Source organism: Mesoplodon bidens (assembly GCF_964165515.1).
Source record: "Mesoplodon bidens genome assembly, chromosome: 2".
Classification (NCBI taxonomy): domain Eukaryota; kingdom Metazoa; phylum Chordata; class Mammalia; order Artiodactyla; family Ziphiidae; genus Mesoplodon; species Mesoplodon bidens.
In genome coordinates, this window is record NC_138177.1 from 9,799,351 (window position 1) to 9,871,439 (window position 72,089).

General features: G+C 37.6%; 1 protein-coding gene across 1 annotated transcript; it reads right to left on the reverse strand.

Moving 5' to 3' along the window:
• Positions 1-36,996: 36,996 nt before the first annotated feature.
• On the reverse strand, positions 36,997-55,453 carry RGS21 (regulator of G protein signaling 21). Its single transcript, XM_081218845.1, has 3 exons — positions 55,414-55,453; positions 52,130-52,296; positions 36,997-37,411 (listed from the first exon to the last, which is right to left on the reverse strand). Exons 1-3 carry the CDS (start codon positions 55,436-55,438, stop codon positions 37,208-37,210), a joined length of 396 nt encoding a protein of 131 aa, XP_081074971.1. The 5' UTR covers positions 55,439-55,453; the 3' UTR covers positions 36,997-37,207.
• Positions 55,454-72,089: the final 16,636 nt, after the last annotated feature.

The window sequence follows — 72,089 nt, forward strand, 5'->3', positions numbered from 1 at the left end:
AATAATTCTTTATATTAAAGTTTCCCTGTGTTAACTGTGTGGTTTCTCTGTCTTGATTGGACCCAGGCTGATACAGTAGGCTCTTCGTACTAATGTTCAGCAATGGTTCTGTGGCTTAATAAGAATTATTTCACCCTTCGCCCAGTTTCAGGCACAGAACTCCTAAAAACCTTATGATTCCCTAAGTTATAGGGGTGCCAGGAGCATCTTTTGTTCTAATTTGGTCTTTGACTCTGGTTTCTGACACCAAGAACTTCTAAGATGCTTGGAAGCTCTGGGGTAATCAGAGCGTCTTTTTGTGTGCTATTGACATGACTGGTAGCTGGGGGTCCCTAGATAGCTCCTGGATGGGGTGGGGCTGGTCATCAGAAGGGCCAAGCCACAGTTAGAAGCTTGGAATCTTCAACACTACTCCCCATCCTCGGGGCGGGGTGGGGGGGGTGGCGGAGAAAGGCTGGAGATTGAGTTAATAATCAATCATACCTCTGTGATGAAGCCACCATAAAAATGTCCAAGTATGAAGTCAGAGCTTTTGGATTGGTGAACACATCCATGTGCCAGGAGGCTGGCACACCCCAATTCCACGGGGACAAAAACCCCTGCATTTGAGACCCTTCTGGACCTTGCCCTATGTACCTCTTCTTGTGTCTATTCATTTGCATCCTTTGTCGTATCCTTTATAATAAACTGGTGAAAGTAAGTGTTTTCCTGAATTCCATGAGTCATTATAGCAAGTTATCTGAACTGGAAGAGGAGTCATGGAACTCCTGATTTGTCAGCCACGTTTGATGGAAGTGTGGGTAACCTGGGAATCCAGTACCTGTGACTGGTATTGGACGAGGGGCAGTCCTGTGGAACCGAGCCCTTAAACCTGTGGGATCTGCACTACCTCCAGGTCGGTAGTGTCAGAATTGAACTGTAGGACAGCCAGTGGTGTCTGGAGGGTTGAGAATTGGTTGGTGCAGGAAAAACCTCTACATTTGGTGTCAGAAGTGAAGCATTGCTGTGTGAGTATAGGAACAAGTATTTCTCTTTTAGCTGGAGTCAGAGAAGTAGGATTTGCTAGAACAGCCTTGCCTCATGGAAATGTAGAGTTTGGGAGGAGGAAGGTTGAAAGGGTGGGGCATGAGGAACCTTGATTCTTGGCTGGCCACATGGTCACCCACGGTATGGAGAAGTGGCTGCACCATCACTTACTAAAATTACCAACGGGATTTAGAGTTGGAGCCAGCTGTAGGGCTTGGTTCACGGCATGCTTAAGGGAATGCAAACTAATAGCAAAAAAGCTAAATATACAATCTCTTGGTTATTTTAACCCGCAAGAGCTACAAGGAAAGTAAAAGAAAGTGCTGAGCTGGGCCTTGCTGGTGGAACAAGCTCAGAATTTGATCAGTTGGAGATTTTGGCCACTCATCTCAAAGCCACCCAGAAAGGGACAACAGAAAGTACCTCTAAGACCTTGGTCACCAAGAAGGTGGTCAGTGTGCAAGACAACAAAACCAAGAAACTATGGACCAACGGGCATAGTGTAGAAGAGTTGTTTCGTTTGTAGATCTGTATCGTCAGATTCCTCTAGAACCTTTACTGAAATGGATGGTGAGAGTGGTTACTGTAGGGTCTGTGTCTTTTGTTTTAATGATTCAGGACGGAAGGGCATGTTTGGGTTGATACAGTACACACAGCTCACCAGTGAACGATCACAGATGCGTGATCCAGACACACAGGTTATTCCTGAGAGAACAGTCAATGTTTTGGACTGGGTAAAAACCACTGTGAGGTCTGCTTGTCCTGAGGAGGGGGACTGACCATCTCCCCCATAAATGCCAAGTGGAACACCCTAGGTGAAGCAGCTGATATGCTTTGTGTGGAAGCCGTGTGGGACTGGCTGTGTGAGGACCTGGATGGTCACCCACTGAATGTGCCTATTACCCTGTCACGGTAAGTGCTGTGGTTCAGAGGGTCCTTTTCACACGGGCACCCCATGTACCCTTACTGCTGCAAAACCGAGGGACAGCTCTGGAAGCTTTATTGAATTTGTTGCCTCAGTTTCCCCCCATGGCTCATACAAATGCTAATAAGGACATTAGATTAATTCAGAAGAGAATGGGGAAAGGCACTCTTTCCCAAAAGGTGGAAAATTTTAAACTATTATTAAGAAATAAGGCGATAGGGAATTCCCTGGTGATCCAGCGATCCAATGGTTAGGACTTGGCGCTTTCACTGCCAGGGCCCAGGTTCAATCCCTGGTTGGGGAACGAAGATCCTGCAAGCTGTGAGGTGAGGCCAAAAGAAAAAGACAAAACAAAGGGATAAAGGAAACATTGATAAGGGCAAAAAAGAGGAAAAAGAAAGGGGAAGGTCACTAAAATCATCCAAGCAGGGTGGAGATCTTACATAGTTGTTAAGAAATGAGATCAATAAAAAGAACACGGGTGGGGTTACAGCACAGTATTGGGAGAGCACTGCCAAGTGCTGGGCAGGACAGAGGGACCGCCCTGCTTGTCCCCAACATTAAAGGGGCCCAAATAAGTCCACTCTGTTTACCCAAGTTTAGAGAAATTTAAAGCTGGAAGGTAGGCAAAGATTACGATGGGAAATCTGAACTACAGTTGCTGGGCAGTGGTTATGTAGGTTATAACCAGGATAAAGGTTGGCAAAAGGGCCAGGTGCCTGGCTCAGCCTCCTGCTGGGAACCTGAAGCCTTTTGCATCAGAGTGGGTAGAATGGTCAGGGACAGAAAAGGGAAGTGTCCAGGGCTCCTTGGTATGGGGACCCCGTGCACTGTGGTACCAAAACTCCCTGGTGAAGCCCGCACTCAGGCTACAATTAGATTGAAGGAGTAGAAAAAAATAAGGGTTGATAGGTTTAAGGTGAGAGTTTGCGTAAAAGTTGGAATGTTTATGTTTATGTAAAGAAGTTGTGTTTTTTTTATCTGAATGTTTTATAGGAATGAGTATTATGTCTCATTCCAATGGCTGGGGAACATTTTTCCTACCTAGTCTTGTAAAAGAAGACGTGTAAATTCGCCCTTCGAGAAAGATTAATTAGACAGGCTAAGCGGGAACCAGTATGATTGCCGGAGCCCAGCCCCTGTAGAACAGGAGCTGGTGTTGGGACAGATGCTCTGTGTGAGAGGACTTTGCGGAGCAGAGACTGGGGCTTTGGCGAAGTCTGTGGGCTCCTCTCAGCAACGACTATGGGGATTTTGGACTAGAGAGTTTCCATTTGAGAGGCAATTACTAGCTTGCTATCAGACATTAACTGAAACCGCCACTATGAATGAAGGTCAGAAAGTAACCCTGAAACCTGAAATACCCATCGTGTCTTGGATGACGTCAGAGACATGCTAATTGGATGGGATCACCCAGAAGGGTTCCATAATCAGGTGGAAGTGTTTGTACAGGATCCCACTGCCTGGGAATGCAGGAGGAAGAGTCTCTTGAGCAGGGAGCCTCTTTTCCCCTAGGACTGACTGAAACCACTCTTGCTTTTTGGAAGTTCAAATAGAGAAAGCTAGGGAGATATGGAATTATCTGTGGCCCATAATGAAATCAAAAGAGCCGCCAAAAGCACATTCACGTTCTAAATATGATTTGGCTGCAACAAAATGACATTTCTGTCATGATAAATTAGTACTATTAATTTAAACTTAATTTTAAATTTTGTCTGCTTAGTATTATGTGAATTATAAGAAATATGTTTCGTTACTCATTCAGGTAATGTTAAAATTGAAATAATTAGTCAATGTGGGCTATCTGCTAGCATATTTTTCCCTTTAAAAGAGGTTCATATCCGTTATAAGTTAGACTGTGTGCTGCCCAAATTTCATAGGTTGAAGTCCTAACCCCCAGCACCTCAGAATGTGACCTTATTTGGAAATGGGATTGTTGCAGATATAATTAGTTGAGGTAAAGTCATAATGGAGTAGGGGGGGTTCCTGATCCATTATGACTGGAGTCCTTGTAAACGGGGAAATTTGGACCCAGGCACATATGCAGGAAGAGTGCCATGTGAACATGAAGACGGCCATCTACGAGCCAACGATAGACACTTGGGACAGTGTTCCTCTTGAATCTCAGAAGGAACCAACCCTACCCACACCTCGATTTCAGACTTCTAGGCTTCAGAACCATAAGACAATATATTTCTGTTGTTTAAGCCACCCAGTTTGTGATACTTTGTTATAGAAACCCTAGCAAATTAATACAACATCCAACTGAAGTTCTGAAAAATACTTAGCTTTCTTCTCCTCTGTAAATTTGCTCAATATTCTTGAAGGTTTCTCACGTGATTCATTGCTTAGTAGAAATTTTTTTATATGTATCTGTTTTTAAACCTCTTTTCCTAATTGTCCCGTGAATTTACTTGTAATGTTATTTATTCAGTTAAACTGGAGCTTAAAAAGATCTCATTTAAAATAGTTTCCATAATGTCACTTCCTTTTCTGCTGACTTTTCTCTTTATAAACATTCACACAATTTTAGAGAATCAGAAACTGCCAAGGTACAGTACGTATGAATGTGACATGTAACTAGATTGTGATGGCACTTGTATCAAAAGATGCAAAGTAAAAATCATTACATTCTTTATAGTCATCGTTGGTGTAGTACTTACATAACTGCCATTCACTTTTCTAGCCTCTTCCTTTTTTTCATACTTCCTACCTGTCTGAGCATTACTGCTTGTCTTTTTTCTATATTTCTCTCAAATACATACACTTTTCTTGTCCCAATTCACATACAGTTTTTTCTTGAAAGATGATAATTATTTAATTATGTTTTAGAAAATTTCTTGCCTATCATTTGTGTTCCTAGAGCTAGAGGAAAATAAAAGGATGTCAAGAAATGAATAACACCACCAGAGAGGAAAAAGCTTAGCCTCCAGATTCCATCATTTCCTATAAATCCTCTTTGCTTGTTGCTATGACTAATGAATGCAGAATGGAAAATTATTCACATCCAGCAGCAACCTGGATGCAAACCCATTTGCAGAAGGCCTGGAATATCATTCAGGATTCGTTCATGTTCAATGCAAATTGTGGAATCTGAGTAGGACAAGAGTGTCAGAGGGAAAGGGTGTGTTTTCGGCACTGCAGAAAGCTGTCATGGTGACAAGGAGGCATAACAACTTACTTATTTATAAAAATAAACCTGAAAAGAAAGTGAGTCAGGCACAGGTTTGCGATTTCACTCCTGTTGGTGTCAGATGGAGAATATATCCTGAAAAATCTTAGTTATCAGGATCCCGAGAAAAAGCATTAGAGAAGGAATAGTGACAGAAAACCCTACCTTTACAAAGGCGGGGATATAAAATACACTCATCTTCAGGTTGTTTGAGATTTCTATAAACGACAATTTTTGGAATTTTTTCTAAATTCAAAGCAAGGAATAATTTTTGTGTGTGAAATTCAAAACATAAATGTGTAGTGAGTTCTGAATTTTATTAAATTGTGTGTTTTGAGGGTTTTTTTTACATCTTTATTGGAGTATAATTGCTTTACAATGGTGTGTTAGTTTCTGCTTTATAACAAAGTGAATCAGTTATACATATACATAGGTTCCCATATCTCTTCCCTCTTTCGTCTCCCTCCCTCCCACCCTCCCTACCCCACCCCTCTAGGTGGTCACAACACCAAGCTGATCTCCCTGTGCTATGCGGCTGCTTCCCACTAGCTATCTACCTTATGTTTGGTAGTGTATATATGCCCATGCCTCTCTCTCGCTTTGTCACAGCTTACCCTTCCCCCTCCCCATATCCTCAAGTCCATTCTCTAGTAGGTCTGTGTCTTTATTCCTGTCTTAGTTTTTTAATGAAAATTTTGCACTCAGCGTTTTCCCACAGGTGTGTTTTTCCCCAGCACTAATCTTATTCATCATAAACCAAATAAGTAGCAAAGACCAGGGAATATGTTAAAATTCAGAAAAGAAAATTAACTGAAAATCAATCCTAAATAATAAGGCAACATTCTAAAGGTGGATCTACCCTCTCTTGGCTTGAGTGCATTAGGGTAAAGTGTCACTGGGATTAGTGTGGGGTTGAAACCCTGCTCGGCGAAGAAGTCTCCACCGCTACAGCTGTGAGTTTTGGAAGGGCCGGACCCCACAGCCTGGTGCTCAGCAATTAAGCTTAATTGGCCACCCGACTCCCCTGGGGGGAATTGTGGAGATGCTAATCAGCAGCAAGCCTTGATTTTCCACCGGGTGCTCTTTCACTTTTTGCCGTAATTAGACATTTAACCGGGTGAAAGTTCAGAGGTGAATTTCCCCTCCCCGCCTCCCCACAATGGTATGAATTTTGCCGTGGAGCAGTCAGGTAGGAGGTTGTCCTCATTCTAAAATACATATGTGGGTGCCACAGAATTCTGTCTGAAGCTGAGCTGGAGAGGTTCTAGTTTATTCTGTGAAAAGTGTTTGTTGATTTCCCCATCCACGAACCCACTTTCCTCCGGTGTAGACCAAGGAAACAGAAGGGAGGTTGCTTGATATTTTTAAGGAACGGGTTACAGAATTTTAGTCAAACTTTGACATAATTTTTTAATTCCGTGGCATATGGAACATGAAAATCTTACAAAATCAAGGTCTTATAATCATGTCAACCATGTTTGTAACCACTTTTAGGGTCTGTGATGAACTTATTTATTGTCTACAGAAAGCAAACAGACACTGCCAGCTTCAGTGTGTTGTATTTTCTGGGTTTGGATTAGACATTACAAGAGTATTTAAAAGGTGTTTACTGTGTATGAAGCTCTGTCCCACTACTTGGTGAAAGGAAACTTTCTTGCCCTAACGATGTGTATACCTTGCATGTAGAAAGGAGATCAAAGTTATAGAATATTTTGGTGAACATTTTTACATTGACAAGACTATACATAAACATTTAACACCTAGAAGTGAAAGTTTTGTTCATTTCCAAGGCATTTCAACACTTCAGGCATCTTTCTAAAAGAAAATTTTAATTTTCTTTGTTGCTTAAACCCCTTGACGAGCTTCCTCCCCACTCTGGCACACAGGATGGTAGGTGCCTGTTGGAAGGACATATTTGAGCTCTCCATCCCTGTCAAAGACTGACATATCCTTCTATGACCTCTCTCCTTTCCCTTTAATAGAAAATATTATTGGGCTTCTTTCGTTTTCTCTCTGCTGCTAAGCTGTACTTTCCAAAGAGGCAGATGTTCTATCCACCCTATTTATTTTTGTCTCCCTAGAAACTAATGCCTTGCATACCTCATAGCAAGTATTCAAGAAGCATTTCTGAAATGTGTGAATATTAATACCTCTAACTTGTGGCACATCAGCAGGCAACAAAGCAAAGCCAAAAGGAGGAGTTCTGCTCCTCTTCTGTGTGGCCCTACAATCTTGGCTTATTAGGTGTTGGTTGGGGAGAGGAGTGGTAGAATTGCTAGGCCTGCCATATGTCTCCATTTTCAGATTCAGCCACAGAAATGAGAAGACCAGTGAATGTGAATAAGGATAGGATGAGACTGTAACTCATTCACTCAAGCATGGAGCTGGCTGGGCACTGAGGTTTTCTAAACTCACAGTGCTCGCTCGCCCTCTTTTTTCCCCCAACACCTTTTATATCCCATCACCCTATCTGGTAGGTTTTTAGTATTGGTTTCAGCCTAACTTATTCTTTAGATTTCTTTTTATTTTTAAGATTTTTTTGATGTGGACCATTTTCAAAGTCTTTATTGAATTTGTTACAATATTGCTTCAGTTTTATGTTTTGGTTTTTTGGCCCCGAGGCATGGGGTATCTTAGCTCCCTGCCCAGGGATCCAACCCACACCCCCTGCATTGAAAGGCTAAGTCTTAACTTCTTTTGAGGCTCTTCCTGTTGCAAACAGACACATATGCACACACACATTCTTTCTCACTTTCTTAAACTCTCTGCTCTATCCCAGCTGACTCACATACAGGGCCTTCTATCATTGCATTCCTGTAATAATTTCCCTATTATGTGATCAGTGAAAGCAACATGTTATTTAACCCATTGGGAGAAGTCCCTACTCACTTTTCTATGAATCACAGTTATGAAGCAACTCAACAGTTAATTATTTGCTGGATTAATGAATGGTTGAAAGGATTACTATATAGATGACTGGAAAAATGGGTGGGTGGGTAGATGGATGGATGGATGCATGGATGGATGGATGATGAATTGGAGCAGTAACTGCTTTTTTACTTTACCTTGTCAACTTGGATGAATCTAATACTCCAACAATAGATTAGGTAGATGAGAGTAAAAACTCTGCAGGAAGGAATCAATAGCAAAATAATAAGCAAAATAAAGTACTCTTATAGTAAGCAGTCTGGTGCACAGTCTTAAACATTTATATTATACAACAGTATATCAAGTTACTTAAGATATTTCCCTATTTTGTGGAGATTTTTGTTAGGGTTGGAGTAGAGGTAGCACAATTTTTTTAAATGAAGCCAAAAAAAAAAAAAAAGAAAAAGAAAAATCAGTGATTTTAATGTATTGTTTTGATTATGGTTTTCTTTAAAACTTCTAACTATACAGTTTATTTATTGTGTGCATAAATTACATCTGTGTACTTGATGAATTAGTGGATTCATAAGGAGGTGTCCTGTGCCACTTATAGTGGAAACCGTGTTTAATTATTTAAAAAATTTGTATAGCACCAGAATTTAGTATTACTCCCAATAGACACACATTGATTTAAGCAGAATGGAATGATTGCTTTGATGTCTACTCAGAGCGTTCTCAGGACTACAGCAACACAATAAATGAAGCTGAATTTCAAGTGGGCAGCATTGTTCCACTGTAATATTGCATAACTGAAATATGGAGCCACAAGGGGTGTGACACAACTGAAACTATATTTGGTACATTTAAGATCTGAAATGATGACTTCTTTTTAGAAGACAGCAAACAGAAGATCAAGCAGCGAAGTTTCAGTTGAGTCATCTCACTTGTGACACTTATTTTAAATGCAATCTGTTTAACTCCAAGTATTTCCATCTTTAGAAAACATGGGCCTCTTTTCTAGGGCACTTCTCTTATCCATTTGTAGGCAGCTTGCTGAAGAGCTTCCAAAGAGAAAAATCCCATCTCATGCAAAGTAATATACTTTGACTTACTTTTATGGAGAGTATCGTCTCTGATGAAAGATGACTCTTATCTTTTCTCTGTTGATTATTACCTCCTGCTCTCAGGGAATGGCTTCCTGCAAGTTCAGATGCAGCTCTGCATTCACAGTCCACAGAGCAAAGATGTCTGAGCATTTTCGCTGTGTTTCCTGTAATAAGACTAGATATTTTCCAGGCTTTGGGTAGCTGTTGGGAGACATTTCTCCACAGGCCTCTCACATTTCTGCCCATCTTGTAAGCAGAAGCACTGACTATTTTTGCAGACAGCCTTGGAAAATAGTGTGTCTCTCTCCAGAGCAAAGGATAGGCATGTTTACTGCCCATTATAAAGATTCAGGTTCCCTAAGCTCAGGCTTTCTCTCTTGTGACACAAACCATTGAGTATGCAGGTGTCACCCAGCTCTCTGCACCTGTGGGAGGTGGGGCTCAAGGGTCCTGATACTTTGCCTACTGCTTTTACTATGAGTAATAATATCTTTTGTTTCAGATTCAGGAGTCTTGTGTCTTCTGTCATCTATGGGATTATAGAAGGCCAACTTGTTAACTTCAAAATAGGATAACATCTCATATCCTTCCGGTAAGTGAAAACAGTGAAGTAAGAAATATTATTTTAAGCATTGTGATATAGAATTAATTAATTAAACCTTTGGTATTAACAAATACTTGTAACTTGTCATATGTTAAATAACACTTTACTGATGGCTGAGTTGTATGGTAAGTTTAGAATAATACTAAGAAGAAATGCTTCATTATGACACAGTATGTGCATTTATTCAGTGTTACAGCAAGGGTAAAATTAAATTTGCATAATGTATAGCATAGCTCTTCACAACCAGTACGTTCCATGTTTTGTTGAAAAGTTGCTACTTTTCTAAGTTTAACATTTTAATCTTGAAAGAAAAGTAACCTTAAGTTAAAACAGTTATACGGTTAAAATTTTTCAGGCACTTTCTAAAAGTTCCCCAATTATTTTCTTATATTTCATATCCCCAAGAAATTGTATTTTTCCCAAGGCATGTTTCTAAAATACACTTGCTTAATAAAACTCGCTAAGTTTGTTCACATTCAAAAATGGTTATATTTAAAAATCTGTCTAGTTTAATTACTGCTAAATATTATTTTAAATTCATGGGACATTATAGTTGTTTGTGTATAAGTTCAGTAGCATTCTCAAAATATTTAAGAAGCCTAAATTAAACAACAGTTTTAAATAACTCAAATATAGTTTCATAATAGATGCATTTCATAAAATAAGAATTTTCATTAAGCACTTTACTTGGATTTAAATACCTTTTTATTTCATATTGTAGGTTTAATAAAACTAATTCAGCATAATAATTTTATTATACTTATGATTTAGAATTACTTGAAAATGCAAATTCAGGGAGATATAACTATTCTTTTTCATTATGCACATTTAGATTTTTTAAGTGTCTGATAATTATAATGTTAGTAGTGATAGATATGTTTGACATTAGTGAGTTATGTATATTTTATAGTTTTTTTTTTCTTTTTTCAACACCCTCTCTTTCATAGACTAAATTGGGTGGTTTATTAGGGGCTGGCAACTTCTATCGTGCAGAAATGAAAGCTTACTCTCAAGAATCTTGCTTTATTGTGCGCCATGCTTAATTCCTCTTTGGTTCCTGTTTCTTCCCTACTTCTATTTCCATATTTACCTTCCTTCCTTCTTTTTTTTTTTTTTTTTTTACACACTTAGAGGGTTGGTCCATGGGCGCCACAGACAGGGATTGGTGGGGGGAGGGGGAGGGGAGACTCCAGAGTGTTTCCCCCTCTCTGTCTTGGGTGGTGTCTCCATCAGGGACTGCGTCTTTTCCATGCCTCCAAAAGTGGCCTTCCTTCTGTGGTTCCAACTTCTACCAGTCAACCCTCACATGGTGTTCTGGCCCCAGTAGACACTTCGGACTCCTGAGATCTGGTAACACCCCCTCCTCTTGTATGCCTCTAGCCCTAAGACAATAGCACTTCTAGTTGATGTTAATCTCTGTGTTTCATCACCATCCTTTGCTTAGCTTTTCAGCTCAGCCATCACTTTGATAACTAGTTCTGCGTATTAGATTTCCTCTTTGCAACCTACCCAGAATTGTTTCTGTTTTCCCTACTAGACCCTGACAACTCTCGTGAAGGGATAAAATATCTTTATTGCTCTTTCCTAGTCAGAGTTTCTTCCTTTCCTTTTATTCCTTCCTTCTTGGTTCTTCTCTCTTCTCTTTTAGCTTTGGCCCTTCAACTGGCATTGACTTTTTTGCATGTAGAATAGACTATGATTACAACTACCCAATATAGCAATATGGAAAACAATGCCAACTGAATTTCTTATTAAACATCTTATGTATCACGTTATAAAATGAGTAAGTAAAATAAAGTCTTTAAAAAATAATTTATCAAAACTGTCACTGTGTGTGTGTGTGTGTGTGTCTGTGTGTATTGTGTACATATATGTGATTAAGAGAGATGAGAGAACAGGGCACTGAAGTCACAGTCCAGTCCCAGCTGTGCATCTTGCTTTAGAGCTTTGGGCTAATCAACTCTTTTTGCCTCTGCTACCTCATTTCTATGATTAGCAAATTACCCAAATCTTGGAAGAAAGGCAAGGGAAGACTGCAAGTTTTTTTTCAGTGTCACACTAGAGCTTGTGCAACAGGTTCATTCAAGGATTATTTTATTTTCTAGGGCAGGGTTTGGCAAATTATAGCCCACAGGTGAGATCTAGACCAAGGCCTGTTTGTTCAGCCCTTGAGCTAATATGGATTTTACATTTTTAAAAAGTAAAAAAAGGAAACCAATATGTGACAGAGATTTTATATGGCACAAAAATACTAAAATATTTACTATCAGGCACTTTAAAGAAAACTTTTGCCAACCCCCTGCTCTGGGATAATGAACTACTGTTTGATTGACTACCTATTGTTGATCAGGATTTAGACTCAGTGAAGGTAGATGATTGATAAATTGACAATGAATTTTGTCCTTTGGGGAAGCAATGGATTTGTGTCTGGAAGAAAAGAATATGGCTGTTAGTACTCTCTAGGACATTAATTAGTTTCATCTATAACTTTGTAATTATATTTTAGCATCTTTAGTTGATTGTGAGTAGTTCAGGCTCTCTCATTCTCTTTTGAAACAGCTTTACTATACTGCTGGTTCCCTTATTAAAAAGTACAGTGATTTTGTCAATATGCGTTTCTTTTATATTTGCATTTGAATGGTATTTTAAACTCTTAGAAATTTATGCTTCGACAGTAAATGGGCCACCTCTGTCTTTCCTATTTAGCTCTCAGTTCTTTCAGGATTGTAATACAACATGATGTCGGATAACTATATGTGGGTTTTCGCCATCTTAAAAGTCATCTTGGGCTTCCCTGGTGGCACAGTGGTTGAGAGTCCACCTGCCGATGCAGGGGACACGGGTTCGTGCCCCAGTCCGGGAGGATCCCACATGCCGCGGAGCGGCTGGGCCCGTGAGCCATGGCCGCTGAGCCTGCGCGTCCGGAGCCTGTGCTCCGCAACGGGAGAGGCCAACAGTGAGAGGCCCACGTACTGCAAAAAAAAAAAGTCATCTTAAAAGTCAGTCTAGATATTCTCTTAACAAAACTCCAATCAAAGGCTTCTCTGAGCTTTTCCACTTTCTCTATTTTTTTAACATACTGTCTGATGTCTGTAATATTGAATCTTTTGTTGCTAGTGCTCATCTCCTCATACCAAAAGAGCTGTATGTTTATCAAGAGACAGATTTTTTTTCCCTTTTTTCTTTGTTTTACTTATTATTGTTAATGCATTATTTGATTAAATAATACACAAACAAATAAAATCAGGGCAGGAATAGAGAGTTGATTCAATGAAGACCACATTGAATGCTTTGAAAAGACTCAACAAAGATGAATTGCTAAGTAGGTGCCGTGCAATTAAGTCTGGGTGAAGCAGTAGCCAAAGGTTGGCATGCTTGGCTATGACCAGGCCTCTGCTTGCAAGTGCCCGGTTTTGAAAACACCTGTGCTGCTTGTCAAGCCCCCTCTGTTAAATGTGGACATCTTTACGCTTTATGGCTCAGAATGACTAGAAAGCTTATTACCTTTTGCATGATGGTAATAACAGGGTAGTTACATCTTCTTAGGTGGGGCTGGGGCTAATGGGAGTTAATTGGGGTTAAAAGCCGGTCACAAGGAGACTCCTCTCTCTTAACCCAGAGCCCACAGATCCAGGGTCACCTGAGAGGCATTAGGAGGGCACCACAGGAAAGCTGGTGTGCCTGTTGCTCTAAATAGCTGAACTTGTCCTTACTCAAGGTCAGAAAATGTAGGGAATTACTGTCAATAGTCTGTGTGATGACCCCACAACTAGACTGGGCTCCCATGCTTGGAAAATAAAAATATGGAAGAATTTCTGCACTCAGACTATTTCTTTTAGTTCTCATTCACTTTAAAGAAACTAGAACTGTAATTTGTAGAATTTTTACGGTGGGTATAAAGTTAAAAGACAAAGGTGACAAAGCTGAAATTGAAATCATAGAGTCATACTCAGAGAAAAAATATTTTAGGTAATACATTTTTACTTATGTATTTATTTTTATGATTCCCCACTTTGTTCCTGATCTTGTTGAACAAGATGACTTGCAGTCAAATAAGGAGCTTACAGAGCATAAAGATATTTGAGTAGGTATTCTGATGATCTCTGAGATTTAAAAAAATCCGAATTTATGAAAGTTACATAGCTGCTGCCTTCATGGGAAATTTTGGATTACTATCAACTCTCATGGAACATTTAACAAGATATTTGTTGTTATACAACAAACCTAAAACCGTCACAGTCCTCTCCAGGTGTCAGAGCCTTGCACCCACCAAAGCTGGATTATTAATGGATTTTTTAAATATGAATATGGATATTAATTATAATACATGATTCATACCCTAATAAAGGTACAGAATAGGTTCACCTGGTGAGTCTTGATTCAGGTTAGAGGGATAAAGAGTGGTGTCAGTGGTCAAAAAAGGTATCTTGGAAAGGAAGTCAAAAGACCAGAGGAGTTTAACCAAGTTGTTCAGGGGGTGATATTTCTGGCAGAAGAAGCAACAGATATAAATACTTGAGCATGGTGTAGCCAATTATAATATTTTAGTATTATTGGAATGTAGCATGGTGTAGGAATGAGGGGTAGACAGTAGATGAGAGGTGAGGCTCAAAAAGCAAGCAGAGAGGCTGAGTCAAGAGGGCGTACTAGGAGGATGCGGACTTCACATCTCCTCACAAGTAGGGCACCTACCAGGCACTGGTGGTGGACCATGGACACCTAAGGGGACGGGAGGAACCCCCAGTGACCGGGTAGGACGTGGGCATGGGGGGAGTGGAGGGGGAGGAGAAGTGGAGGTGGGATGTGACTGGCGCCCCTGAGTGGCGGCTGGGGGAGGGGAAGGGATCGCATACCCAAAGGGGGAAATTGAGGAACCACTGCGAGGGCAGAGGATCAAAAGGAAGCATGGCCAGGTTTCCCCTGCCCACTTGGGCCCCCAGGGACCTGTTGAGATCCCCGGCCTGATCGTTTGCCCACTGACGCCCCCTCCAGCCACGCGGGTCCTGAGGGAGTGGGAGGGAGTGAAGGGAGAGCAAAAGTAAAGGCCGGATCTCCAGGACCAGCACTCCTGTGGGGTGGCTGGTGGAGGGGAGGAGTTCCGACACCCAGAGAGACCCACCCACGATTAAGGGTCCAGCAGGGACGGAGGAGACAGTGGGGGAGGGGTGCAAAGGAACACAAGGGATGGGGCCAGTGCTTTCCCTGTCCACTTGGGCACTGGGAGGCCTGTTGGGCTCCCGGGCCTAATCCTCTGTCCTCAGAGCCTCCCTCCTGCCACAAAGAGCCCAAGCCCCGCCCCTACCCCCCACACCCCCAGGGCCCTACCTCTCCACTCGAAGACCCCCTCTGAGACCCCCTCCAACCCCACTGGGCCTAAACCCCACCCACACACCCTCACTCAGGGCCCTACCTCCAAACTCGGGAGCTCCACACTCCAGAGGCCCTCCTTTCCACATGCTGCCTCTCCCCTTCAGTGCAGGTCCTAAGCAGAGGCCCTGCCCCACACTTGAACGTCACTCTTCTGACCCACCTAGGTCCTGCCCCACCCTAAACCCTGCCCCTGCCTAAGTTCCATGCCCCTGCCTAAGTTCCACTGCCCTGCCTAAACTCCACGTCCATAGCCAAGGCTTTTTTACTTTCTTTTCTTTTTTCCTCTTAGATTGGGGTTCTATTTTACCTTGTTGATTCATTGTAGTTGCTTCTTTTATATTTTTATTTTTCTTAATAAATCTTTTATTTTTTAAATTTTATTTTATTCTTTATACATTGTTATTGTTCTCTCCTTTTGGCTTGTTCCCTCCCAGCCTTTGTTTTTTCTTTTTTCTGTTCTGGTTTTATTTTACCTTGTTATAGTTGTTTCAATTATAGTTTTATTTTTCCTAATATATATATATATATATATATATTTTTTTTTTTTTTTTGCGATATGCGGGCCTCTAACTGTTGTGGCCTCTCCCATTGCGGAGCACAGGCTCCGGACGCACAGGCCCAGCGGCCATGGCTCACGGGCCCAGCCGCTCTGCGGCATGTGGGATCTTCCCGGACCGGGGCACGAACCCGTGTCCCCTGCATCGGCAAGCGGACTCTCAACCACTGCGCCACCAGGGAAGCCCCCTAATATATTTTTTTATCTTTCTAATTTTATTTTGTTTTTTATTCTTTGATATTGTACTGCTCCTTTTTTTCTTTCTTTCTCCCCTTTTTTTTTTTTTTAACTGTGCCATGAAGCTTGCAGGATCTTGGTTCCCAGGCTGGAGGTCGGTCCCAAGCTCCTGTGGTGGGAGCTCTGAGTCCAAACTGCTGGACTAACAGAGAACCTCAGATCCCAAGGAATATCAATCAGAGTGAGGCCTCCCAGAGGTCCTCATCTCAGCACCAAGACCCAGCTCTGTCCAACTGCCTGCAAAGTCCAGTGCTGGACATCTCGGGCCAAACAACCAGTAAGACAGAAATAGAGCACCACCCATCAAAAAAAAAAAAAAAAAAAAAAAGGAAATGACAAAAAAATATGTTACAGATGAAGGAGCAAGGTAAAACCCTACAAGACCAAATAAATGAAGAAGTGTGGAGTTGATTTGCAGTATTGTGTTAGTTTCTGATGTATGGCAAGATGATTCAGTTATACACGTATATATTTGTATATATACATATATTCTTTTTCATATTCTTTTCCATTATGGTTTATTACAGGATATTGAATATGGTTCCCTGTGCTATACAGTAGGACATTGTTGTTTATCTATTTTATATATAGTAATGTGTATCTGCTAATCCCAAACTCCTAATTTATCCCTTCCCCCCACCCCCTTTCCCCTTTGGTAACCGTGACTTTGATTTCTATGTCTGTGAGTCTGTTTCTATTCTGTAAATAAGTTCATTTGTATCATATTTTAGATTCCATATATGTGATATCATGTGGGAGGGGAAATTTTTTAAGTCCCAATAATTCTTCTTAAGTTTAGCTTAAATTTCAAGTGATTAACAATAAGTATATCTTATGAATCATATTAAACCTTTTGTACTTGCTAGGCTCTTCAAATTGTTAAGCATGTTTTTCAATTTTATAAAATAGAAAAGGTTTTCATTTTAGATGAACAATAAAATGTTATGTCAAAAAGAAACAAATAAAGTAAATGAAGAAGAAAGAGGCAACCTACATGAAAAAGAATTCAGAGTAATGATAGTAAAGATGTTTCAAAATCTCAAAAACAGAATGGAGAAAATACAAGAAACATTTAACAAAGATCTAGAAGAACTAAAGAGCAAACAAACAGGGATGACCAACATAATCACTGAAATAAAAAGTACTCTAGAAGGAATCAATAACAGAATAAGTGAGGCAGAAGAACGGATAAGTACGCTGGAAGATAAAATGGTGGAAATAACTGCCAGGGAGCAGAATAAAGAAAAAAGAATGAAAAGAATTGAAGACAGTTTCAGAGACCTCTGGGACAACATTAAACGCACCAACAATCGAATTATAGGGGTCCCAGAAGAAGAAGAGAAAAAGAAAGGGTCTGATAAAATATTTGAAAGGATTACAGTGGAAAACTTCCCTAACATGGGAAAGGAAATAGCCACCCAAGTCCACGAAGCACAGAGAGTACCACATAGGATAAACCCAAAGAGAAACACACCGAGACACATACTAATCAAATTATCAAAAATTAAAAACAAAAAATATAAAAAGCAGCAAGGGAAAAGCAACAAATAACATACAAGAGAACCCCCCATAAGGTTAACAGCTGATTTTTCAGAAGAAACTCTGCAAGCCAGAAGGGAGTCGGAGGACATATGTAAAGTGATGAAAGGGAAGAAACTACAACCAAGATTTCTCTACCCAGCAAGGATCTCATTCAGATTCGATGCAGAAATTAAAACCTTTACAGATAAGCAAAAGCTAAGAGAATTCAGCACCACCAAACCAGCTTTACAACAAATGCTAAAGCACTTCTCTAAATGGGAAACACAAGAGAAGGAAAAGACCTACAAAAACAAAACCCAAAACAATTAAGAAAATGGTAATAGGAACATACATATCAATAATTACCTTAAATGTAAACGGATTAAATGCTCCAACAAAAAGACATAGACTGGCTGAATGGATACAAAAACAAGACCTGTATATATGCTGTCTACAAGAGACCGATTTCAGACCTAGGGACACATACAGACTGCAAGTGAAGGGATGGAAAAAGATATTCCATGCAAAAGGAAATCAAAAGAAAGCTGAAGTAGCAATTCTCATATCAGACAAAGTAGACTTCAAAATAAAGACTTACAACAGACAGAAAAAGGACATTACATAATGATCAAGGGATCAATCCAGGAAGAAGATATAACAATTATAAATATTTATGCACCCAACATAGGAGCACCTCAATACGTAAGACAAATGCTAACAGCCATAAAACGGGAATTGGACAGTAACACAATAATAGGGGACTTTAACGCCGCACTTTCACCATAACACCCCACTTTCACCAATGGACAGACCATTCAAAATGAAAATAAACAAGGAAACACAAGCTGTAAATGACACATTAAAAAAGATGGACTTAATTGATATTTATATGACATTCCATCCAAAAACAACAGAATACGCTTTCTTCTCAAGTGCTCATGGAACATTCTCCAGGCTAGATCATATCTTGGGTCACAAATCAAGCTTTGGTAAATTTTAGAAGATTGAAATCATATCAAGTATCTTTTCCGACCACAATGCTATGAGACTAGATATCAATTACTGGAAAAAAACTAAAAACTACAGACACATGGAGGCTAAACAGTATGCTACTAAATAACCAAGAGATCAGTGAAGAAATCAAAGAGGAAATTTAAAAAAACCTGGAAACAAATGACAATGAAAACACGATGACCCAAAACCCATGGGATGCAGCAAAAGCAGTTCTAAGAGGGTGGTTTATAGCAATACAATCCTAACTCAAGAAACAAGAAAAATCTCAAATAAACAACCTAACTTTACACCTAAAGCAATTGGAGAAAGAAGAACAAAATAACCCCAAAGTTATCAGAAGGAAAGAAATCATAAAGATCAGAGTAGAAACAAATGAAAAAAATGAAGGAAACAATAGCAAAGATCAATAAAACTAAAAGCTGGTTCTTTGAGAAGATAAACAAAATTGATAAACCATTAGCCAGACTCATCAAGAAAAAAGGGAGAAGACTCAAATCAACAGAATTAGAAATGAAAAAGGAGAAATAACAACTGACACTGCAGAAATAGAAAGGATCATGAGAGATTACTACAAGCAACTCTATGCCAATAAAATGGACAACCTGGAAGAAATGGACAAATTCTTAGAAAAGCCCAACCTTCCAAGACTGAACCAGGAAGAAATAGAAAATATAAGCAGACCGGTAACAAGCACTGAAATTGAAACTCTGATTTAAAATCTTCCAACAAACAAAAGCCCAGGACCAGAGGGCTTCACAGCCTAATTATATCAAACATTTAGAGAAGTGGTAATACCTATACTTCTCAAACTCTTCCAAAATGTAGCAGAGGGAGGAACACTCCCAAATTCATTCTGTGTGGCCACCATCACCCTGATACCAAAACCAGACAAAGATGTCACACAAAAAGAAAACTACAGGCCAATATCACTGATGAACATAGATACAAAATTCCTTAACAAAATGCTAGCAAACAGCATCCAATAGTACATTAAAAGGATCATACACCATGATCAAGTGGGGTTTATCCCAGTAATGCAAGGATTCTTCAATATATGCAAATCAATCAATGCGATACACCATATTAACAAATTGAAGGATAAAAACCATATGATAATCTCAGTAGATGCAGAAAAAGATTTTGACAAAATTCAACAGCCATTTATAATAAAAACTCTCCAGAAAGTAGGCATAGAGGGAACCTACCTCAACATAATAAAGGCCATATGTGACAAACCACAGCCAACGTTGTTCTTAATGGTGAAAAACTGAAACCATTTCCTCTAAGACCAGGAACAAGACAAGGTTGTCCACTCTCACCACTATTATTCATCATAGTTTTGGAAATTTTTGCCACAGCAATCAGAGAAGAAAAAGAAATAAAAGGAATGCAAATCAGAGAAGAAGAAGTAAAACTGTCACTGTTTACAGATGACATGATACTATACATTGAGAATCCCAAAGATGCTACCAGAAAACTACTAGAGCTAATCAATGAATCTGGTAAAGTAGCAGGATACCAAATTAATGCACAGAAATCTCTGGCATTCCTACACACTAATGATGAAAAATCTGAAAGAGAAATTAAGGAAACACTCCCATTCACCATTGCAACAAAAAGAATAAAATACCTAGGAATAAACCTACGTAAGGAGACAAAAGACCTGTATGCAGAAAACTATAAGACACTGATGAAAGAAATTAAAGATGATACAAACAGATGGTGGGATATACTCTGTTCTTGGATTGGAAGAATCAGCATTGTGAAAATGACTATACTATCCGAAACAATCTACAGATTCAATGCAATCCCTATTAAACTACCAGTAGCATTTTTCACAGAACTAGAACAAGAAATTGCACAATATGTATGGAAACACAAAAGACCCAAAACACAATAGCCAAAACAATCTTGAGAAAGAAAAATGGAGCTGAAGGAATCAGGCTCCCGGACATCAGATGATACTACAACGCTACACTAATCAAGACAGTATGGTAGGGCTTCCCTGTTGGCGCAGTGGTTGAGAGTCCGCCTGCCGATTCAGGGGACACGGGTTCATGCCTCGGTCCAGGAAGATCCTGCATGCCGCGGAGCGGCTGGGCCCATGAGCCATGACCGCTGAGCCTGCGCATCCGGAGCCTGTGCTCCGTAACAGGAGAGGCCACAATGGTGAGGGGCCCACGTACCGCAAAAAACAAAACAAAACAAAGACAGTATGGTAATGGCACAAAAACAGAAATATAGATCAGTGGAACAGGATAGAAAGCCCAGAGATAAACCCATGCACATATGGTCACCTTATCTTTGATATAGGAGGTAAGAGTATACAATGGAGAAAAGACAGCCTCTTCAGTAAGTGGTGCTGGGAAAATTGGACAGCTACATGTAAGAGAATGAAATCAGAACACTTTCAAACACCATACACAAAAATAAACTCAAAATGGATTAAAGACCTAAATGTAAGGCCAGACACTATAAAACTCTGAGGAAAACATAAGCAGAACACTCTATGACATAAATCACAGCAAGATCCTTTTTGACCCACCTCCTAGAGAAATGGAAATAAAAATAAACAAATGGGACCTAATGAAACTTAAAAGCTTTTGCACAGCAAAGGAAACCATAAAAAAGACAACCCTCAGAATGAGAGAAAATGTTTTCCAATGAAGCAACTGACAAAGGATTCATCTCCAAAATATACAAGCAGTTCATGCAGCTCAGTATCAAAAAAAAACAAACAACCCAATCCAGAAATGGGCAGAAGACCTAAACAGACATTTCTCCAAAGAAGATATACAGATTGCTAATCAAACACATGAAAAGATGCTCAACATCACTAATCATTAGAGAAATGCAAATCAAAACTGCAATGAGGTATCACCTCGCACCTGTCAGAACGGCCATCATCAAAAAATCTACAAACAATAAATGCTGGAGAGGGTGTGGAGAAAAGGGAACCCTCTTGTGCTCTTGATAGGAATGTAAATTGATACAGCCGCTATGGAGAACAGTATGGAGGTTCCTTAAAAAACTAAAAATAGAACTACCATACAACCCAGCAATCCAACTACTGAGCATATACCCTGAGAAAACCATAATTCAAAAAGAGTCATGTACCACAATGTTCACTGCAGCTCTATTTACAATAGCCAGGTCATGGAAGCAACCTAAGTGTCCTTCAGCAGATGAATGGATAAAGAAGATGTGGCACATATATACAATGGAATATTACTCAGCCATAAAAAGAAACGAAATTGAGTTATTTGTAGTGAGGTGGATGGACCTAGAGTCTGTCATACAGAGTGAAGTAAGTCAGAAAGAGAAAAACAAATACTGTATGCTAACACATATTTATGGAGTCTAAAAAAAAAAAAAAAGGTTCTGAAGACCCTAGGGGCAGGACAGAAATAAAGACACAGATGTAGAGAATGGACTTGAGGACACGGGAAGGGGGAAGGGTAAGCTGGGATAAAGTGAGAGAGTGGCATGGACATATATACACTACCAAATGTAAAATAGATAGCTAGTGGGAAGCAGCCCGCATAGCACAGGGAGATCAGCTCTGTGCTTTGTGACCACCTAGAGGGTTGGGGTAAGGAGGGTGGGAGGGAGGCACAAGAGGGAGGGGACATGGGGATATACATATGCATATGGCTGATTCACTTTGTTATACAGCAGAAACTGAGACAACACAGTAAAGCAATTATACTCCAATAAAGATGAAAAAAAAAAAAGAAAAAAAGAAAGCAGGAACTATGTTATGAAGGAATTTATATGCCAGAGTAAGAAGCTTGGAAATTGTGCATAATGAGTGTCCATTAACGGTTTAAGCAAGAGGGTGTCTTGTTAGGATTTTTATTTCAGAAAGCTCTCTGGCAGAATACAAAAGTGAGTCACAATGGGGTAAGACTGGCAAAGTGGGTGCCAGTTAGGTGGCTGTTGGAAAGGCAGAAAAAATGATGGGACCCTGATTTATAGCAGTGACAGTGGTGATCGAAATAAATTATATCAGTAGCACTTATCAATTAATTAGATCTGAGATCCAAGGAGAACTGTTAAAATGACTCCTTGCCTTTAGACTCAGGTATCTCAATGATGGGTGACCAGTAACGGAAGGAATACTAGAGGATGCGAAGGTCTTATTGCCTGGAGGAAAGGTTGCCACATCATTTTCAATGATGAGATGTTTGCATAACAGCCAGGTGGGGCTGTGCATCCGGATTAGACAAACTTGGGCCACCCCACTGGCATGACTCTGGGAGGGACCCTCACAACGGGTTCACAAGGTCATGTGCTCTTGTAAAACTTGCAGCAATAAGGTATTTTAACCACAGCTGCCTAAGACTGATGCCCCTTTTACTCTGACTTCCCTCCACTACACTTTCCATCTTGACAGTGGCTGGGTGAGTTTGGGGATCTGCCTGAAAGGCAATGATGATACACTAGTGTGGGTTTAGAATAAAGTGTTTGGGAGGTTCACAGTCCTGGTGCTAGCCATCCTGGTTCAGGAAAGGCTTTCAGGCACACGTGTACGGTCCTCTGTGCCAGCTCAACTGACGTTACAACGTGCAAGTGCAGGGCCAAATGTCCCGGGTTGCCTGGTGTAGAAACACGTGGGTCACGGAGGAGGAATAAAGTCTGAATGTATGGAGCCACGAGTTGTTCTGTGGAAAACTCTTAGAATCATCCAGATGTGAAAAACTTTGAGTGAAAGATGGGGCTTTTACTAATGCTTGATCAAAATAGAAGTTCTTTTCTTTCATGAATATATTTGATACTGAAACACATAATTATAAATGCACAATAATTTTTATTTTTGAAGGGAATTTAAGAAATGAACTTTATCTGAATTCCTCCATTTATTGGACACAAACCTATAAGAGGATTACACACAGCAAGTGCATCAGGGTGAGAGGTCTTATGGTTTTTTTTGCATTCCAAATATCAGTAATAAGAAACAACAGGTGACTAACCACACCAGATGAAAGAGTGATTTATCTGTCTAGTCTCTCTATAATATTACCAAACAATTAATGAAAATGGAGTAAAATATAGACTTGTGTCAGACAGTTAATGAAAATGTGTTACTTTTTTGGTTTCTATGATACTGTGGTATTTGTCAACCTTTTAAAAATTATGGGTTTTTTTTGTTGTTGTTCTAAGTATGTATTCACTTCTTAATTTTGTATTCAGAATTCTGTGTTCCGTTTTTTTTTTATAAATTTTATTTATTTATTTATTTATTTGGCTACATTGGGTCTTTGTTGCTGTACTCAGGCCTCCCCTAGTTGCGTCAAGTGGGGGCTACTCTTCCTTGCGGTGTGCAGGCTTCTCGTTGCGGTGGCCTCTCCTGTTGCGGAGCACGGGCTCTAGGTGCGCGGGCCTCAGCAGTTGTGGCACGCAGGCTCAGCAGCTGTGGCTCGCGGGCTCCAAAGCGCAGGCTCAGTAGTTGTGGCGCATGGCTTAGTTGCTCTGCGGCATGTGGGATCCTCCCAGACCAGGGCCCGAACCCGTGTCCCCCGCACTGGCAGGCAGACTCCCAACCACGGCGCCACCAGGGAAGCCCTGTGTTCCGTTTCTTAAAGAGGACCCTCCATATGGTATAAGCTTTGGACCTCATAGGATCTGAATTGCTCTGGAGTCAGAATATTCATAGTGATGGACACTGGGGGTGTGGATGCTCTCAGGAGAGTGTCCTGAGGGACTGGGAAGGAGAACAAGAATGGAAGCTAAATTTGGGAAACTAAGGAGAAGGCAGAGAAAGCGGAGCCTGTGAAGCAGATGGAAAAGGAGCAGCTAGGAAACAAGGGCACTAGTGGGAAACGGTGTCACAGAGATCCCGTGAGTCGAGTATTCAGAAGGAAGCAGTTAACAGTGTGTAGTTCCACAGAACGGCCATCATGGGAGGGAGGGCTGGGCATTGGTCACCAGATTTAATCTCAAACAGCCATGACATTCCAGGGAAGAGTGAGCGCCAGCGACGGAAGGCCCTCTTGTACTAAGTTAAATAACGAATTGGACAGGAGCAAGTGAAGACAACTGCAGACCACACATTGTCTGATGCTTGGAGGTGAAGACCATAATCTATGGTAGAAATAGAGCAGGGACGAAGAATAAGACATGGCTGTTTCAGTCGAAGTGGAAGACCTGAGCGTTTGTAACTGCTGGTGGAAGCTGAAAGAGGAGAAGCACGCGCTTCTTTTACATCCTTCAAAACCACGGGACAAGGCAGGCCTACAACTTCACTTGTTGAATGGAATTCCTTTAACATTAAACCTAAGTCTTCCTCCTTCAGTCATTCTGCTTTTCTACAAGATATTTCTGTTAGTTTTAGCATTATTCCTCCATTCTTCCAAGGCCCAAATCTTGAAATCCACCTTCGTTACGTTTGTTTTCGTCAACCGCAGGTGATCTTCGCTGTTTCTCTCCCAGCCTGCTCTCTTCAGTGCGCCTGCGCCGTGGTTTTCGGCGCGGTCCCTGCCCTCCTCTCTGGTCGGTGCGCCCTGCATTTTCACACATTGGTCCACAACTTTTCTTTTCCAAGTCTCAGCTGACCCCGTTTTAACTCGTCCATGTCTTTATATTTATATATTTTGTATACCGTGATAGTAATTATCAACACGGATCCTGCCTGTACATTATCCTGCAGGTAACATTTATCCCATAGTTCTTTTAATTGTATATTACGTTGCGCAAAGCAAAAACTTACTTTTCTCTGTGAAAATGCTTTAAGCTATGAGCTGCTATCCAAATTCTACTGTCTTTCAGTTTATGGTACACTTTTTGAAGACTTTAAAAAACCTCTTGTGTTTTCCACACTGCTTACCTCAGAATTGTTAATTCAATGGGAAATTCTTAAAACTCAACTGATCAGACAGTAGTAATTAAACACATAAATAGACTGTTATGGTCTTTCAATACTGACTGAAGAAATGTTCTCTTATGTTTCAGGGCTAGTAATTGCATTTTAATTTTAATTACAGAATGAGAAACTAAATGTGTTTTGCTTATATTTAGCCTCTGTTTTCAAAGTTATTGATTTAGAAAATAGATCTTCTAATTTGGTTAATACTTGCTTGCATTTTATTTTTTCTGAGGCTTTACTCCTATTTGAAATGGAGGTATTATGAAACAGTTTATATGAGCTTAAAAATGACCAGTTGAAATAAGTAATGAATGCTTTCAAAACACAGAAAGAGAGTACCTTAAGAGGATATATGTATATGTTAATATATTCATGTAACCTTAGATTTCTCAATGAGGTTCTAAATTTACTTCAAGCCATTATGTAATGATACTTTTCACTCTTCATTGGCTTCTACCACTTAATATAAAAACTACACTTGGGACCTTCCTCCCCACGGATACACCAGAAATACAGCTACACGTGGAACAACTCCTACAGAACTCCTACAGAACACCTACTGAACGCTGGCAGAAGACCCCAGACCTCCCAAAAGGCAAGAAACCCCCCACATACCTGGGTAGGGCAAAGCGGAGAGATCCCCACACAGAGGATCGGTGCCGAGCGGCACTCACCAGCCCGAGAGGCTTGTCTGGTCGCCCGCCGGGGCGCGCAGCGCTGGAAGCTGAGGCTCGGGCTTCGGTCAGAGCGCAGGGAGAGGACTGGGGGTGGCGGCGAGAACTCAGCCTGAAGGGGGCTAATGTGCCACAGCTAGCCGGGAGGGAGTCCGGGAAAACTCTGGAGCTGCCGAAGAGGCAAGAGACTTTTTCTTCCCTCTTGGTTTCCTGGTGCGCGAGGAGAGGGGATTAAGAGCGCTGCTTAAAGGGGCTCCACAGACGGGCGCGAGTCGCGACTGAAAGCGCGGAGCCCAGTGACGGGCGTGGGACGCTGGGGCTGCTGCTGCCGCCGCCAAGAAGCCTGTGTGCGAGCTCAGGTCACTGCCCACACCGCCCTTCCGGGCGCCTGTGCAGCCCGCCACTGCCGGGGTCCCGGGATCCAGGGGCGGCTTCCCTGGGAGAACGCACGGCGCGCCTCGGGCTGGTGCAACGTCACACCGACCTCTGCCGCTGCAGGCTCGCCCCGCACTCCGTGCCCCTTCCTCCCGCCCGGACTGAGTGAGCCAGAGTCCCCGAAGAGGCTGCTCCTTTAACCCTGTCCTGTCTGAGCGAAGAACAGACGCCCTCCGGCGACCTACACGCAGAGGCGGGGCCAAATCCAAAGCTGAGACCCAGGAGCTGTGAGAACAAAGAAGAGAAAGGGAAACCTCTCCCAGCAGCCTCAGAAGCAGCGGATTAAAGCTCCACAATCAACTTGATGTACCCTGCATCTGTGGAATACATGAATAGACAACACATCATCCCAAATTGAGGAGCCCGGAGTCAGTGCTGTGCCTCTGAGGTGGGAGAGCCAACTTCAGGACACTGGTCCACAAGAGACCTCCCAGCTCCACATAATATCAAACGGCGAAAATCTTCCAGAGATCTCCATCTCAACACCAGCACCCAGCTTCACTCAACGACCAGCAAGCTACAGTGCTGGACACCCTAAGCCAAACAACTAGCAAGACAGGAACACAACGCCACCCATTAGCAGAGAGGTGGCCTAAAATCATAAAAGTCTGCAGACACCCCAAAACACACCACCAGACGTGGACCTGCCCACCAGAAAGACAAGATCCAGCCTCATCCACCAGAACACAGGCACTAGTCCCCTCCACCAGGAAGCCTACACAACCCACTAAACCAACCTTAGCCACTGGGGACAGACACCAAAAACAACGGGAACTACGAGCCTGCAAAAAGGAGACCCCAAACACAGTAACATAAGCAAAATGAGAAGACAGAAAAACACACAGCAGGAGAAGGAGCAAGATAAAAAACCACCAGACCTAACAAATGAAGAGGTAATAGGCAGTCTACCTGAAAAAGAATTCAGAATAATGATGGTAAAGATGATCCAAGATTCTATTTCCCAGATCCAAAATCTTGGAAATAGAATAGACAAAATGCAAGAAACAGTTAACAAGGACCTAGAAGAACTAAAGATGAATCAAGCATCGATTAAAAACACAATAAATGAAATAAAAAATACTCTAGATGGGATCAATAACAGAATAACTGAGGCAGAAGAACAGATAAGTGAGGTGGAAGATAGAATAGTGGAAATAACTGATGCAGAGCAAAATAAAGAAAAAAGAATGAAAAGAACCGAGGACAGTCTCAGAGACCTCTGGGACAACATTAAACGCACCAACATTCGAATTATAGGGGTTCCAGAAGAAGAAGAGAAAAAGAAAGGGACTGAGAAAATATTTGAAGAGATTATAGTTGAAAACTTCCCTAATATGGGAAAGGAAATAGTTAATCAAGTCCAGGAGGCACAGAGAGTCCCATACAGAATAAATCCAAGGAGAAATACGCCAAGACACATATTAATCAAACTGTCAAAAATTAAACACAAAGAAATCATATTAAAAGCAGCAAGGCAAAAACAACAAATAACACACAAGGGAATCCCCATCAGGATAACAGCTGATCTCTCAGCAGAAACTCTACAAGCCAGAAGGGAGTGGCAGGACATAATTAAAGTGATGAAGGAGAAAAACCTGCAACCAAGATTACTCTACCCAGCAAGGATCTCATTCAGATTTGATGGAGAAATTAAAACGTTTACAGACAAGCAAAAGCTGAGAGAGTTCAGCACCACCAAACCAGCTTTACAACAAATGCTAAAGGAACTTCTCTAGGCAAGAAACACGACAGAAGTAAAAGACCTACAATAACGAACCCAAAGCAATTAAGAAAATGGGAACAGGAACATACATATCGATAATTACTTTAAATGTAAATGGACTAAATGCTCCCACCAAAAGACACAGATTGGCTGAATGGATACAAAAACAAGACCCATATATATGCTGTCTACAAGAGACCCACTTCAGACCTAGAGACACATACAGACTGAAAGTAAGGGGATGGAAAAAGATATTCCATGCAAATGGAAACCAAAAGAAAGCTGGAGTAGCAATTCTCATATCAGACAAAATAGACTTTAAAATAAAGACTACTAGAAGAGACAAAGAAGGACACTACCTAATGATCAAGGGATCGATCCAAGAAGAAGATATAACAATTGTAAATATTTATGCACCCAACATAGGAGCACCTCAATACATAAGGCAAATACTAACAGCCATAAAAGGAGAAATCGACAGTAACACAATCGTAGTAGGGGACTTTAACACCCCACTTTCACCAATGGACAGATCATCCAAAATGAAAATAAATAAGGAAACACAAGCTTGAAATGATACATTAAACAAGATGGACTTAATTGATATTTATAGGACATTCCATCCAAAAACAACAAAATACACATTTTTCTCAAGTGCTCATGGAACATTCTCCAGGATAGATCATATCTTGGGTCACAAATCAAGCCTTGGTAAATTTAAGAAAATTGAAATTGTATCAAGTATCTTTTCTGACCACAATGCTATGAGACTAGATATCAATTACAGGAAAAGAGCTGTAAAAAATACAAACACATGGAGGCTAAACAATACACTACTTAATAACGAAGTGATCACTGAAGAAATCAAAGAGGAAATTTAAAAATACCTAGAAACAAATGACAATGGAGACACGATGACCCAAAACCTATGGGATGCAGCAAAAGCAGTTCTAAGAGGGAAGTTTATAGCAATACAATCCCACCTTAAGAAACAGGAAACATCTCGAATAAACAACCTAACCTTGCACCTAAAGCAATTAGAGAAAGAAGAACAAAAACATCCCAAAGTTAGCAGAAGGAAAGAAATCATAAAAATCAGATCAGAAAGAAATGAAAAAGAAATGAAGGAAACGATAGCAAAGATCAATAAAACTAAAAGCTGGTTATTTGAGAAGATAAACAAAATTGATAAACCATTAGCCAGACTCATCAAGAAAAAAAGGGAGAAGACTCAAATCAATAGAATTAGAAATGAAAAAGGAGAAGTAACAACTGACACTGCAGAAATACAAAAGATCATGAGAGATTACTATAAGCAACTCTATGCCAATAAAATGGACTACCTGGAAGAAATGGACAAATTCTTAGAAATGCACAACCTGCCGAGACTGAATCAGGAAGAAATAGAAAATATGAACAGACCAATCACAAGCACTGAAATTGAAACTGTGATAAAAAATCTTCCAACAAACAAAAGCCCAGGACCAGATGGCTTCACAGGCGAATTCTATCAAGCATTTAGAGAAGAGCTAACACCTATCCTTCTGAAACTCTTCCAAAATATAGCAGAGGGAGGAACACTCCCAAACTCATTCTACGAGGCCACCATCACCTTGATACCAAAACCAGACAAGGATGTCACAAAGAAAGAAAACTACAGGCCAATATCACTGATGAACATAGATGCAAAAATCCTCAACAAAATACTAGCAAACAGAATCCAACAGCACATTAAAAGGATCATACACCATGATCAAGTGGGGTTTATTCCAGGAATGCAAGGATTCTTCAATATACGCAAATCAATCAACGTGATACACCATATTAACAAATTGAAGGAGAAAAACCATATGATCATCTCAATAGATGCAGAGAAAGCTTTCGACAAAATTCAACACCCATTTGTGATAAAAACCCTGCAGAAAGTAGGCATAGAGCGAACTTTCCTCAACATAATAAAGGCCATGTATGACAAACCCACAGCCAGCATCGTCCTCAATGGTGAAAAACTGAAACCATTTCCACTAAGATCAGGAACAAGACAAGGTTGCCCACTCTCACCACTCTTATTCAACCTAGTTTTGGAAGTTTTAGCCACAGCAATCAGAGAAGAAAAGGAAATAAAAGGAATCCAAATTGGAAAAGAAGAAGTAAAGCTGTCACTGTTTGCAGATGACATGATACTATACATAGAGAATCCTAAAGATGCTACCAGAAAACTACTAGAGTTAATCAATGAATTTGGTAAAGTTGCAGGATACAAAATTAATGCACAGAAATCTCTGGCATTCCTATATACTAATGATGAAAAATCTGAAAGTGAAATCAAGGAAACACTCCCATTTACCATTGCAACAAAAAGAATAAAATATCTATGAATAAACCTACCTAAGGAGACAAAAGACCTGTATGCAGAAAATTATAAGACCCTGATGAAAGAAATTAAAGATGATACGAATAGATGGAGAGATGTACCATGTTCTTGGATTGGAAGAATCAACATTGTGAAAATGACTCTACTACCCAAAGCAATCTACAGATTCAATGCAATCCCTATCAAACTACCACTGGCATTTTTCACAGAACTAGAGCAAAAAATTTCACAATTTGTATGGAAACACAAAAGACCCCGAATAGCCAAAGCAATCTTGATAACGAAAAATGGAGCTGGAGGAATCAGGCTCCCTGACTTCAGACTATACTACAAAGCTACAGTAATCAAGACAGTATGGTACTGGCACAAAAACAGAAAGATAGATCAATGGAACAGGATAGAAAGCCCAGAGTTAAACCCACGGACATATGGTCACCTTATCTTTGATAAAGGAGGCAGGAATGTACAGTGGAGAAAGGACAGTCTCTTCAATAAGTGGTGCTGGGAAAACTGGATAGGGACATGTAAAAGTATGAGATTAGATCACTCCCTAACACCATACACAAAAATAAGCTCAAAATGGATTAAAGACCTAAATGTAAGGCCAGACACTATCAAACTCTTAGAGGAAAACATAGGCAGAACACTCTATGACATAAATCACAGCAAGATCCTTTTGGACCCACCTCCTAGAGAAATGGAAATAAAGACAAAAATAAACACATGGGACCTAATGAAACTTAAAAGCTTTTGCACAGCAAAGGAAACCATAAACAAGACCGAAAGACAACCCTCAGAATGGGAGAAAATATTTGCAAATGAAGCAACGGACAAAGGATTAGTCTCCAAAATTTATAAGTAGCTCATGCAGCTCAATAACAAAAAAACAAACAACCCAATCCAAAAATGGGCAGAAGACCTAAATAGACATTTCTCCACAGAAGATATACAGACTGCCAACAAACACATGAAAGGATGCTCAACATCTTTACTCATTAGAGAAATGCAAATCAAAACTACAATGAGATATCATCTCACACCAGTCAGAATGGCCATCATCAAAAAATCTAGAAACAATAAATGCTGGAGAGGGTGTGGAAAAAAGGGAACACTCTTGCACTGCTGGTGGGAATGTGAATTGGTACAGCCGCTATGGAGAACGGTATGGAGGTTCCTTAAAAAACTACAAATAGAACTACCATATGACCCAGCAATCCCACTGCTGGGCATATACCCTGAGAAAACCATAATTCAAAAAGAGACATGTACCAAAATGTTCATAGCAGCCCTATTTACAATAGCCCGGAGATGGAAACAACCTAAGTGTCCATCATCGGATGAATGGATAAAGAAGATGTGGCACATATATACAATGGAATATTACTCAGCCATAAAAAGAAATGAAATTGAGCTATTTGTAATGAGGTGGATAGACCTAGAGTCTGTCATACAGAGTGAAGTAAGTCAGAAAGAGAAAGACAAATACTGTATGCTGACACATATATATGGAATTTAAGAAAAAAAAATGTCATGAAGAACATAGGGGTAAGACAGGAATAAAGACACAGACCTACTAGAGAATGGACTTGAGGATATGGGGAGGGGGAAGGGTAAGCTGTGCTAAAGTGAAAGAGCGGCATGGACATATATACACTACCAAACGTAAGGTAGATAGCTAGTGGGAAGCAGCCGCATAGCACAGGGAGATCAGCTCGGTGCTTTGTGTCCGCCTGGAGGGGTGGGATAGGGAGGGTGGGAGGGAGACGCAAAAGGGTGGGGATATGGAAACATATGTATATGTATAACTGATTAAATTTGTTATAAAGCAAAAAATTAAAAAAAAATCAAAAAAGAAAAAGAAAACCCTACACTCGGGAAAATGACTTTTATCTGGCTTAAAACACAGTGAGGGCTCATTGTTTGAAGTTTCCAATGAATCTTTAATCTTTTAGTGTTGGTGGTTGTTTACTCATTTTAAAAGACTGCTTCTAGCAAAAAAAGAAAATCCTATGAAGGAATCTATAGACTTGTTCGACAATAAACATGCTTTAAAAGCAGATTTTTAGTAGCTCAATCATAAATTCAACATTTAAATCTCCCTCAAAGTGCTCTTGGTTTTTAATAATGGATTTTGGTATGATCCCATAAAAGATTCATGTTCAGACCTTTAACAAATACTGTTTTGAATAATTAATTTCAAAATATATTTTTTCTAATACATAATAGGAATTTCCTCTGTCTTTTCTGTTTATAAGAAGTAAGGAAAACCAGTCTTGTGATTTTGATTCCCGATTATGTCTTTGTGGTAAACATGACATATTTGGAGAGAAGAACAAAAACAATAATTCAAAGGCATTATTCACAAAAATATTTACTTTTTAAAGACCTAAAACTGAAACTTTTAAAGTAAGATATTTTAATTAAAATATATGAAACAAATACAAGGATATTTAATATACCTACATTATGAAAAATTTAATTTTTTCTTATCAGTTTTTTAAAAGAACCAGGTATTTATTATATTTTATATCTAAGCCATCATCATTCACAAAATTAATTTACAACTTATTTTCCCCAATGCACATAATGAATAAAAGTATCAGAATAAGGAAACCACACCATATTTTTAAAAAATTAACTACTTCAAAATTCTTATTTGTAAAAATATAGTCGATGAAATGATGTTTTATGTGAGGTATCCAGGAATAGTTAAACAATCATTACCCCAGGAAAAAATGTGAATTTAACAAGACAGATTTCTGTTTTTCAGAAATATTCATTGCTGACTTTAATCTGGATACAACACAAGGCATAAATATTCAATGGCTAAACAGTAACCCAGTTAAACTTCATTGGGTTTTTTTTTTCTCTAGTAGACATCCAATGCAATTTTTGTATCTTAAATGAAATAAGGAGAAAAAAATGATGTGGTTTCTTAAAGAAATTGTCATTTAAAAAATGTTATTTTCCCACCTCTGTTTGTTATACTTGGAAACACACTACTATCTATTCAATTATGATTATAATTAATTATGCATATATATTTTACATTCAGATGCACACTATAAATAGTAATTGTATTAAAACATATTAAATTCCTCTGAAATGGCATAGCTAAAGTGAATAGTTTTCCTTTAATATTCATTCCCTGATGCTCTCCCATTAAAATGCAATGGCAAATCTGACAAAACAATAAGGGGAACACAGGGCAAGTGACTCTTTATTCATATAATAATTGACTACTGCTGTGACAACATCCCACCTTTTTCACATAGTTGTGAAAAGAGTTCACTTTAAATTAATTGGCATCACCATGATATAAATTACAAGACTGTGTAGTTGGGAAGCAAATCAGGCCCACATTAGATATAATTGGGTGAAACTGATATAGGGATTTTGTGGGTGAAGGTTAGAAATGGAATTTTTGCACAGGAAATAAATGTATGAGACCAAATTGTTTTTGTTTTTAAAGAGCATTTTCTTTCTTTTTTTTTTTTTTAATGGATCTCTTTAGTTATCTAACAATGATTTGTATTGATTACTTAACTTAGGACATGGTTTGTATGATTTGGAAGATTAGCTGATCAGCTTCCATTTAAATGAAAGGAAGATCCATTTAATCTAAACTTCAAGTCCTGGATAATGGATTTGACCTTTTCTTGAAATATTGGAAAATAAATCCAGACTATTCTCCAAAGTTATGGGCCAGAATGCTACTATTTGTTTAAAAGCCAAGATGATACTAAGCTTATTAGAAAGGATATTAGAAAGGAAACAGAAAAACACTTTTTTTTTTTGCTTTTATTATATGAGCATGTACTCTCATCAGGAAAATTATGGATACACATAGTTACTACATCACACAAAATTAGAAAACTCTAGAAAAAAGTAAAACAATGAAGGCGAATAGAATGAATTCTATATAAATACAGACTAAAAAAAAGTTTGGGGAAATAAAGTTTGACACTAGCTCATGTTTGTAATGCCCTAAAGGTTTTAGATTTTTATAATATAGTATTAGTAAAAAAAAAAAAAACCTGTTGATTATATTTTGAGGCTGAAATATATCCTTCCTATGCAAGTATTTGCATAAACTTATAGGAATCAGTACTCGTTATTGATGAATGTTCACTATTTGATATTTAAATAAATTCAAAAGGATTTTAGATAAATTCATGGATTGTAGCTCCACATTGGATTGTTATAGAAGCTAAAATTCTTTTTGGAATATGTATATCATTTGATTTCTTTAGGTCTCCTCTAATGGAGGGCAAACATAAATTGCTTTAAAATATATTTTGTAGGAATATTCTATTTCTGTCAGGAAATAGAAAACACTGCTTGGGAGAACTCTTCTCATAATTTGAAGATTATATCTATGTCACTATCTTGTAATTTTATTACTGCTTACTGCTTAGCTTAGGTTTTAATATAAGTACTTCATTTCTTAAAACCGATGTAAATATTTTTAGAAAATGGCATTACACAATTAATGAATATTTAAGTATGTTACCAGGAGTGTTAATGTTGTTATTCATTTTTTTTTGCAAGTTAATCTTTTATTTAAAAATCCCATCCATAAAATCACTCATCAGTGATAACTGATGAATAAAGTAACATATGGAGTGAAAGAGACATACAGAGAACAACATATGAAAGATATACATCTGATATTTTACCGAAATTCCTCATTTCCAAGTGTTCAAAAACCTGAAATTGATTTTATTCCCAAAACTTGCAATTGTTTTCGTTTCTGTTCTATTAAGTCAGAACATCTATAATTATAGCCTGGGATGGGGAATGAGTTCAGGAGGTGAGAAGGAAGGATTGCAGTTGAGGGTCTCTGGCTGGGATCTATTAGAGGTCATTCAACATCCAATTTTTTAACAGATCATTTTGACACCCACTGTATTTTTACCCACTGCCAATCATCTGCTTCTAGGTGGTGAAAGTTTGATTTGTGACTGACTGTGCATTCTTAGAGAAAACCTGAGAGGCAGTCTCTGAACAGGAAGTCTTGCTCTATGAAAACAAGAAGGAATTTGCAAACTGACTGTAAAAGGTCAATTTGCATATTCAATGAGAGGAACAGTGCTGTATTTAAGGATGAGTAGGATAGTAGATTCTCAGGCCCCAGCATGGGGAGGAGATTACTCTGCTGCTGTGAGAACAAGGTGCTGGCTGTGGCCCCGTGGGAAAAGCACTGTTCCTACCAGCTCTGCCTCTTATCAGCACATGCCCTTAAGAAATAACCGAGATCTCGGGGTTTTACGTCTAAAAGGAGGGGATGTGATTTTAATTTCTAAGGTCCCTTCTGTCTTTTAAAGTTTTTTTTCATCTCTAGGAATAATTTTTAAATTTCCTATTTAAGTAGAGACTAAATTAAGGTTGGACCCTTCAAAAGAAATGTTGAAAAGGGTATATATAGCTCTTTTCCATTAAGTGCACCTTAAGGGGGACTGAATATTCACAATCAGTGTGCATAATGTCTTCCTTTAAAGAATTTGCAAGTGTCCAGGGAATGCTCCATTTGCATGATGTGTTTAAATGTTTATTTTTCAAGACAAAGGGGAGACAAAATTTTGTCTCTCAAATGAATGGTTTGTAGAAACATAAATCCTGCTATTTTTCCTGTATTTTCTAATGTTCAAATAATCCGCAAAATACAGATATCAACAAAGTTAAATAAATCTGTGAAAATAAAATGGAACATGGAAGATCTGTTGAATCTTTATAGCTTTTCATATTAACGTGAAATTATTCGTAATTATCATGGAACATTTACATGTAGAAAGAGGACAATTTTAGGAACATCTCAAAATAACTGCATTTAAAAAAATCACTTTGAGTTTTAGAAACAAGTTCCAGTGCTGAAGGAGTGAATAGATACTTAACTCTACAGTTATTTGAGTAGATAATATTGCAGTAATTTCTTATTTTATGGGATAGTCACTGCTGTGCAGTTCATCAAATAAGGACAGCCATGTTCCTTATTCCTCCTCGTTCCTTTATATTTTTATTGATCTAAGAAAACCAATCCTCCCCACCCTCAAGGTCCTTTTCATACATGCCTATGTGTGCCATTGAATTAAACCAAGTGATCTATTTTGACAGTTTGATCAATGACATATATATATATATATATATATATATATATATATATATATATATATATATATATGCCATTTTTCTTTTTCATTAATCTGAGGGCTATACCAGTTTAGATAACCACCACATTATCAGATCCTGGTTGAAAAGAAATCGTTGATACACTAAATGAAGGGTTATGTTTTGGTTTAGAATTTCTCTTTTTACAGAAGTGAGGTTTTGAATAATGCAAATGGTATTTAAAATCATCTATATGATGCTAAACAGTCTCCCATGCAGCAACATGAAGATATATAGTTTCTTGAATTTATAATGTCATAAGAATATCCACTTATGGTTTGAGTGTATTATATGTCTATAAACTTCCTTTGTACTCTCCCAGTAGGAGATTTTTAAGTACCTGATAAAATAAACACATTCTAAACAAATGACTTAAACATTCAGGCTTCAGATATAAAATATTATTTTTCTATTGGAGTAAAACATGAATTCTAAACCCTAAAAAAACTTACATTGTGTTTGTATATTTAAAACATTCTAGCCTTGAAGTATAGTGATTGAGTTGATCTATCCTATCACTTGTTTTCCCCCTAATTATAATCTGATTGTTAGTTTGTCATTTAACTTCTTTACAAGAAAGGGAGCCATTTTTTATGATTTCCAACCTGTTTGCTATTTACCAGTTTCTTATAAATCTCTGTCTTTAGAAATCGAGGAAAAGAATCCTTGGCCATCAGACTGTAGATCAACTGCTGAGCCTCATCAAAACATTTGAGAGTTGGTTCTGCAATATTCTTTGAGATGAGGTCCCTGGTACTGAAGTCAATGTTAATCTGTGGAAACATATTTCATCGCATTAGATTAGTTTCATCAAAGAATGCGTGGTTTAAACAGATGGTAGATACACATATGATTTGACATTTTTTTCTAAACACAAAGTTAATCTGATCTAATCTAAACAACAGAGAGGTCACATATTCATTTTCTGAAATGCAGAACACATGCTCAGTTTAATTACATTTCCTAGGTTGAGAGTGTTGGCATTGACGGAGAACAGAGGTCAAGCCTTATTCTGAGATTACAAAAAATGGCAAAGTGAAAGGCAAGCAAGATGTTTTATGATTTTAGATTTCTTTTCCCTCCCATCCTTTATTTCTTTCTAGTATTTTGACCTTAATATGTAAAATGTACTTTTCATAGGCAGAGCAATAATTAGAATTTACTAGGATGGTTTTCACCAATCCATTCCCATTCTCCATACTTCCCCGTGTTGTTTCCCATAATGCTGCTTTTCATCCTAATTTGTATTTCTTTTTGTTTGCCAAAATGGACCAAATAACACCCCCTTTCACGGACCACCATGCCTCCCATGGAATATACATATATATGTGTGTGTGTGTGTGTGTGTGTGTATTATACGTATATTCTTGTCCCTTGAGCACTACCACATGTAGCTGTTCTCAGCAAGGTGTAATAGAGATCTATTATATTGAACACACCATTCACCTGCAAATCTGTAAAATGCCCCAAACCTTGTGGAGATACTTGTCCAATTTTACCCATATTCCAGGATATATTTTGAGAAGCAGAAACTTTCACATCCAAGTTGTTTTACTTAAACTGAAAATACTCATGAAGCACGAAAGAGATTTGAATCTTAAAATTCAAAGCTCACCAAAGGCAGGTGCTATATCTTATTTATCATTTTATTTCTTGGCACTTAGCCAATTATCTGCCACATAATAGGCAGTCAGTAAATATTTGTTGAATAGAATTATAATGTCTCTTGGTAAAATGTGGGAGACTATAAAAATGCCAGAATTTGGGGGTCTGGTAAAAGACTATAAATGACAATTTGTGTTTATTGAATTGAAGTTAAAAGATAGGCAGGTAGACCTTCAATCAAATCTCTCCTCTGCTACTTACTTGCTATTCATATGAGTAAAGCAAGTTCTACAGTTTCCTTCAATTTTTGATTTCTATGGTGTAAAAGAGGATAATAATATCTGTCTTAAAGTGTTTTAAGGACTAAATGAGATAAGTAATATCAAACTATTTCAGTATTATTATTGTAGGAAAAGAACAAAAGAAAAAAACTTTATTTTGAAAAGAATCATCAAAGGCCACTATTTGCTCACTGATATTTTCTTTCTTTAGTGATGTCAGCTACTCAGGGATCCAGATTACATCTGCTTTGTACTTCTTTGATCATCCTTTCAGATCCTCCATCAAAGTTCCAGATGAAATGCTGCAACTTCCTCGAAGGAATCAATTTCTGCTTCTTCATACAGGAAGATGGTGTGGAGTACTGGTAAGATTTTACGATAGTTTTCCAATCTGTGCTCTAACACTTATGATGTTGCTGACCTGGGGTGAGTTACTTTCATATTTTCAAGCTCTGCTTTTTTATCTTGAAGCTTGGCCATTCTTGACTGAGTGATTTCAAGAATTAAAGTGAGGTGATCCATACAATCATTGATTCCAAAAATATTTTGGAGTATGTTATGTGCCAGGTGCTTTCTATATTTGGGGAAAATGCTATATACTTTCTATGCAGTCTTAGTATTATACTAATACTATAAATAGTATTATGTTATATTTACACTTGAAGGATGAGAAGAAGCAGGTTCTCTAAGAATCTGGGGAAGACCATTTCTGGCAGAATAAACAAATGCAGAATCCCTGAGGCAAGAAAGAATTGGTTGTGTTTGAAGAGCCTCGTACCTGCATGGCAGGGGTGCAGGGTGTGAGGAAAAAGTTCCTGTGACCAGGTTGGGAGAGGAGGTCGAGGCGAAGTCTTGGGGGGCTTATGTGCTTTGGGAAGGGGTTCTTATCTTCCCCCTAGAAGCAATGGGAAGACACTGAAGTGTTCTGAGTGGGGAGGTGGCATGATGACATGTCATGAATCTCGTATAGTGCCTGCCTCATGGACGGAATCAATGAGTAGTGGGTATTACCAAGATCTTGTAGTGGTTTCTGAACATCTAGTATAATCTGTCTCATAAAGCCTATCTTGTGTTGTGGGGATATGAGAATATACGTTGCCCGTTTCCTCCTTCAGCTATGCTGTTTGTTCTTTAATGGTGTCGTCTGCAATTTGTTGAACTTTATATCCCCCATAAAGGTAAATATCGCCAGTTAACTCCTTTAGGCCTTCAGTCATTGGGTGAGTTTCCACTGATAGCAGGGCCAGTGTGTGCCTGGTGCAGAGTGCTGCCTTATTATTTTAATCAGAACTGAACACCTTCAGTATCTCCTCATTCCCTACTTAAAAAGCCCAGAGCCCCGATCTTGGCATTCATGACCTATACAATATGGTCCAAACCTATACATTTTTCTCCTCTCCGTGTGCCCTGTTTCCCCACTAAGGTAGACACTGCCCCTCAAATGTCTTATATTTTGTTACGGATGAATATTTTCCCATACCATCCCAGTCTAGCTGAAAATCACTCCTTCTCACCTAAGTCTTTTGCAATCTTTTATGTCCTTAAGACTACATTCAAATAGCATCTACCTTGTGAGGTTTACTTGTAGACTTTTCCCCTTTTCTGACCTCTGAAAGGGCTTTGGGTTACTTAGATAAGGTTTACATTTTGCCTGCCCCTCACGATGCCTTGCACAGTGTAAGGATTCAATAAATGCATGTTGTATAAACAAAGTGAAAAAAGCTTCTACATTTGTTAAAAATCATGGTAAAATTTTAAGCAAAACTATTCCATTTCAATATAATACTGATAATTAATATTACTTGTTCAGATATACTAAGCTTGTACTTCTGACTTATCCCTCTCACTTTTCTGATTTGCCTGTTTTCCTACCAAGAAGCTGCCAACTGCCAGCTATTGATAGCTAAGTGATGAGCAGAGACACCATTCCCAGGGGATAATCAGTAGTCTTTTGAAGCTGTGTCTTGGCAATTCAGTTTAATGTCAGTGACAAAATATCACACCCACGTGTTTGTATAATTGTCATTATTTTTCTCCAAATTGTTCAAGCTGGAAACATAAGAATCATCTCTGCCACCTCTTTTACCCTCTGATCTCTCTCCCTCTCTCTCTCTTTCTCTTTCTCTCTCTCTCTCCCTCTGTGTATGTGTGTGTGTGTATATATATGCTTTCCTTATTCACCTTTTATTTTGTAATTTCACAGTGGTGTTCTTCATTCTCACTCCTATCTCTCCAGTTTAAAGTTTTATAACGTAATCTCTTCCCTAAACCATGGAATCTACCTCTTACCTGATACCTCCCCTTCTACATACTGTGGACAGCATTACTATATCAATTTCACCAAAATATCACTTTCATTGTATGAATGTTCAGCTGACAAAGCATTATTTTCTATAACATAAAATTTAAACATTTTACCCTGGCATTTGAACTTCCTCATACCTGGACTTCAAAGTGTTGTTTTGAAATCATCTCCTACTTATCTTTGGTGATATACACAAAGTTGGTCTACTTTCTGTTCCAAAAGTGAATTTTGTATCTAAAGCCCTCGTTTATGCTGTTTCACCATCTAAAACCCCTCTTGCCTCCACAGTTTTATTCTGTACAGATTATCCTAAATCCCTTAGGATTCAGCTTAAGTTGAATATCCTCCAAGAAGCCTTCCCTGATCACAGACGGAAAGTCACTATAATTTCTTTATCATCATACATTATTTTGATGTAAAAATCTTAAGAAATTTGATTTCTTGCTTAAATAGATTTGGATACAATGGCTTCTATTAATGTTAAGTATTCAATCTGATAATCAGAGAGAGAAGATTTGTCACTACAAAGGGAATTCAGTAGCCTGTGGCATGGAATTTACCTGTCTTTTATCTGCTATCTTTTCCCTATTTTTTTCACTAATTCTTTTTTCTCTACATGTCCCTCAAAATATGAGCAGAGCAGATATGCATTTTCTAAGTTCTGGGCCAAGTCTTCTCTTCCTGAGTTTTTTTCCTTGGTGACTTTGTCTTCTCCCATTTTCAAATATTTAAGCAATGTCATTATCTCTAAAATAATCCTAATAATGTTTAAAGATGATTACCTTAACTGTAAATAGTAATAGTTAACATTCATCAGATACTACTACTGTTGTGCTAAGTCTTTATTGGCTACTTTATATCACACACACACCTGTAAGATGGAGAGTATTATCATCCCTATTTTTCTGGGGAAAAAATAACACCTCATCTGAAAAAGTAGTTGTTTCTTGCTAGTCATTTCTGTAATTTATTCATTTAAAGTATTTCACTGAATGGGTGCTTAGGAATTATGCTAAGATCTGACTATATAAAGATGATTACATTGAAAGTCAGTCAAGAAGACAGATTTTGAGAAAGTAATCCAAAGGGAAAAATATACCTTCTGAAAAAAAAGCTTTTTGAAAGAAATGAGATTGTAAGCTGATCATCAAGGTATTATTATGGGTATATAAGTTTAAGGAAGGGACTTGGACATGGGAGGGAAAACTGGAAGAAGCCCAGTTGGTTTTCAGGAGGAAAAGGGCAACAGTTTGGAAATGCATGAAGGTCCAGACCACATAGACTTCTATAGGTCTTGTTAAATAATTTTTAATTAACCTGAGAGCAATGAGGAGAATTTTAAGTACAGTACTGATAATAAACACATGTTTGAAAAAACATATCACTGGCTGCTATGTGGTATAACAACTAGGTGTGGATAAAGGGAAGAAAAGTTAGGAAGTCATACTAGAAATTCAGGTGGTCAATCTTGGTGGATTAGGCTGGGTCGTGTCACAGAGAATGGAGGGAAATGCATAGCTTTCAAAGATATTTAGAAAGTAGAGTAGACGGAACTTGTGATTGAATATTTATGAGCTGGGATGAGGAACAAAATCTTTAAGAATGACTGGATTTTAGAAATATTCTGAAGAATGAGATGACAAAGTGTTGATGGGTTGGATAAGGCATGTAAGCAGAAGAGAAGAACCAAGGATGACTATCAGCTATTTAGCCAGAGCAAAAAGAATGGAGTTGCCATTAACCGAGATGGAGAGACTCAGGTAAAAGAAAGTTTTGAGAAGAAAATTAGGACTCAGATTTGTGTTTAAGTTTGAGATGCCCTCTTAAAGCCAGAGGGCTGGAAGAGATCACCAGGAGAGTAAATGTAAGCAGATAGTAGAGGAGAACTGCCTCCTCTCATGATAGTGTGTGCTGGGTTATGAGTAGGAACAGCAAAATAAGTTGTTAAAGAGTAGTGAGGGCTTCCCTGGTGGTGCAGTGGTTAAGAATCCGCCTGACAGTGCAGGGAACACGGGTTCAAACCCTGGTCCAGGAAGATCCCACATGCCACGGAGCAGCTAAGCCCATGTGCCACAACTGCTGAGCCTGCGCTCTAGAGCCTGTGAGCCACAACTACTGAGCCCACAGGCCACAACTACTGAAGCCTGCGCACCTAGATCCCATGCTCCACAACAAGAGAAGCCACCGCAATGAGAAGCCCACATACCACAGTGAAGAGTAGCTCCCGCTCGCCACAACTAGAGAAAGCCCGCGTGCAGCAACGAAGACCCAACACAGCCAAAAATAAGTAAAAATGAAAATAAATAAATTTATTTTTTAAAAAAGGGGGAGTCAGTAAGAGAAGAAGAAATTGAGTCCTAGAAGCCAACTGAAGATAGTATTTCAATTAAGAGAGGGTGATCACTGTTGTTAAATGCTCCTGAGGAGTCAATCCAGGTGAGGTTTGAGAATAGTCTACCCAAAGTGCCTTGTCTTTTTTTGTTGTTGTTTCTTTTTTTTTTTTTGCCTTGTCTTTTCTTCTTGACTTCCCTGAAATTTCAGTATCAGGACAAAAGTGAAAATATTAGGCCTAATATATATTTGGACACATACATTCCTTTAATATAATCACTTTTGAAAGCATTTCTGTGAACTGCACCCCCAACTTTGCGTTCATCTCAAATTTGACTTTTGGCTGAGTTGTTGTATCAATTTCTATCTCAAAAAGTAAGAACAGAGGAGATGTTAATCTTGGAGTAGATTGAAGGCAGACATCTTATCAGGTAGTAACCCTCTAGAGATGCAGACCTTCCAACTGTGTGGTCTTGAGTCCCTCCTGAGCTGCTTGGGAATTGCAGGGAAGCTTAGACTCGGCTGAGTATCTCAAATTAGTAGGTCCAGAGCATGGGCTGAATGTCCTGTTGACTGATGAAATAAACACAGTTATATCTATATTATTTACCGATGTGAATAATCACTTGCATTTTGTTTCTACGGATACACTTAAGTTTCAAGGATACTGGGAAATACCTTTAATTTGCTTATTTTTCAAAAGGTCATGAATTATCTTAGCTATCTGAGACCACTGCACTGCCAATCTCAGAAAACAAGACTTAGGCTTGTGATTCTCATGGAATGACAGCTGAGATGTCATCGCAACTGTTTAGCAGCTTTTAAATCCTGTCAGTTTTGAAAAGACCTTGACACAGCTGACATTGACAACAATCCATTGCATTAAAATGACTACGTTCTGACTGGTGTTTGTGATGGTTGTTTAAAAACGATTATATTATAATAAGCCAGAGATATTTTAATACTCAGGTGATTTTGATAACTGCAAGTTATGCAAGCCAATTCCTCATTTCTATACTAGCAGTTTTAAATTCTTTTGGCTTCCAACAAATTATTTCAGCAGGAAGAATGCATTTTAAACTGTACCTTTTGGCTCTCTTGTGACCCTGAACTGTGCTTTATATATTTTTACATAATTTGAATGAAAAGTTCTCAGTTGAGCTCTCACATTCAAATGAGATAGACTTTTCCTCATTTAGAATGTATAGTGTAGCAGGAGACTGTCGTTATGCAAAAAGTGTGTGCATGCATATGTAAAACGCCTTGCTCAAATAGGGCAGGCAGCTTCCTAGACCTCATTCACAACAGAGCTTAAAAATTACTATTCAAATTAAAGCCGCCTATAATCATGTTTTTGGTTACATAATTCTGTTTAATCACCACTAAAACCTCTAGTATTACTTCGTTTTTGGCATCATTAAAGGCACACGAATATCCTGAAATATATTCTCAAGGGCTGCTATTAAAGTTGAGAATAGCCAAGTTTGTAACATCGAGAAGGAATCCGTCCTGCGCAGGACTGTATCCTTTTGTGATGATTGGTTTTAAAGACAGAAATAAGTGACACGGGTTGGGAGGCAGTACTAATACCTTAAATTGGACAAGAGAAATGGAAAAAAAAATCAAATGTATGTGATCATAACATATAAAAGCATGATGGATATGGATTGTTAAAAATAGATGTAGATAGCAAATGTTATCTGGAGCAGCTGAAAGAGAGTCAGATTGACTGGTTTCCTTCACCAACCCCATCATGCTAATCCAAGATTAATTTAAGTAGCGCAGGGACATGTGCAAATTCAAATAGCAATAGCCAGGACATGGAAGCAACCTAAATGTCCATCAACAGAGGAGTGGATAAAGAAGATGTGGTACACATATACAATGGAATATTACTCAGCCATAAAAAGGAACAAAATTGTGTTATTTGCAGAGATGTGGATGGACCTTGAGACTGTCATACCGAGTAAAGTAAGTCAGAAAAAGAAAAATATTATATATTAATGTATATATGTGGAATCTAGAAAAATGGTACAGATGATCTTATTTGCAAAGCAGAAATAGAGACACAGACGTAGAGAACAAAAGTATGGATACCAAGGGGGGAAGGGGGGATGGGGTGAATTGAGAGACTGGGACTGACATATACACACTACTATGTATAAAATAGATAACTAATGAGAACTGACTGTATAGCATGGGGAACTCTACTCAGTGCTCTGTGGTGACCAAATAGGAAGGAAATCCAAAAAAAAGGGGTTATATATATACCTATGGCTGATTCACTTTGCTATATAGCAGAAACTGACACAGCAGTGTAAAGCACCTATACTTCAATAAAAAAAAAAAAACAAACAGCTGAGCATTTTGTTTTTGAGTTGAAATGCAGCAATCATTCTTTCAGAGGGCCAAAATGATACTGCAGGTTATTAGAAGAAATATTCCTGCCACTTTGTTCTGCTTTATAGTTTAAGAAGTTATACAAATTAGAGGGAATATGAGAAGAGAAATACAGCTTTTGATAGAAAGGAAGATAGACTCTGTGTGACAAGATAATTTTATGCTTTTGCCTTTAGCATAAACACCAAGGTTCCCAGTCTGTGTCATGAACATTGAAAATTAGTAGTAGATCTAAGAAAGGAATTTAACATGTAAAAGCCTGGGCAGAAGACCTACGTCCTCATGAGCTGTGTACCTTAATGACTGTAGGACCCATCATTTTCTCTCTAAGGCTCAGTTCATTTTTCACCTGTATAAGGTAGATGATTGTAATGCCTCCCTAAGACAGTGAACATGGTGATCAAATCAGATAGTCCATGTGAAAGCCCTGGACAGATGTGGCTTATGGTTTCTTTAGCTCTGCTTTTCTTTCTTTCCCCCTCTCACTCCCCCTTTTCCTTCTCCTCCTCCTTTCTTTCTCTCTCTGTCTCTGTCTCTCTCTGTCTCTCTGTCTCTGTCTCTCTCTTCCTTTTTAAGAGATCCCTTTAGTTTAAGATGAAATAAATACAAAGCAGAAATCACTGGGTTGCAGGAGGTGCTCTTGCCTGCACTTATACTCCGAGGCACCCAGTACTAGGCTTCTTTCACTACTGCACTAGCCTTCTAGGCACCAGTGGGTCCTTCAGTTGACCTCCACTTCCACTACTGTCATCCTTTCCTCCTCCCATTTTGTCGTGTTTCCGTCTACACTCAAATTTCTGACCAAAGCTTACTAATTAACTTCTTTTGAGGTACATTTCCTGATCCCTTAGACTTGGATTTTTCTGTTGCATGCAACCGCATCACCTGTATTTCCCTATCTCAACACTCATGAAAGTTTATTTTAATTATCTTTTTTAACTACAGTTTTCCCACCACGATGGTTAGCTTTATTTATTCAGAGACTGTCTTTTTCTTAGTGGCACCAGCAAGGTGCTTGGTATGTAATAGACACCTATCTATTGATTAGTGTACAAAAACTTAGGAAATTAATAAACAAGCAAACATTTTATCTGGAGGTGATTCAGTAGCTGGGGGGCACTGTTGGCAAGCAGCAACTTGTGGGGCAGGACCAAGACTCAAAATAACATCAGCACATTGCGGAAGTGACACTTAAAAAATGCAAAGAAAATAGGAATACAAAATGGAAAATACGAAACTGGCATTCCAGTAATATCAGGAAGCACCTCTAGTTGCCCATGGGCTTCTCTCTACCAAGAATTCATATATCTATCTCTTCCCTCAAGACTCAGTTTAAAACTAACCTCATTTAAAATAAAGGCCTTATCTCAATATCCTGCCTCAGAACTATTCAATCATTATGTCCTTTTAGGTATAATGCAAACAATTTCACCGCTTACTTTTCTTTTTTCTTTTTTCTTTTTTGCACTTAATCATTTGTTGCTTTCCTATTTTTTTCTTAGAAAAAAATAGCAAAGTTCTAGAAATTAGAACTTAATTTAGTCCTAGAAATCAGTTCTAGAAATTTCATTTTTTAACCCAATTAGGTTGAAAGTTTCTTTTGAGCCAAACCATAGTTTCAACCTGTTTTATTTTCTTGCATTTCCTTATTGAGCTGCCTTATTCACACAAAACATTGCATTATACTTCTGTGTTTATTACCTGTTCTCTTGCCTAGACCCAGCTTCCCTTCCAATGGAGGGAATTTATCTAATGAAGGTGAATCGTAGGCACAGAATAAGCACCTATTGATGTGAAATCAAAATACAAGTCAATAAATAACATTGTACTACAATAAAAATAAAAGCAAAAAATCCAGACACAGGTATTTTAAAAAGTGTCCTGCATAACCCATTAAGACATCTTTTCCTTTATGACTATAGTTTCTTCTGTTTCATGTTATGATGTCCTCACATTTAATAAATACATTTAGGAATTAAATATTTTGTACTAACATTTTTTACTTAAGAAACTGCCCATGTATTTGTTCCTGGATTGGTCATACTATGAAGTTAAATTTATATAAGTTTTCAACATTACAATGTAGTATGATTTGGAACATTTTCTAATCTCACAGAATGACAATCAACATGGTTTTCTCTTTAATCACATATTTTCCATCTTGACCAATTTTCTTTCTAATATAAGGGAGTGATGATACAAACATAATGTATATAAATGATATAAATAAAACATAAATACTTAAAATATGTCAGTGTCTTAGCTGAATATAAAAATATTATTTCAATTTTTTGAAGATTTACATTCCTTTGAAACGAAGTAAGAGTTTTTTGAAAATTTCCGAATATTATGAAATTAGTGGTCCAAATTGAAGGAAGAATAAATACAAGTTTAAGAATTTTTTTTCTTTGCCACTCACAAGTTCTTACTGTGTGCAAAGTAAGGCCACTTCAAAATATATATTGCTTATCTAATAATTTTCTCGTTTTCAAATCACTTAGTCAAAATATCTGGCTCACACTTATTTTTTTTTCCTGCAGTACCTTCTGAAAAAATTTAGGTACAATCCATTCAATGAGTAGCTCTTTCTATCTGAAACTAGTGATTTGCTGTCATGTTTTTCTAATTTGTGTTCACGTATATACATTTATCAAGTCTTTTAAAGTGGCTTTTCCTCAAGTGTTCTTTGAAGTTAGTTAATGGATGTTTTCAGGTAGATTCAGTAGCACGTACAGTGACTTGTGTAAGGAAAAAAGGGATTAACAGTAGAAGCTAACACAACATTATAAAGCAACTATACTCCAACTAAAAAAAAAAAAAAGGATTAAAACTTTTTAAAAACTGTTCTGCCCCACTAAACACTAGACACTTGATCTCATTCATCATTCTCATCTCTCCTGTGTGGTTGCTACATGCTTTTTCATAGATACGTTTTTAGATGTGGAAACTAAGGCTCAAAGGGGTGAAATAGATCACCACAAGATTACAGTATTTGAATCTGTATCTCTAACCTTTAGGTTTTCCACCGCATCACATGATAGTGTAGAAACCGGAGAGATGGTAACACTGTAAGGGAGAGGGCATGAGGTCCACTGCGATTATTATCATCTCTCATAGAGACCTGAAACTTCAATTTTTGTGTGCAGTTTTGCCTATTAGAATAGGAAACTGAGAACCATTAGTAACATCAATTTATAGATAGGGATCATTTAGTAAATTTAGTATAGTCTAATTGTAAATTATCTATTTGCATCAAATAAAAATTATTGTCATGCTTGCAATTTTATAGATGAGAAAACAAAGACATAAAAAGTTGAAAAGAAACTAAATGGGATTTAATAGACATCTGGATAACGTGACCTTGTCATTGTTCTCTGTTTTAGGGTTTTCTACCAAGGAAATTGGTTATAATTTTGATTCTTTATGAGAGTCAGTTTTACAACTATAATTGAATATAGAAAAATGGAGAATACTTTCATATGAATCTCATTCTTGAATTAATTTTCCACTTAGGAAAATCATATTTTCCAGCCTCCATATCAAATACATCACTTTGTCATGTGAAGCCCGCCTACTAGATAAATCTAAGCTACTTCCCACCCTCTCTTTATCTCTATTGCTGCCTGGCCAGCCTTATCCCCCTGCTTCTTGTCAATAGTATCCAAATGCTTGTGATTTCTGGAAAACGCTAGGGAGCTTTGTACATCCAGGCTACACACTGTGCCCTCAGTTTGAGATATTCTTTTTTCATTTGCTCTCTTGATGAATATTGCTCTTTTTTTTTTTTTTTTTTTTTTTGCGGTACGCGGGCCTCTCACTGTTGTGGCCTCTCCCGTTGCGGAGCACAGGCTCCGGACGCGCAGGCTCAGCGGCCATGGCTCACGGGCCCAGCCGCTCCGCGGCACGTGGGATCTTCCCAGACCGGGGCACGAACCCGTGTCCCCTGCATCGGTAGGCAGACTCTCAACCACTGCGCCACCAGGGAAGCCCATATTGCTTATTTTTAATGGCATACCTTTTTCATATGTGAACCACCCGGCAAATCTGTCCCTAAATTCTCCAGATAGACTTAATCGCTCTTTCCCACTGTGCTAATAACAAACTTTAATTATTTAAATTAGTATATTGCTTATTTTATATTTGACTGTTTTTTATCACATGTCAATCTCCCCTTCTACTCTGTGACTTCATTGTGGGAACAGGCACTCAAAAAAAAATCCAGGGCTTCCCTGGTGGTGCAGTGGTTGAGAGTCCGCCTGCCGATGCACGGGACACCGCAAAAAAAAAAAAAAAAAAATCCATTTAATGAATCATACTAACAGTCATATTATATTTAACGTATAACTGATGGACTATAGAGAGATACCTTGAAGAGAGCAATTGGTATATAAGAGACAAATGCACCTTAGTAATTGGAATTGGAAATAATTAATGGCAAGTAATTAGAAAGATAATGACTGTTGTAAATGTATATACACACTTCTTTGTCTTCAATGAGAATTTTGTCATACCCAATAATAATCTTTTTAGACACTTCAAGGAGACAATATAATCTATTATTTGAAAAGCAGCCATAAATTTAATTATATTTTATGTAGTAAAAATTAATTAGATGGACAAATTATTAAAAAGTATGAAAGTTTTATATCCTAAAATAGTAACTGTACTATTTTTTAAATTATTACCATATAAATTTATTTTGGACGGGAAGATTAGAAAAAAAAAAAAACTATTTTGTCCAAATTGATAATTTAGTATATATTGTAACTTTGAATACAGCTATAATTAAAAGATTACATTTCTTACTAGAAGATTTTTTATACATAATATTTGAGAATGTTGTCTTAAAATAATCATTCAGTAGATGGATTCATAAAGAAGAAAAACATCTGGCTTTCAAACCAATACCACAATAAATAGGATACCTCTAGAGTAGATTTCAAAGCCTTTTAGGGAATGAGACATTAATCAGCTTGACAAATCTTATATAATACATTTTCAGTTTTCTGGAATTATTTATTGATTTTTAGATAGTGACTGGGAAATGAATGTTGAAATAGCTCCACAGGAGTTATGTTCTTTTCTCTTTCCCCCTTTGAATTTCAGGCTAAGCTTCAATTGTTTCACTTGTCTGTGATGTTATACTTTACCAATATATGCTACAGTAATTAATGTCCATCTAAAACTTGAACTATTGATACGGCAACTTTATGCCCTAGATTTTCGGAAATGTTTGCATTTCATCTATGCTGTCCTCTGTTCTTACTAGTACATAACTTCTCATACCATGAGTTTTAATTTTGGATTAGAAAATTTAGTAACTGTCACTTAGGGGGATATCAGTATTTCAACTCTAGGGAAAGATGATGACTTGTGCTAGTGGTTTATGTTTGGCGCTAGTAGTTTCATATAGGTTCCTGTTTGCTGCTTATGCATTAAAACTGTCTGCATATGTTATATTTAGTGAGGAATCAAAGAAGTTTTAAAATATATAGTTAAACATTAAGGGGGTGTGCAGAGATGATCATGGTTTGGTTCTGGAAATGAAGTAAAATATAAATGAGATGTTACACAGATAAAACCCTTTATGGGGTCTATTCTTGGAGGCATTGCAGGTTTCTCTCTAAGGCCCTTTCTACACACTTGCCCCTCAGCCCCAGCTAGTGATCTAATCTTTATATCAGAATGGCTCCCCTTTGATAGTTTAATAAGGAAGACCTCTGCCCCAAGAAGGTACTTAGCCAGAGGGGCTGAGAGGGCCCTGCCCCCCTGCTGGTTTCCCTGGTAACCGATGAGCCAAGCTGATGGCAATTCTCCCTATAAATGGTTACCTCCCTATTCCCCCCACCCCGACTCCCCTGCAACATCGGCCACCACGTCATGCCCGCCGTCCACCACACGTGGTGGGGTGTCGCTCCAGGACCTTGATTCAGACATTTAAGCTCTGCCATCCTTTAAACCATTGATGACTCTTCCGCTGACTCCGGGCTCTTTCTTCTATCTTGAAGCTGGGCAAGTGCAGGCCTCGTAGGCCAGCGGGGTACAGCCCAACACCCATCAATGAAATAAACGTAAGCAAACCCCTCTTTTGGAAGGGAAGACATTATTATATGCTGTTTGTGGGTCTCCAAAGTATTAAATGTAAAGAATTTACACTGTTAGTAGTTGTTTTTTCCCTCACATACATACCTTTTTGATTTTACAAATTTTATTCCAAATTGACCTCCGTGGTTTACAAAAGGGAAAATGAAAGTGAATTTGAAATCCAGCAGCACATTTAAGTAGGATTTCTGTAGAGCTGTTTATTTTTGACATATTAGACTATTTTTAAGAGCCTGCGTGTTGTGCTCAGAAAACAGAAACCTTTAAGCGCATAGAAGGTGCTTAAAAATATTTGCTGAATCAGTGCCAGAGGATCACGGTAAGGAACTTCTTTTCGAATTTACCAACATTTCCTGTTTGAATACATAGTGACAATTTAATTTCCCTCAAGATGGACTTAGCGCCTTTCAGTTGGGAGCAGATTTGTTAGCACATAAATATTCACTATTGTGGAATATTTCACTCACCTCTTTAGGGGCATCAGCTTCAAAGAATTCAGAATAAATCATCTTGGCTTTGGAAGCAATTTTTTCTGCACTTTCTGTTTTCTTAAAGTCTTCACAGGCAAGCCAGAACTCAACATTTTCTTCACTGAACTCTGATTTTAGGAATGTTCGAAAAGCATCTAGACCAGCTATAAGATATATGAGAAAAAATTTGTATATCACATAGTGCAGTCATACGACCAAAACAAGTACGTTGTATAGGGTGAGCATTTGAGGATTCGGTGGCAAATATTTATCATCCCTCTAAATATAACATTTATATATTTTAGTTTTTAACTTTAGAAAACTTTATTTTGGATCAGTAGTCATAAACATAAAACATTTATATCTGTATTTCTACAATTAGCATTTTTTAAATTGAATAATAACAGGTAGTGCTTGAAGTCTGGGATTCCCATAGGTCCCACCTCTTCCCATTATCCTATTTTCAGCCAAATTTACACATTTATTATTCATTGCATTCATAAATAAAGTTTGTGACCACCTGTTTAGACTCTTTCTTTCTCTAGTTTCCACATTAAAATGTGCCCCGAAATCTTCTTTGGCACACCTAGAACTTCTTTGGGAAGGTAATGCTTCTAATAAACCTTTTAAGGCCGAGGATGGTTAAGAGTGGGCCTCTACAGAGGTAGCAGGTTAGAAAGATTACTGTCAAATTCCCAGAGTTGCCTGACCAGTCCTTTCAGTTCGTGTTACTCACTTTCAGTTGGCGCCTTCTGATGGCAGTGTCTGATCATAAGTGAGACTGTGTTTCTCTGAGGAGGAAACACCCTTTGGCGCATTTGTCGCTCAGAGGGATTTGCCTTCCTACACGTTGGTGGGTTTCTCTTCCACCTGCCGTGGGGGCCCCCATGCCTGCACTCAAAGTAGCTCCTCCCTGACTGTGTGCTGAAGGGCTGACCTTTCCGGTCTCAAAGTAGGGAGAAATGAATTTATGGAGAATCGGGGGAAAGGAAAAATTGACCAGCAAAAAAGAAAATATCAGGAAAAAAGTGTATGGAAAAGGGGCCTAAGTTAGCTGTTCATAGGTTGCTGCAGGTTGGAAGGAAAGTGAAGGTTAGTGAGAGAAAATAGAAAAGGGCTTCATGGAGCAAGATTAAAGTGTCTAAATACACTATTAAAACTAGATTTAACAAGTTTTTAATTATTTGAAATAGAGTTGAAATAACAGGTCACTGCAAAGGGTTGTCAGGTACCAATAAAAATTCTCAGTAGAAATATTGGAGAGTGGATGTTGTTAACATGTGAGCACTATAAAACATTCAATTAACTGCACATTTCTTGCATTTAAAAATACATCTGAGAAGCTTCTGAGATTCTGTGACACATATTTGGGTTATAAAAATCCTCTTAGTAACACAGTTAAAATTTTCCATGAGGTCCAAACAATGGTGAATTTGACAGGTCTAAACAGAGTTTAGACTAAAATCTATTTTATATAGGAGATTAAGCAATAATACTGAAAGAATACTGTCGATTCATGTCTGGCACTATTTTATTTGTGTGTCATTAAGGCATATGAAGCTTTTTCCCAATGAGGGTTATCTAAATGCATCCCAGAGACAGGAAGTTAGAGATCAAGAAACTATTGTTATTTTCTTCCCACCTGCTATTTTAATGAAGGGCTACATCAAACTACAACCATTTCCTTCTTTTCTCCTCCTATTGCTCTGTTTGGACACAAGGGAACAGAATAAACAACTAAAACTGGGGCTAGTTATCTCTGTCTTGGACACACTATTGTTGAACTACTCGTCTACTCTATGCATACAATTTGAATGTTCATAGGATGTCGGGTGACTTTGGAATCATATGGTACCTACAATCACTATCATGTCATCTGAGGACTCTCTACAGGAGGGAATGGCTACTGCTTAGGCATAACAGGGGCTGATGGGTAGAATAGGTCAGCAATAGGTGGCGGAAACCACACTAATACATGCGAGACATATCCTCAGGTCACAAGACAAGGAGGTCATATGGTAAGTTGTTTAACCGTTTAAAGCATTAAAAAGCATGGAAACTATTTCTCTGGTTTCATAAAAAGCAAAAACCAAACAGCTTTGCAGATGAATCTATGACTTTTCTGCTTTATGTGGGCATGAGGTACAAAATCCCAGGAGGTTTGCAGGTGGAAGCATTTGCCTTCATCTAACACCTTCCATGTCTCTGTTCTGCGGTGCTGTCCCAGCCGGCTCTCCACCTGCAGATACCTTCCTGAGGCTCTTAGCAAACCTCATCTGTCCCGCTGGTTATGTATTTAAGGAAAAAAGAGACACACCATTTGAAGCTTACAAAAATGCAATTCCATATCTCTGACATCTTTAATATATGTCCTTAGTTGGATCCTAGGTGTATTGTGGATTATTTTATGTCTATGCTTTGGGAATTAGTTATTTGAGAATCATAAAATGAAAGCGTAACTTCATCTATTTCAGTCTAATTGTGTATATAAATAAATAGCCATGAAGAATTTATTCAGCTTTACCCTGTTTTAAACTTTTCTAATATTCTGATATTTACTTTATAAATTTAAAGTGGAAATGCCATTTGATTAGAACAAACAATACTGCATTTCAAACATTTTCTATGTATGTCTCTATAATGTCATTTCTATCCCATATGAAACAGAAATACTGCAAAGCAGGATTATGTATAACAAAAGCAGAATTCTACATATCTTTGTAAATGACTATTTTGTATTAAATTCTTGGCCAAATTTACCTTATTAAGCCATCATATTAATTGAAAATATATATCCACAATGTACATATTAATATATACACACACATTTAAATATGTTTTTGTATTCACTAAAGTAAGAACTCAATTGAAATAAATATTGATACTTAAAAAACTTTATTTTAGCCTGCAAGACATGAAAAACAAGTGATTTATTTAAATTTTCAACTTTTCAATAGTTTGTATGTGTCTTTCAATTTGTAACAAAGGTAGTCATGATTTCCATCAAATGATAATGAGTCTAAGAAAATAACAACTTTATCACTTCCTATTTGGGATTTTCTTTTTGTTTTAACGTTTGGAATTTCTATCATCTTGTCTTATTTTGGACCCAACCTAATTCCATTTAAACTTCAGGCCTGTATAAATTTGTGTGATTTTTGGGAATCTCATTCTTCAAATACTGATCAAACTCATACTGTATAACATGACTACAACTTTCAGAATTTAATGATTTTATTTTAATCATGGTATTTTTAAACCTATTACTAGTTGGATCTTACCTTGGTTGGTTAAAAGTATATCCATATTTTCAGAACACACTGTTGTTTCTGTAGTTGGTGACCTCTGGAAACAACATCTACCCTTGACAATAGCCTTGTGATCTTTTTCTTCTATAACCTGTAGTAATATTTGAGTTATGTGTATTTATTGAATTATATCATTTAAATTAGCTTTGCTTCATGAATTAAACTGCAAAAGGTCAACAAGAATTATATAATGTTTTCCACAGTAGAGAGCAATAGCAAAGCAAAGTGGGATGTAATTTGACATCAGCAAATTATTAATCTAGCCAACAGTGTTAATAATACTTACAAATTCTTGAATTCTAATAAAGGCATGAGAGAGACTGCTCATTGTTCTACATGGCCTCATGAATTTCTTCTCAGCTATATTAATTGTTAATTTATACGGCATTACACTAGTCTATTCCTGAAGAGTTATCATGATAGCAATAATGACGAGTGAACTATTTTCTAAGTTTTCACAGTATACAGCATTGTCCATTTCATAATTATGCATCTTAAAAAAGTTTTTTTTGAGTTTTGATTAAGGATTTCTAACATGTGATGATTTTACAAATGTTTATTTATAGTATTTTGAGAAGTCTTTACCCTACTCTGAGACAGCCTTTATTTCTCTTTAGACTGGTATGCTTCCAGTTCTGGGTTGATTTATTTAAATCTAGGAATCAGTCAGGACAGGGTAATATCTTTTCCAAAGCAGTCAAAAAATTTATTGACTTAAGTCTTCTAAAGAAGGTATACTTTTAGGGATGTGATGTAGAAATAATAAATCAGATTTGAGATATAAACTTTCTGAGCTGTAAATATATCATGCATTATTCCCCTTAATAAACAAAGATCCTGATGAAATAAGCCCCCACCCACAGAAAGCATCGGCTACCCAGAAGAAAAATTTTAGATAATGTAGCTGTGATGTGAAAATGACTTCATTATGGAAAGGAGTGGTCTAATTGAAGGTTTCTATTAAAATGATTGATAATAAAATAAAGTCTCCCATGCAGTCATTCTTATACACTTTTACATTTGCATATCAAGGTGACTAGATGTATGTAGCATCTATGCTACATACATATATGCTACTAGCATATATACTAGTGTGACTGGATCTCTAAGCTTTTTTATTCTATTACTTTGTGTGATTTGCTGCAGTTTTCATCATTTGTGTTAGGAGTGACTCTGCTGTCGCGGTTGTAGTTATATTTTCAGATAGTAATGTCTGTCCTTGTAGAGGCTACGTGGGGAGGCTATGTTGACAGGGAACTCATCTTGCTATCTCCCATTACTTTTATTTCCTATCTCCCATTTCTTTTACTTTCTTCCCCAATGGCAGGCAGCTGACTTTCCTGTCTCCCTTGATCTACTAAATCTTGGGGACACAAGGTTTCCTGTGAAGCCATTTTGAAATGTTTTTTTTCATTCAAATGGACATTTTAAAAGATGTAGGTTGCATTTCCATCTTTCATAAATGCAGAATGGGACCCGACATAAGATCTAATTTTCTGTAGAAGAGCTTGTGTGCACTATGAAAATTGTTACTGTAAAATGTTTACATTATATTTCATATGAGTCAAATATTAGATCTTCTGTCAAATATTAGGAATTCTATCAAATAGTGCTAAAATTATATGATTGCTTAAAACGCATGTGTTTAAAATGTGTGTATTTGTAGATTGAAATTTGGTGGTTAGCATGGTACTCAAATTTCTACTTAGTACCTGTGGAATGTGTATGTTAATGAAGAGGGCAGAGAGTTTTGATCCCTAGTCTGGCCACATAGTACACCCATTTTGAATAAGGAACAGCCATCAAAGAAAAACCCTGAGAAATAGAATCTAGACAGAATCGTTCAAGAATGAACATGTACTCCCCCATTTCTATGTAAGTTGTCTGATGACAGGAAAATATGTTATTATCCAGCACCAAGAACAGTGTATCTGGTTCAAGAAATATTTGTTGGACATGTAAATAAATAATGACTGAACGACCAAACCCCAAATAGTGGCAGGCATTAAAGCCTTCAATGGAAGCAGTGCAGTGGCTTTCAAGATGCTGGTAGATGACCGTGATAAGAAGGTTACTAAAGGTGTTGTTGAATTGTGTTAACTTCAAAGTGTGTTTTGGGTGAGGAAAGAGGAGAAATGACACAAAAGAATCACTAGGCAGCGACAGACTAGGGACCTCACTCTCAACCCTGAGCGTATGAAATTGGAGGAAATGGACAGCATCCATTCTGAAGGCATCAAAGCAAGCCATGTCCTTCAGGGAGAGCCAGAGTTTGCTTAAGGCAAAAACAAAAGGAATATTCAGGGAAGGGCTTGTTGGATGTAAAGGAGTCTTTTTGAAATGGAAGTGTTCAAATGAGTGGTAGCTATTCTTAGTGTCATCATGAATGTAGGGAAGCAGTAAAAACAGAAAAAAAGAGAGCAAAGTCTGGGAGATGGTGTAGAACCAAGGACAAAAGAAAATTCCTAATGTTTTGAATTAGGGAGATATACTAAAATACTATAGATATTCTATAGATATAGAATATCAGTGGAGATACTAGGATATTCTAGTAATATTTAAGGTCCACCAAATACTGACATGGTTGTAAAGGAAAAAGTTGTCCTTCAACCCTCTGAAGAAATACCCCTGCTGGTGTGTGATAATGCCTGGAATGCCCTCAGCTCACTGTTTTCTAATAGATTTCAGATTTGACTTGAGAGGTTCAATTTTGACTACCTGATGTGATGGAAGGGTTGGTTGTAAGGCAGTATTTATTTTTCAGAAGTTAGGTGAAATGCAACTATTTTAAGAAACAGTATTAATTTCCTGTTCAAATTTTTAAATTTGAGGTTGATTGTAATTCTTTGGAAGAGTAATTTCTATATATGAATAAACTGAAAGACAATTTTTATGATAGCACTAAAATGAAAAGCAATGTACTGAATGTTTACAATCTATACCACATTGTGCTAATCATGTCACATACTTTACCTCATTTAATCTTCAAAATGACAGTCTGTTTTAATCCCATGTTACCAATCAGTAAGAAGACATAGATGTTAATAACTGGTGTAATATAACACATATATTAATAGGCAGTTAGAGTTCAAACACAGGTATATCTGCTTGTAACCCAAACTCTTTTTACAATTCTTCCTGGAATGGATGAGTCAATATACATATGCTTATACTTTGTTCATGTTTTGGAACATCTGTAATAAATGTTTCAAATAAATTTTAGGGTGTTTTTCCTGTAATAGAGTTTATTACACGTCACACAAATATTTCCTCTAAATAACAGTTAAATTGTAGTAATTTCTACTCAATAGAAAGTTTTCAGAAGGCAGTGATTCTTCAATTTTGTACATTATCAAACAAAAATAGGACATCTCTTATGTTAGATGTGACTGACAAATAGGTTTTAAATTTTTAGAAACGCAATTATATAAATGCTAAGAAAAATCTATTGAAATAAAATTGGGGATAGAGGGGGTGGCTGATTTAAAAATGGACTGACTGGGTTGAATTTATTTGACAAGTGCTACCTTAAATAAATGGACAGTGTACTTCTCCCTCCCTCCTCTCTCTCTCTCTCACTTTTCTTTTTTTCCCTTTTATTTGGATTTTAGTTGGAACTTTACAAAGATTTTGTCTGGCTCTTCTCCATTGTGTGTTCGCATATATTTCCTGTAAAATTGTGGTGCATAGTCGGGGTAATTTGTGTGTGTGTGTGTATGACTTGACTTGCTTTGAAACTCACTTGTGTATCTGGAGCCAAAATCACACTTACTGTTTCATGGGGCTTTGGCTGATTTCCTTCATTAAACGAGTGCCATCAAGTCCAGCAGTCCCCATATTATGTGTCCAGAGAAGAGCCAGGCCAGATGGGAACTGCGTGAAAGCTACCAGTTATCTTGCTCACTGTGCCCGCTAGAACCAGTTGTATTGCATTTAAAAATGTGGGCTCTGACAACTGAGCTCTCCACACTCAATTAGCGGTTTGCTGGAGAGCGAGATTCACGCAAGGAGCCCACGTGCTCCAGGAAGTGACAGCTGCTGCCTTACCCCTCAGTTAATATCTGTGTTCAAATTTCTCAATCCATGTTGCAACAACGAATAGTTTTTGCAAGGATCATATATATCTTAGGTCTTTAACCTGAACATTTAATAATTTGGGAAAGCTTCACATAAAGGGAGCTCAGTGGGTTTCCTCCACTTTGTAGCCTTTCTTTATCTTAGCAAGTATAAAGAATTAACTGTACAGGCAGGCCATGCATTGTGGACAGATTTTAGAAAAGAAGAAGAAATCAGTGGAGAAAGGAGAAAAAAATAAATCAAGAGGAAAGGCAACAATTAGCATATTTATCATAAATGAAGGAAACAAAACATCGAGACTAATGAAGACTCAAGTGTTTTCATTTGTACATCTTCTGAGACAAAAATAGCTTTAAACAGCAACTCACTTCACTGGCATTTTTTGTTCCACTGTCTGGCTGTCACAGATGATGCTGAATTTCTCTTTCTGACTGATCTTCAAGCTGAAGGGAATGTGACAGCAGGAACATTACAATTAGTGTGCAAATACCTATCCCCTGGGTTACACATCGGCATTCTTTAAATCATGCTATTCTCAGCTTTTTTTCATTTTGCTGTTAACTTTTCACTGGTCAGAACACTTAAACTTCTAAGTAACAAATAACTCTTGGAAGGAGTGTGACATTTCCTCAAGTCTGTGGCATAACTGAAATAAATTCCATTTGAAAGTTTGGTTTCTGAAGTTTGTATACATCCGTTTACAAGACAACTATTGTTCACATGAGGTTAAATCAACTCAGGAAGAAACATATAGATATAATTCAGTATTCACCTTTAGGGCTTTAATCTGTCTAAAAGGTCATTTTCCTTTGTTCTTTGATTTTCAGAAAGTCTGAGGAAGACTTTCTTTTTTAGTACTCTTATTTTAAGTATATATGTTTAAGGATTTTAACAGCTTTATTCATGGACTAAAATACTCTAACACAAGGCATCACACTTTTTAAAAAATTGTGGATTTATTATAGTTTAATAACATGCATTTCTCAATTTATTTTAACCATGCATTTTGTGCCAATATTTCTTTATTATCTCAAACATCAATATTTCTTGATGTTCGAGATAATAATACTTAAATATGTTTATCAAGATAAAGGACTTATATTGGTATTTTTATTTGTAGTAAAAGTTTTGTACATGTTTCATCAAGCTTTTATGTCAATATGACAGAGTTCTTCGGTAGCAAAATTCTACCAGTGTATATTTATGACCCTTAATGTAAATTAAACACTCCTGAAAGACTGACGATTTTCAGGGTAGAAGAAATAAAGGAGTCAGGGACTTCCCTGGTGGTCCAGTGGTTAAGACTTCACTTTCCAGTGTAGGGGGTGCGGGTTCGATCCCTGATCCGGGAGCTAAGATCCCACATGCCTCACGGCCAAAAAACTGAAACATAAAACAGAAGCAATATTGTAACAAATTCAATAAAGACTTTAAAAAAATAAAAGGTCCACATCAAAAAATCTTTAAAAAACCAAAAAGAGTCAGAAGACCACAGAAAAGCTGCTTGTCCCTGAGTTAGCATGGAAGCGTCCCCATTTCATTGATCTGTAGAAATGCCAGAGGGCACGTCCTTGGCAAGTGGCCCTGGGCTAATGAGACTGATCGAAGCAGAAGAGATGGCCTAGAAAGTCAGTATCATTAAGAAGGGATGCCATCAGTTAGTTCCATTTATTTGGTTAATTCAAGCACCATTAAGTAATGTTCTTATGATATGCAAAAACAGAATCATTAAACATATTTAGAATTGTTGTTTTGCTGATGGGGAATAATGAAGTACTAACTTTATAATATATGCTTGAACACAGTACATTTTGAAAAACAAACTGTCCAAATTTAAAGACCCTCATGGTAAAAAACATGCTAAGTCTGTAAGAAATATGAGTCAGGAGTAGACTGATTTTACATTTAAACTTAAAAAAATTGACATTTCTATTTTGAGTTCAATGCAGTTGCAAGTAGACTCTTTCTCAGAAGTCCTTCCACACGTACAATTGTTATTTAATGTGTCCTTCCCGTTCCTCTCAAGCTTCTTTTAATTGTTCAGGAAGAACAAAATTGAATTTTATTTACCAACCTGAAAGTTCAGAAGAAGTGAGCAGGTGAGTAAATAAACTGTCTTCTTAGGTACATGATTCTTGATTATGTTCAAAACCTCTTGACAAAAGATTGCCATGTATAGGTATTGCTAGGACATCTAATTATCACCAGCTCTTGGTTTCAGGGGATTCAGGCTCCGTTATCAGAGCTCATGCCTAGTGTAATAGGCTGAATGATGGCCCCCAAAGAGGTCCATGTCCTAATGCCTGGAACCTGTGAGTAGGTGACCCTACATGGCAAAAGGAGGTCGATGATTCTAGATTAGGCAGATGAGCCTAGGGTGATTACAAGAGTCCTTACAAGAGAGGGGCAGGAGGGTTCAAACCAGTCATAAAATATGTGAGGACAGAAGCAAGAGACTGGTGTGATGTGGGGGGGGGGGGCGCAAGAGCCGAGGAGTACAGGTAGCCTCTAGAAGCTGAAAAAGGCAGTGAAACAGATTTGCCTCTCAGAGCCTCCAGAAGCAACCAGCTCTGCCAACACTTTGATTTTAGACTAGGAAAACTGATTTGGGGTTTCTGACCTCCTGGACTCTAAGATAACAAATTTGTACTCTAAACCTCTCAATTTGTGGTCATTTGTTACAGAAGCAATAGGAAACTAATGTACCCAAGGAACTCTCGTCTTTAAAACACTGCTTAAAAGAAGGTAGGAATGGAATAAAATAGGCATATACATTTTGAGGCCAGAACAGTGACTTCATATCTAAGTGTGAATCCTTCCAGCTGACAGTAATCTTGATGTCTCCGAGCTTCTTTGCTACTGAAATGGAGATAGTACCTTTATCACAGGTTATTGTGTGAGACTAAAATGAAAATATACAAAGCCAAGGCGTCCTACATGTGGTATTTGTATATGTTCATTTCATATCCTTTGCCCTTATTTGACATTCACAGAACTATAGTTAAGATGCAGTATGGGACTCTTAGGGCAATACTACCATCATGCAATCAATGGGGGTTTCTGTGTAAGGAGATGAGATTTATTCTACAAATTTGAGTGTTTACATTGTATAATAAATCGTATTAGGTGTACAAAATGATGTGCATGATAAAACTTTATTCAGACAGTATGAAACTGATTTTGGAAAATTAACATGATGAGTGTGTGTGGAATGATCTGGTAGAATGTGAGGATAAAGGCAGGTGGGCGAGTTAGAAGTATAGTGTAGTGATCTACGAATGAGATGCCAAGGGTTTGGATGAGGGCGATCGTAGAGGGATGGAAGAGTGAGCATCAGTAGTGTGGTGCCTGTGAAGAAGGGATGGGACAGAGAGGGTCAAAGGACCAGATTTCAAACCCAGTGCCCGAAAGAATCGTGTTCCCCCGTGTGATCACGGTAATAACAAAAGAAAAGCAAGTTTGGGGAAGTCAGTAGGATAAGAAAGTTTAGGGGTACACAGTATGTTGACACAGTTTTGATTAACTTTCCTGTCAGTTGGAGGTCACAGCATTTGACAGCATACCCCAAGCCAACACAGAGCTTTCACGTCTGTATGAAGCCTCTCTATTAACTTAAGAAAACTATTGCTGTCTACCCTTCACTACTAAAGGTAGGAGAAAAATAATTAAATAAGGATTGATTCTAGTACTTGCATAATTTAAGTGAAAGAATAACATTTTATTTTGGTGCAAGTTCTAGACGATGTTCATATTTTAAAAAAAATATGCTGAATTGGGCTTCCCTGGTGGCACAGGGTTGAGAGTCCGCCTGCCGATGCAGGGGACACGGGTTCGTGCCCCGGTCCGGGAAGATCCCACGTGCCGTGGAGCGGCTGGGCCCGTGAGCCATGGCCGCTGAGCCTGTGCGTCCGGAGCCTGTGCTCCGCAACGGGAGAGGCCACAGCAGTGAGAGGCCCTTGTACCGCAAGAAAAAAAAAAAAAACATTAAAAAAAATATGCTGAATTGATTGTGTAACATCCAAGTGAGGATGTCATGAAGTATTGGGGGAAAAAACAATAACAGTTGAAATAATTGAATGCTTGAAATGTATCAGAAACTTCCTAAGTGTTCCTTCTCTGGTCATAATTCTGTGAGGTAGACAAGAGTTTCATCCTCATTTTATACGTGAGGAAACTGAGACTCAGGTTAAGTAACCTGATCAAGGTTGCTTAACTAGAAAGTGATATGGATGGAGCGAGCTTGAGCAGTGGGACTTGATATTTGAGAAGCGGTGACAGTTAAACATGTAACATTTCATTTGACAACGGAAACAGCACAGAAAAACAGAGCAGAGAACCGAGGGCTTAACTATTTATTTAGTCAGTGAATATTTAAGTATGTTTGTAACTCTGTATGTAGAGCAACACGTACATGAACGGGGGAAGAGGACACAGCACAGTAAGTCAGAGAAAGACTAAGGACACAGAGTGGTATGGACTTTGCTTTAAGAGCGCTGTTCACAGCATGTTGGGGCGAGACAAGGATGATCAAGAATGTCAGATGATAAAAAAACGTTGAGAAGAATGAAGAGAAACAAAATACCGGAATTTGCCAAGGTGGTCACTGGGAGAACAAACAGGACCATCAAGCTTGAGGTTCATGAGTGAGGCACTGATTACAGGTCCATAGTATGTCCCTATTCAAATTCTAAGGGGAAAAGAAAGATCATGATTTTTATTATTATTTTTACAATTGTCTTTCTAGATTTAAGAAATAGGCTTATAAAAGCAGTTTATTTGGGGGCTTAATCATTTAACATTTGTTTCTTTTTGTAAAAAAAGTGAAGAGAAAATTACATATTTCAATTCTGCTTTGCTTCAAGTCGCTGCTATATGAGGTGCAATTTATAAAGCAATGAGCCTGAGCTTTGTATCGTTCATAAATTACTTCTGAGAACATTCTTTTTTTTTTTTGCATTTTTTTTATTAGTTTCTGCTTTATAACAAAGTGAATCAGTCATACATATACATCTGTTCCCACATCCCTTCCCTCATGCATCTGAGAACATTCTAAAGGAGAAGTTTGAAATGTGTTGCTCACTGACAGCACCACTGAAATGTGTCTCATCTCCCATAGTGGCTGCTTAGAAATGTAACGCTCATTTGGATGTTTAGTTCTTAGTATGCTTGTTGACAAATCAATCACATTACTTGCTAGTCACATCTCATGATTGTATGTCCTAAGTGTACTTTTTTGTTATCTTAGAATACCAAGTCACTGAGATAGTCAAAGAAACATCTGCCTCAATAGTGAAATATTTAGAAGTTTACAAGCTTTTGAAGCAAGCAAAATGGTCTTTTATGTTTTAAAAGTTAAATACCATTTTATATTTTAATGGATTCATATACCTAAATTAATTACTTAGAATTAAATTTGAATATATGATAGAAATGAGTAAAGCTAAATGTATTCTCCACATCGAAAGATCAGATTCTCTTTTTTCTTTGGCAAAAAGTATTGAATGCTACATTATAATCTCACAGTCTTCATAATATCTGTTATCAATTGATTCCTTGTGAGTTTTCTTTAGCTGACAACACAGAGAAAAGTAACCATTGAAATGACTTTTTTACCTTCGTGTTTCAAATTTCTGTGTTGCCATCTTGTACACACAGCATCTGACTTTTCCAATGAGCTAAACTTCCCTTTGCTCACTATCTGATACAGTTTAGTATTCAATACAAAAATAGGTAGGGCAGGATAGCAGTCATGGGAGATATTAATAAAACTAAGCATTATAGTTTTTAAAGAATATCTCAACTGGAATCTACGTACATCTTTGGCTAAAAATATTTTGTTCACTTTTTGTAGCCTAACAAAATATTCAAGACATTTTAGTAAGGAGTACCACAGTCTGGGTAGCGGAATTTTGACATAATGAGAAGAATAATTCTCTGTACATTTTAATTTTAAAATATACAATAGAAAGAAGTTGCTAAGGTGCTCCTTGTGTTTGAGGGCACTAATTCCTAAAAAGAAAGGATGAAACACAAATTTGGGCTATGTATATCTAAACTGAAACTCTGTTACATCCAAATACATTTCAAGCATAGCATACAATATCCTGTACTATTTTATAAGGCAATGGTTTCATTTCTTTTATTATATATTACTAGAATCAATTATCTAAGCCATGATATAAATTAAAGTTTACTTAATTCTCTTATTTCAGCCAGATTCAAATTCCTACTAGGGATAACTTGACCCATCCTACTTATCAGTTATCCAGAAAAAAAAAGGAAAAAGGCAAATAAAATTCTCACCAAGCCAATCAACTTTCTTCCTCAATACATAAAAAGATTATTTTTATTTTTTTTCTTAATCACATATTTCCCCTTGCAAAACAATTTGCCTTCACAAATACTATATGTGTGTATATACATATATATGCGTATATATCCATATATATTTTAACTTTTAAATGTTAAAAAAAAAAGTTTCCTTTCCTAGAATGGAAAATTTCCTTTCCTACAATGGAGAAGGAAAAAAAGACAATGAAAAGCTATTGACTCTTTGTAGCAAGTATTAGTAAAATATCTGACTAAGTACTTCATGATATTCAACCATTTAATTTTTTGACAGGCTGAATGGGTTGCTCTTAATTTGCAGATCACTGCTGGAAGAACTCTCTTTTCAATATTATAAAGTAGGCAGGAAGTCATCAAATATGTGCACTGCTGGGAACCAGACAGTAGCAATGTCTTCCATTGAATTTATCACTTTGACTACTTGAGCCTTTTAATCTTCTGATCATTGGTGCTTAGGCTTTACTTATAGACTGGCTACAGGAAATTCAGAAATGTCATACGTACATTAATTTTCAATCAATTGATTTTTAGACAGTATGCTTTACACAAAAGGATATTATACGGAGTTCTTAACCTAGATGATATTACAATGAGTATACTTTCCAGAGCACTGGTTTCCCTTTGCTTATCCAGTAAGTCCAGAATCCTTAGCATGGCAGTATATAAACCATTTCTCAAAAACACAGATTTTTTTTTCCCCTCAGGCAAACTGATTTCCTGTATTCCCTGAGGGTGCCTCTGCATTCTATCCATTCTATTCTTCGTGGAATTTTTTTCTACTTGGAATTCTCTATCCATTTTTTGTCTTCTGAAATATCACTAAAGCATAGCTTAAAATTTGCCTTTACCTAGAAGCCTTTGATATTCTCCAAAGAATCATCCTATCATTCACCTTCAGTTGGTAGCACTGCGACGCTACTAGTATCCTGTTTCCTACTTGTCACACTCTGTGTCCCAGTCTTATTTTCTTGTCTGAGGCAGAGATAAAGTTTTGTACATCTCACAGAACATGGCATAGTACCTTGCCCTCTAAGAATGCCCCCTGAATATTTGTAAAAAGAATGAAGTGAGATGGATATGGTAGGAAACCATGTGTAAATCTAAGGGACATACTGAAAATATTAAAGAACCCACAAATAACAATGAGGAGACAGTTAATAAATAAAATAATTAATGATAGTGATTGCCATTAGTAAGCCTCTACGGTATGCCAGATAGTGTATATAGCTTTACTCAGGGTGTTCAAGTTCATTCTTAAACAAGTTCTAAGTTTCTCATTCTATGTGTGAGAAAGCAAGCTAAAAAGTCAGTTCTTTCTTTCCAAAAGTCATTTGATTTAAGCAGTGGGGTGTAAGGACCTAAACTCGGGCTTAAGTGATTCCAAAACCTATGTTCTTTCCTTGCACGTAATTTAAAATCTCAAATTATATTCACCCTTTGCTGTGAAGGTATTTGTTGTAAGTTTAAAGGAACAAAAGTATCAAGCATTATTCTGATGACCTATGATATTACTATTTAATGGAAGTTGTGTCTGTGGGAATAATATAATGAACAGTTTTGTTCAGGATCATATCTGAATACTCTTATTTGTAGGCCCAGATATGGTAATAAATATATAATTGGAAGAGTATATGAAATACAACTTTAAAATAAGATTTATGCAGACTTATTAGGCAGGCTTTCAAGTTTTGCAATGACATAAGTGGAGTAGTGATTATGATTTACTTTAAAAGAAGCGCTAACCTAGTATCAACCCAAACTTGGTGGGACAAGGGAAAGGAAATAAACGGGGTGGATATAGAGTACATATTCTTTTACAATTTTAAGAGTATGATTTCACACATTTAATGCCTTGGTTACATGGGGTCTCTTAGTAAACTAAACACACACACCCACAAGTACCATATATTATCTTGTCTCTGTTCCGAATTTTGCAACTCATTCTTTATTCCAACATCTCCTCCCTTGTGAGCATTTCCCTGATTTTTTTTTTGGTGGGGTCAGTCCTAAGTTTCCTACATATATTCCAGCATAAATTAGACATCACTTGTTCTCTTTATTTGACAAAGTTTCTAAATTAGAAAAAAACAAATGTTACGTGACCTTTCATGATATGATCATACAAGTAGGTTATACTCATTGTTCTATGAAAAAATGTAGGTTTTTCCCAAGATTCAATTCGAAAACTAAAATGGGAGACTGTTGGTAGAAATCGCTTCATAACTTGTGTTTTATCTGGACTTCAAAACCATACAATCACTATTGATTATCTGTGCTTTAAAGATTATAAACTGAAGCTCAGAACATACATTAATATTTTTACTTATGACTACACAAATAGTAAATTTCTTAAATTAATAATGGCTTGGACCTTGGATTGAAGCTCAGATGTCTCTAAATCTAAATATGTCTTCTACTACACTTTTGCTGAGCAGTTCTCTGTTTTAAAATAGAGCCTAGATTAGCAAAGGGCATGCAGACTCAAAGACAATGCTATATATACAGGAAGTCCATCTTTTTATAACCACAATGTGTTCAGGGAGCCATATGTTAAAGTAGTTCACTCTTTCCACACGATTAATGGTATAATTTTGAGTTATATTTTAAACCATACAGTATGTTTTATTTTACTTTTTTAAAAGTTTTTTATTCTGATACAATTATAGATTCACAGGATATTATAAAGGTAGGACAGAGAGGTCCCATATACCCTTCACTCAGTCTTCCCCACTGCTTGCATCTTACACAATTATAACACAGTGTCAGAGCCAGCAAATTGACATTGGTACACGTGTGTTTAGTTCTGTCATTTATCACATGTAGATTCATGTAATGACCATTGCCATCAAGACACAGAACCTCAATGACCTCCCTCATGCTTCCCCATTATAGTCCTCCCCTCTGCATCATCTCTAATCCCTGGGGATTAGCAATCTGTTTTCATCTCTCTTTTTTGTCTTTTGATAATGTTACATTATCATACATATATGAAATCATACAGCATGTGACCTGTGATGACTGGCTATTTTCACATAGAAAATGTCCTTGAGACCCACCCACGTTCTTCTGTTATGTGTTCCTTTTTATTGATGAGTAGTATTCCATAGTATGGATGTACCACTGTTTGCTTAACCATTCACCTACTGAGGGACATACTGATTGTTTAGAGTTGTTGGTCTATTATAAATAGAACTGTTAGGAACATTTGTGTGCAGGTTTTTGTGTGGACATAAGCTTTCATTTGTTTGGAATAAATGCTGAGGATTGCAACTGATGGGTCATATGGTAAGTGCATGTGTATATATATGTGTACAGATATATACATTTACATATATATGTATATACATACATACACACATATTTTTTAAAGAAATAGGCAAAATATTTCCAGAGAAATATTTTATTTTCCACCTGCAATGTATGAGCTATCTAGTATTTTTGCATCCTCACTTGCTTTTAGTTTTGTCACTGTTTTTTATTTTATCTGTTCTAATAGGTATGTAGTGATAACTCATCATGGTCTTAATTTTAATTCTCTAATAGCTAGTAGTGTTGAGCATCCTTTCATGTGCTTAGTTACAATCTGTATATCCTCTTCAATGAAGTACCTCTGCATGTGTCTTGCCCATTTCCTAATTGGACCACTATTTATTTTTTAAAAACTGTTGAATTTTGAGAATTATGTATATCAGATATGAGTCCTTTGTCAAATATGTAGTTTCCAGATATTATTTCCTAATAATATTTCAGCCTCTTACTAGGGTCTTTCACAGAGCAAAAGTTTTTGATTTTAGTGGAGTCCAATTTATTAATGTTTTTCTTTTATGGATGTGCTTTTGGTGTTGTTTTTAAGAATTTTTCCCCAAGTCCTAGGTTTCAAACATTTTCTCCTATTATATTCTAAACAATTTAGACTTTTATGTTTTACATTTAATTCTATGATCAATTTAGAGTGCATTTTTATATAAAGTGGAAGTTTAGATGTAGGTTGTTGGGTTTTTTTTTTTTGCCTATGGATATACGATTGATAGTTTGGTTGGGATAGAATTTAGGCTGAAAAACATTTTCCCCTGTAATTTTGATAGTATTGCTGCATAGTCTGCTTCCATCAAATGTTGCCGATGACTGATACCATATAATTCTCATTTCTTTATATTTTTATTGCTGGATTCATGAAGTAGTTTGATGCTGTTACTTAGTGTGGTTCTGTTTCATTCACCGAATAAGCTGGACACATGATTAATCATTTCATTGTGGAGCTTATGTTCTTCAGATCTGGAAGTTTTTCTTTCATTATTTTCCAACAATTTCTTCTTTTAAAGTTTTTTTTTTCTTTTTATTTTCTGGACTTTCATTTACCAAGTATATTATGAACATCTTGAGATTTATATTTATATAAATATTTTATATTTCTATTTCTATATTTGGCCTTTTCCCCCACTGTGAACCTTTAGTCTAAGATTCTGCTTCATCTGCCCTGATGCATGATCATTTTTTTTTGCAACATATAAGTTTCCCAAATTAAAAAATATATATATTTTTTACTCAAGACCCTTCTCAAATATCTTTGTTATTGTGGAGATATGCAATATTTATTCTTTTAATATTATTTCAAAATGGTCTCTTGAGGGAGAAGCAATAAATATATTTTCAATCTGTCATTTTTTAACAAAAATTAGAAACAATTTTATATCCATTCTTAAAGTCTAAAATAGTAAATATTTTTCATTATTATTTTCATTTTTTCCTACATCATTGTAATTTTTGAGCCTATGAATGTAATGATTTCATGGAATTTAATGATTAACCTATCAGTTTAATGATTTCAGGTATTTATCAAGTACCTGTAACTTAATTTTTCATAGCTAGTTTTACTATGCCACTTATTAGGTATTTAAGTATGTCTGATTTTCTGAACAGTATATATTAACATACAAAAGAATAAAATTGGACCATTATCTCACACCAGATATACAAGTGTCAACTTGATGGATTAAAGACTTAGACACAAGACCCGAAACTATAAAGCTACTAGAAAAACAAAAAGAAAAGCTTCTTAACATTGGTATTGGCAATGATTTCTTGGACATGACACCAAAAGCACAGGCAACAAAAGCAAAAATAGACAAATGGGATTGCATAAAACTAAAAAGCTTCTGGGCTTCCCTGGTGGCGCAGTGGTTGGGAGTCCGCCTGCCGATGCAGGGGACACGGGTTCATGCCCCGGTCCGGGAAGATCCCACATGCCACGGAGCGGCTGGGCCCGTGAGCCATGGCTGCTGAGCCTGCGCATCCGGAGCCTGTGCTCTGCAACGGGAGAGGCCATGGCAGTGAGAGGCCCGCGTACCGCAAAAAAAAAAAAACTAAAAAGCTTCTGGACATCAAAGAAAACAATGAACAGAACTAAAAGGCAACCTACAGGATAGGAGAAAATATTTACAAATCACAAATCTAATAAGGGGTTAATATCCAAAATATATTAAAAACTCATACAGGCACTTCCCTGGTGGTCCAGTGATTAAGACTCCACACTTCCACTGCAGGGGGCATGGGTTTGATCCCTGGTTGGGGAGCTAAGATACCACATATCATGCGGCGCAGCATAAATACATACATGCATACGTACTCATACAACTCAATAACAGATAAAGTAACCTGATCTAAAACATGGGCAAATGACATGAATTGACATTTCTCAAAAGAAGACATATAAATGGTCAACAGGTACATGAAAGGGTGCTCAACATCACTAATGAGCAGGAAAATGAAAATCAGAACCACAGTGAGCTATCATGTCACACCTGTTAGGATGGCTGTTATCAAAAACAAAAGATAACGGGTGCTGATGAGGATGTGGAGAAAAGGGAACCCTTGTACACTGTTGATGGATATATAAACTGGTACAGGTACTATGAAAAACTGAATGGAGCTTCCTCAAAAAATTAAAAATACAACTATCATTTAATCCAGATATATATCCAAAGGCATGAAATCTTGATCTCAGAGAGATATCTACACTCTGATGTTCATTGCAGCATTAGTGACAATAACCAAGCTATGGAAACAACCTAAATGTCTGTTATGTCTGTTGATGGATGATATATATATATGTGTGTGTGTGTGAAAAAAATATATATGGCTGAATGATATTCCAGTATATTTATTTAACAAAGAAGGAAATCCTGGATTTGTGACACTATAGATGAACCTTGATGGCATTGAGC

Coding starts and splice junctions, on each gene's coding strand:
- RGS21 (XM_081218845.1), bottom strand. CDS start 55,438: ATGGATATACTTTTAACCAACCAAG. Junction 52,297..55,413: donor TATACTTTTAACCAACCAAG/GTAAGATCCAAC, acceptor TATATCTTATAG/CTGGTCTAGATGCTTTTCGA. Junction 37,412..52,129: donor AAGCTGATGCCCCTAAAGAG/GTGAGTGAAATA, acceptor ATGTTTCCACAG/ATTAACATTGACTTCAGTAC.